Source organism: Biomphalaria glabrata, chromosome 1 (assembly GCF_947242115.1).
Source record: "Biomphalaria glabrata chromosome 1, xgBioGlab47.1, whole genome shotgun sequence".
NCBI classification, from domain to species: domain Eukaryota; kingdom Metazoa; phylum Mollusca; class Gastropoda; family Planorbidae; genus Biomphalaria; species Biomphalaria glabrata.
The window spans coordinates 3215572-3287660 of record NC_074711.1 but is presented as its reverse complement, the minus strand read 5'-3'; the positions used below and the strand labels follow the sequence as shown (position 1 = coordinate 3287660).

Below are 72089 nucleotides of genomic sequence, written 5' to 3'. Positions count from 1 at the left end.
TGACACGTGAAATAGAGAGATATCCCATAATAGTAATGACCAACATTTAATGAGGATGTTATAACATCAGAGACACATGACAGAGCATCATGGTGTCGCGCTGTGAAAACTGGTGCACACGTTGCTGAGGAAAAAAGAACAACGCTGGCAGAAGAAAAACGCCAGAGAAGAAAAGCAAGGCAAACGACACTAGCTCCAGCTGGAATAACCTGTCCAGTGTGCGGCTGAACATTCCGGGCTCACATAGGTCTCACCAGCCACACGAGAAGGCATAAAACCCCAGTGCAAAGCCCTCAGCCCCCTGGATGGTCATCATCGAACCACAATGGACGAACTATATATATACATAACATCCTTTAATTTCAACTATCAGATATTAGGTAAATATCAAAATCTTGGTGGGTCCTTAGTCCACTGTATATTAGACGATTAGTCATAAATATTTTCCAATTTAAAGACATTTTTAAAAAAAAAACAGGATTCAGGCCCATGAATTGCTACTCGGCAGGTAAGTCCTCAGTCGTAATCACTTCAAATCTATTTGTTAAGTCATCAACTCTAAAGTAGCCATCTAATCATAAGGACCTAGCAACTGAAATGTAACTACTATTATAATGGCGTAAAAAAGGGTTTATATTATAGAATAGATTATGATAATGAATGAAAACAACAATACTCTACATTTATGGCTGTGTGAATGTTCATCATGCCAACTGAGGGAATCATCTGGACCTTCGACAAAATCATTTTCTCCGTGGCTGTGTGGACTGTCCGGAATGTATCCACTGGATGAAAAATGTCTCCTCTGAGTACTTGAGAACTTGACTATATTGGACACTGTTATGCCGATAGCTATACCAATAGCCAATGTTGTCAGGCTAGTTTTGCCAATGTAATGTGATATGGGTGCCATATTTATTTTCTAATTAAAACTGTTGTTGTTGATAATGAATGTGTCTATATCATAGTTTTTTTTAGACCATGTTTGCTGGAGTACTACTTGATTTGGTTGCTGTCACATAATCAGATGCATCCTGTGTTGCAAATTATGATGTTTGGTAACATTATCATCTAGCAAACCAATCTGGCAAAAGGCTGGTATGACATTATTTTTCTGGTCCTTAACAAGAAACCTTAAAAAAAAAAAAAAAAGTTTTTTTTGGCATTCACATTATAAATATTTTATTTTTTTAAATTATCCCTAAAAAATACAGATCTAATAGAGTATGAATTAAAAAAAAACAGTATATATATATATATATATATATATATTTTATATAAAGGGAGACAAGAACATTTGGCAATCATTTTTATATTCATATATTCTCATTCAGCATTATATTATATTTGAAAGAATTCATTGTACCTGGCTACTCTACAAATCCAATATATGTATTATAAGATATAAGAATAATACCATAATATAGTGGTGTCATATATATGTCACTAGAGGAGTAAACACTGGGTGAACCCACCCGGGGGGGGGGGGGGGGCGCAAAATCAGAAGAAATGCACTTTTGCAATAGCAGACAATTGAAAAAAAAAAGGGTCATTGTTACATACGGGAACACGATTATAGTTGATTATACACAATTAATATTTATACATTTTTTTTTTCTGCTACAAATAATTTTGGTTGAAATTCCATCAAAACATTACACCTTGACCATGCTTTAGATAGATATATATCTATCTATATAAATGTTAAATGTTACTTTCAGCTATCAATGTACCAGCTGCTGAGCTGTATCAACTGTATGATATGATAGTATGTACTACTATGGACATGATTGTCATGAACAATGCTTTGAATGAACTTTGATGTAAAGAACTGTTTTCATTGAAGTTATTGAAATGGTGGCCAGGAGACCAACCATTATATTAGTTATTAGACTATATCATACTATATATGCAAAAATATATAATATATAAAATAACGACAGTCTAGGAGTTTAGACTTTAGAGTCTAGACTAGTCTAGAGACATTATATTATAAGCCTTACTAAACTTACTTTTAATAAGCATTCCCAAAATCTCAACATTCAATTAATGATGATGATTAATGTAGAATTTGTAGATCTAGCTAGGTCCAGCTAGGTCTATACCTAAATACTAAAAAAATGTTATGTTATGTGACTTAACTATGCTCATAATGCTGCTATTAGTCTAGTAAATAATAAATACTAAGCTCGCCTCTCTTAACTCAACTCTCTATAAAAAATAAAAATATATTCACGACGTCTACTCGGACTCAGTGACACTGACAGTCACAGTGACAGTCTAGTCGACTCTAGTGAGTAAGTGACCTAGTCTAGATCTAAATTCGGCGATGTAAAGTTTTACCGTTTTGTTTTTATGGTATTTGTTTACCTTTTTAGAATCCATTGATCTAGAGAGATCTTGATCTCTTGGGTCTAGTCCATCTCTTCCTTCAACTTATCAAGATCGAAGTCTTGACGATCTATTGTATATATAGTAGCTTCTTATATTAGGCACAGCTCATCAAATTCTCCTTTTAGAAACACGTCGCTTTTTTTGTTTATAATTAATTTGTTTTTATGTTTGGAGCTAAAAACGATGTTTCAGGACAGTGCATGTCCAATTTAAGATAAGTTCCTGTATTTTTGTTCCGCTTTTCCAAAGCAGATGGCAGTTTTTTAGATTCTCGGTAACCAAGTATGTAAAGCTATTGTTTAAACCTCCCCCGGCAATTCATACCCATATAAGGGATGAAGGCTATATTATGAGCCTGTTTGATCGTAGGCTGGTGGATCTATCAAAATAAGCTTCCAAACATCTTTAGAAAGACATTCCAATCACATTCATACTGTTAGCTGTTAAATAAAATTAAAAAAGGAGGTGTTTCAATGAATAATAATGAATTAAACACATTCTCCTATAGTGCACAAGGCAAAATCGTAATAAGAAATATTATTGGGATTAATAAATCTATGATTTTTTTCAATAAATAAATGTGACCTAGATCGAGATATCTAGAATATATAATTTATGAATGAAAGAAAAAGTGCGGGCTGCTAATTTGAAGCCAGGGACCATGCCCACTGCAGGTGATCACGCCAGGCGAGCGCTGGTGGTGAGGAGTGGTATACACTAAGCGTGTAGTGTCACAACCTATCATACAGGCAGTGGAGGGAAGGGGGAGAGAGTCATGAAAAGAATTATAAGCATCTATGGGAGGGAGGGGATGTAACAAAACGAACATCTAAATTATGAAAAGAAGAGGGTCCTTGGATGGGAATTAAAAGAAAGAACAGAGAATACATGTAGCCTAGTTGAAAATATCATGTTTCTTAGATTATGATAATTAATTTATAGATCTATAATTATATAGATTTATTTCTGTTTCTACACATAGATTATATAGGTAGGCACACATATATATATATATATATATATAGAGAGAGAGAGAGAGAGAAAGAGAGAGAGAGGCAATATACTATAAATACATATTGCAGAAGTGAATCTACTTCTTTTAATACAATCTAAAGAATTTTTAATTAACACAGATATAATTTATTAGCAATAACATAGTGGTGTTTCTTAACGGTGCTCGGTGTGTGCTGAAGGAGAAAGCACAAAAACTGCGTTTATTATAGGAGCATGAAGTGACCTGATTTATTTTAAAATAAAATCTTGACTATGAGTGGTAATTCAAAGAAACACAGCTATTTTTATAGTCCTTTAGTTGCAGAATAAGAATCTGCTTTTAGTTTTTTTGTAAGTTAAACCGTCACCAAATAAAAAAATAAAATAAAAATTTGACCTAGTTCCCGAATACGGTGTGCCTAATATAAGAATCTACTATATATAGATCACTATAGGGTCTATATATAGACTATATACTATAGATTATAGATTCTATCTCTAGTAAGGGAGAAAATGTATTAGAATTACACCCCCTTACTTACTTCGCTACAAGATGGCCGAATGCATAAACAATAAAGTGCCCTTATAATGCCTTATTAAAAGTTATTATATTATATTATTATTATACTTATAGTTAGTAAAACTTTCAGCGATATGCACCAACTGTTAAATATTTAGGAAAATCTTATGATTTAGTCAATAAAGCCCTTATATAGATAGCCAGTATCAATCATGATGATGATAATGACGTGAAATAGGTGATATCACTTTGAACTTTGAGTTTGAGTCTGACGACTTTGTAAACTTTGTTAACTAATAATAATAACTTTGATTGTTGTGTTTTAACTTAAGTCTAAGTTAAGTTTAAATTTAAGATAGGACGTTAAGCTATGTCAAAAATTATAGACTTACCTTCTGCAACTAACTCAGTACTTGTTAACGTGATATGTAAGTATAATAGGCCTAGATTTACTAGATAGTTATAGATCTAGTATACTGTATAGTTATAGTAGATTAGCTTATTAAACTTAAAGATTTAGAATTAGATTCTAGATTTACTGTTCTAACTCTAAGATTTCTAGAAAAGTTACTAAAAGTACACTAACTACTAGTCAAGAGTCTAGTAGGTCTACTCTACTCTACTAGACTCGACTCTATAGTCTAGATCTAGAAGGACTTTAAAAGTTTGTCTAATATTGTAAGTTTGGTATTTCTGAAACAATTTTTCAATTATTTTGGTAAAATTTTGTTATTGTCTTTTTACATCACAACATTTCACCACAAATGTACAGTTGTACTTAATGCGAAGAATTGCACTGTTTACACCCATGCATAATGTTCAGAAACTGTGGAACTAGCTTTCTAGTTACTGCCAGCATCAACCTTTTCTTTCACTTATTTTCAAACAAGAAAATGCTCGTTTCTAGATGTATGTGGACCCAAAAAATGTGAAAGTTAAGCAGCAAAGTTTTATTTAAGTGTGGAAATGTATCTTCTGGCACACATAAAACTCCAGTAAAAGAATTGATTGTTTGTAAAATGTTTTATGTTTTACATGTTTCGGATGTTCCTTCAGAGTTAAAGATAGTTTACTTCCTAGTCCAAACCTCCCGCAGGACGACATGGGATGGGAGCGGGCAGGATTTGAACCCTCGACCATCGATAAATCCGAACGACAGTCCAGCGCGCAAACCTCACGACCAGGCAGCCTTCCATTGGAACTTCTCTTTCAGGTTATGAAAGACACAAAGTTAAAGGCACATTGTGATATTCCTCGTCCCATAGGCTAGGACAAATCTGTAGAAATGCTTCTTCTTCCCTAGTGCAATTAGAGCATGGAATAGGTTGCCTGAGCCAGCCAGGAAAACCAATGACTTGGCAGAATTTAAGTCATTGGTTAACATGCATGACACATAGGACGTAATCACACACCATGACAGAAGTCTAAACTGTAAAGAAGGAATGCTATATAAAATACATAGCTATAACATTGACAAAACTTTATTTTAAAAAAGGCCATTTAGGGAAAAGCCTTATTCTTTGTTGAACATTTTTAAGTAATATTATAGTATTAGCACTGAAAATGTATTCAGTCTAAACCTGTACAGAGATACATGTTTCAATCTTCAATGTCAAGATTTTTGTACACTATATAAATATTTGTTTAAATTATGTTTGTCTCTGTAAACAGAACATGTACCGTGTACAGAAGCTAATCAGTCATTTTACATTATGTAGGCCAATATTACTTTATTTGTAGTATTTTCTGTTTCTGGGATGTGTGACTCCAGATATGACTGATAACAATTTTAATGACTTCAACCAGTATTTTTAAAAATTAGTTTTCACAAAATAATTCAGAATGTCAGTAATTAATGTGTATTTTGCATCTGATGTCCATAAAAGCAAAATTCATTCAAAGCTACAGACTTATGTTTTATATAATTTCCAGATAACCTGGTCTATCCATTGCTTGGTTCCCATGACTGGTAAGTAATAAGTACCATTTCTGGATTTTTATCCATTTTTTTTAAATTCATACAACATGGACTTAAAGGTGAAGGTGAATATATTAAACATCTAATTTCATCAAATTGAGCTAAAATGTTATTTAGTTCAATTTCTTTATATATATATATATATATATATATATATATATATATATATATATATACACACATTTGAATTTTATTTATGCTGGGAGTAAGGAATAGTCCCCCAGGAATTGAAGGATGCCAACATAGTAACAATTTTCAAAAATAAGGGTGACCACTCCAATTGTAACAGTTATAGAGGCATTTCACTTATTAGCTCAGTTGGGAAGGCTTATGCCAGAGTAATACTGAAGCCGCTGCAGATCTTGGCAGAACGAGTTTACCCAGAATATCAGTGTGGCTTTAGGGCCGGCAGATCCACAACAGCTACAGGAAAAAAGCAGAGAACAAAGGCAGTCCCTCTTTATAACTTTTATTGACTTGACCAAGGCGTTTGACCTTGTTAACAGAAAGGAGAGAATTGGCTGTCTAAACAAGCTACGGAAACTAGTGTCAGCTTTTCATGAAAATATGCAGGGCACTGTACAGTTTGACAGTTCCACCTCTGGGCCATTCTCCACCAAGAGCGGAGTAAAACAAGGATGTGTTCTGGCTCCAACACTATTCGGCATCTTCTTTTCAGTTGTACTCACCAGCGCTTTTAAATCCTTGGAAGATGGAGTATATATACACAGTAGATATATATATTTTAATTTTATTTATAAGTATTTTTCAAATTTAAGTTACAAACAGTATCTCTTAAATATATCAAGGTAGATCCAGGAACCTTTCCCAGAATGAAGAATAAAATATGTTGTTGTTTTTTTAGTGTGAAATGTGTGACCCAGGCTGATACAGATGTTTATACAACCGATGTTGTGACCTTCATCTCTGCCTTAGACTTTGAGGTATATTCATGTAGATATAGAATACAGTTTTAAATTTTACATGACCATACATTCTAATTTATTTAGTTTTAATTTCATTGACCATAGAAAGATTTAAATTCGTATAGTGCACGCTTTGTTTTTCTTCCAGTCTGCAAGTTTGGAATTACTTATTGATGCTTTAAAGTCACATAAACAACAGCATAAAAGGGGAGCTAAATCATTGTTATACATGATTACCTCCCTTACAAAGACAGTCTATCTTCTGGAGCAGTGGGTATGTGTTAGCTTTCTACTATATAGCTCTTAAATTTTCCTCGTTCATGACTATATAATGTAATTGTTATGCTGTTTTGTTTTCTTTGATTGAGGAGTAAATCTATGTTTTGATATTAAAGCTTATAAAAGCCTTTTTTTTGTCCTGTTAACACAACAAAAATTAGAAAGGAATAAAGTGCAGAACAAATCAAAGAATAGAAGTTCAAATGCACTTAAATTACTAAAACCAACAAGAATAAGTGCTTCAATTAGAATTACAACATGGTAAAAAACAAATAATTTGTCAAGACAAACTTGCAATTTAAGTTAAACAAATCAACCCAATGAGTGAACAAACAAACCAGTGTTTAATCCCAGAGTTTAACCTTTTTTCCTTTTGATAGTTTTCATTCACGGCTTACTTATACGTAACTTCCCAAAATCCTTGTGATATTGAAAAAAAATTATTATTTTGCCACTCCATTAGGTATTGGAAAATGAGGACAGGATGTAACAATTCAATTCCTTTCCTTACACTGCAAAACGCTGTTGAAATGTGTTTTCTACTCATGAATATGCATAATATTAGAAGCTTTCTCTTTTTGCTTTGTTACTCACTGATACAGATCTGGAAATTATAATTTGTTTTTTTATCTTTAAAAGCATAAGATTGAAAAAAAAAATGTAATTGTGGTTAATGTACTTATGGGGATAATAATATTTTTTTTATAGGGTATTCCCACTAGAGAGTGTGTTGAAATAATTCAGAAGCACATGCTGGAACTCACAAAATCAGTTCAAGTGTTGGCTAGAGATTTATCACTGGACAAAACTTCACAGTGGACGATGCTGAACAGTTGTAGTAGTTCTCATGAGAGGAAGACTCCACTAACTAAGGAAAAAACTAAAGATCAATGTGGTAGCTTATTACATAAACAAGAGTCCATTGGAAAGCAAAGTCTTGTAATTCATAAAGAAGAAGAAAAATTATTTGAGAACCAGATTTTTTCAGTATGTCAAGCCAAATATAAATGTGAACAAGACTCAGAAAATATAAGATTAGAAAACAATAATGAGAGAGACTTGTGGAAGAAATCTGTGCAAAATGAAGATTTGGATTCACAGGAAGTGGACTGGTTCTTTGAAGATGGTCAACAGGAAATGAAATGTCTTCAACTTAGTGACAAGAATTTCCCAAACATCAATGTTGAATCAAATAAAAGTCTTTCATCAAATATACAGAGTTTACATGATTCTACAGAATCATCTGTAGAGACTTGCATAAGTAATGATAGTGTTGATAAACTTGATTTAGTAGATGATCTCATCCCAGTGTTACCTGACGGTAGGGATGCTGCTGTTTCCAGCTGTCATATGGCACAACCTTTATGTCAACAAAGTAATATCAAACCAGTTTCATCCGATCAGTCATCAAATTGTGATAAACCTTTATTTAATGCATCATCACCATCTTTATCATCATTGTCATGCACAGCAAACATATTGAATGACACTTCATTAAAAACTTTCTTGGATGCTAAAGTTGTTAAAGATCACAAGCAGCTGGGATACCATCGCTCTTTGACCTCTCTCAATCAGATGTTGAGCAATCTGGGAAAATCTAGGTTAAAGCTTAATATTGCCAGTAGACATTTGCAAGAGAATTCAGATCTGAAGCATGATATGCAACTCAGTGAGTCTGCCTCACCTGATTCAGCACCTACAAATACCTATCTTACAGGAGAAGTGCAGGTCGTGCCTGAAACTGACCCAAACATGGAAGAAAATATCACTCCACCCTTATGTCTTCAACAAACTGAAAACTTTGTTTTTTCCGAATATCTTCTGTATCTAGATTCCTGTCATGCGGATATTATGGATATTGTCAAGCAAATTTATTTAAATCAAACAATAAATGAAAACTGGTTAGTACATGTTTGACTATTTCTAATATTTTAATTTGAATCTTTTAAAAAGAGAATTCTTCTATTCATTGAATTTAAGACATAAATATATTTTTGTTGCATACAGCTTTAACCCTAACTTAGTGGACTGCTTGCATGTTCCAGTCAGGTTGATGAGATCAAAGAAAACTTTTTTGACTGCAACAACTGCATCGCTATATCAAGGTTTATTAGTAGCTTGTAAATCTGTTGACCCAGCTCTCTTCAACAAAAGAGAACAGAAATACACTCTGGTATGAGAATGACAAACCATTTCATTAATCAAAAATGTTCATTATTTTAGATGCTATTTATAGATTTTCTCATAAAACTTGTTTTTATGTAATTTCATTACTTTGATCATATCTTTATGTTCTCAGTTAATTAATGCTGATCTAACACCAAGTTACCATCACTTAGGGTTCAAGCCAACACTTCAGAGAAAGACCATGGTGACCACTCCTACTGAGGGTACTGCTGTATATAAGGAAATATCATGGGAAAACAAAGTGCTGGACATGGTCAGACAGGTAAATTGTGTAGGCCTAAGTATGGAACAATTTTTATCAGAATTCTTTTAATTTCATGGGAGAGCAATACTGAACAAAGGGTCAATGTCTGGTCTGACAGACGAACATTTTAATTTTAAAATACTGCAGTTGGTTTGAAAATAATCAAATTAACTTGGCATTTAATTTGTATCGTATCTTTGTAATTTGATGAAGCTTAACTTAAAAATTAAAACGTTACTATTGACACAATTAAATGTAAATCATTTAGCATTGTGCATTGATCATAACATGGATGCCTGCCTTCTTATGTGTATGTGCTCTAGACTGTTGTTTTGAAGGTTCAAACCCTGCTGCCATTCCCCTCCTCTGTGCAGGAGGGTTTGGGCTCGGAATGAATAATCTTTAATTAACTCATAAAACAATATAATTGTAACAAAGTGTTTTAATTTATTGTCTTATTCCTATCCCTCTAGTTGAAGGTGACACTAATCCTAGTGAGAGGTCAAGCCAGTGAAACTTTACTCACCATGTGTTCTGAAGTAGGTGTTGCCATTTTGACCCATGTGCCATACAGGACATTGTCAATATTGGCCACTTACCACAATGTTGCCATGTTAACTTACATAGACCAATGTTGCCAGGTAAGTGTTGCACTCTTCAGAAGTCTTTTTCTTTTTTTTTTTTTTTAAATAATGTTTGTTCTTTCTCTAGATAATTTCTTAAAACCATGGTTCTAGATTTGTCCGATTTTCTTAGTTTTCTTTGAGATTACTTCTCTTTGAAATGTGCATTTAGTGCTCTAAAATGACTGACTATTGTTATTGTTATAGCTCAGTGGTGTAGCTAGTTCCCCTAGTCCCCTGCTTGAGGGGAGCCTTCCCACATGAGTGTCTCGGAAATTTATTCATATTAAATATTGTGCCACTGCCATGTAATCATGCTATTCACTTTGTTAAATAAGGTTGTGACCCTGTTGCCTGTATTCCACTATGATCAAAATGCAGGGGCCCCTAAAGAGGCTAAGCCCCCGGGGCCCTCAAATCCCTAGCTACATCAATGTTTTAGCTGTAACATTTAAAGCTTTCATGGCAATGAATTTTATTTTCATATTTACATATATATATTGGAGGGGAGAGGGGGTGAAAAAAAAATTAGTAATTACTGTGAAGAATAAATATTGATGACTTGATTACATTTTGTATTTCAGTCCAATGTTTGTTCACTCAATGTGGCGCCTATGATTGATGCCATGATGGACCAGCACGAAACCAACAGTACACAGAAACAAGAAATATATTTTCATATTTCTAATGTTCCTATGATACAGGTAGCTCATCATTTTTTTTTTTTTTGGTGGGGGGCGGAGCTAGATGTTGAGGAATAGTAAACAACATTTAGTCTCTTAATAATTACCTTGCAAGGTGAGACTTTGTTAATAATGTGTCAGATGTTTGGAGTCATGATTCAAGGTTTTGGATATCAAATTTTCTGCCTTGTAGGCGTTGGATGGCTGCCTGGTCGTGCGGTTTGCATGCTGGACTGTCGTTCGGACTTATTGATAGTCCCGGGTTCAAACCCTGCCCGCTCCCATCCCCCGTCGTCCTGCGGGAGGTTCGGACTAGGAATTAATTATCTTCAACTCTGAAGGAACATCCGAAACATGTAAAACATTTTACAAACAAACAAAAGGTTTCAAAGTAACTCAGTTTTTTGTCAGACAACAATTTATGTTTAAATAGATTGTATGTACTGTGTGCTTCAATAAGTACTCAAAGTAGTGGACATAGATTTCAATGCTTGAGAAAATCTAGACTGCACTGTGAACATAGGGAGTGCTAGCAGTGGCATAGCTAGGGTAGGGGAGGGGTCCGAATTCTTCCTTGCCCCCACTTGAGGGGGGGGGGCCCAAATGAGAGTCCAAAATTTGTATGTACATTAAATATTACGCCATTAGCTCATGTCATGGTCAAATGTCAAAATGCAGGGGCTCTAAAGAGGTCAAGCCCCCTTGGCCCCCAAATCACTAGCTATGCCACTGAGTGCTAGTCAGACAAGCAGATAACAATGATCTCAGTCTGAATGGAAAACATGCTAAATGATAAAAAAGACTGGCCCCTCAAGGACCTTGTCAGCTGCTACTTTCAAATGGGAGAGACTGTTTCTCCAACATAGTGCTCTATAGTTACATCAAAAACGCTCTTTGAAATGAGCTCTAGTCGTTTTCCATTTGAAGGGCACCAGAGACATAGTCTTTGTAATGTTAAATTGTACAACTATATACCATAAGGGCACCAGAGACATTAGGTCTTTGTAATGTTAAATTGTACAACTATATACCATAAGGGCACCAGAGACATTAGGTCTTTGTAATGTTAAATTGTACAACTATATACCATAAGGGCACCAGAGACATTAGGTCTTTGTAATGTTAAATTGTACAACTATATACCATAAGGGCACCAGAAACATTAGGTCTTTGTAATGTTAAATTGTACAACTATATACCATAAGGGCACCAGAAACATTAGGTCTTTGTAATGTTAAATTGTACAACTATATACCATAAGGGCACCAGAGACATTAGGTCTGTGTAATGTTAAATTGTACAACTATATACCTTAACGGTGTTCTATTCCAAACAGACTGTGGCACTTTCCTCTTCGTGCACTATGTCGGCTCAGCTTGTAGAGGAAAGGTTTTGGAAGTGCCTCCATAGTGTTGCCAATGCTGTGTCTGATGGTAGGCTTTTGCCTGGTGCAGGGGAGACAGAGGAGTGGTGTGCAGAAACACTGAGAACAGTCTCAGACACTTTGTGTAAGTACTGGAGAGCTTTGAGTCAAAACTAATATGTGGCCAAGAAGTTGGTTGCTGATCCAATGCCTTGGGGTTTAGTCAGTGGATTGTAATCTTGACATTGTTGGTTAGAGCCTGAATCATTTGGTTAAATTTACTTTGGGGTAAGTTAAGGGATTAAACTGTGATGACCACATAGCACCTGTAGAAATAATTCAACTCAGAAACTAAACTTATTCTGCCCTTTGGACTGTTAAGTGTCTTCTGCCCTATAGACTGCTAAGTCTCTACTGACCTTTAGACAACATGTTAAGTCTCTTCTACCATAATGGCTGCTAAGTCTCTACTGCCCTTCAGACTGTTAAGTCTTTTCTGCCCTATGGGCTGTTAAGTCTTGACCGTCTCATTTAATGGTTGTAATAAAAAAGTTGAAACTATTTTTTTTGTTTAGTAATTGAATTTTTATTTCATCACCACAGTAACCAAATCAAGTCTGGAATCTGTGGTTGTGAATTCTTTGGCTGATGTTTTTATGGATTTTTCCAACCAAGTGAAAAAAAATTCTTTAATGACTTCTGGTTCATCTGGAATATCTGTTTGCAGTCATCCGTCACAAAATACAAACTCTTATGCTTCTTTCCTTAGCTACTCAAAAGACACTGATACAGATAGAGCTAATGGAAAGATACAAAATTGTATACATTCATCCCAGAAAGAATCAGATATCACAAACTATACTACATTAGTTAAGCCTCTGCCACATTCAAAGTATGAGTTAGAAACTCACTCTTCCAGTGGCTGTACAGCAAGACAAAGACAATATGATAATTATCAGGCTAAACTTGCGTCATGGGAGACAGCTGTAGAGGTTGTTTGTATGTTGGTTTGTGTTGGATCTTCAGTATTGACTGGTGTTAGCCATGACTTTGCAGATTTCTGATTCATCTTTTGCTATTATATCTTGATGACGTCAATGCATTTAATAGAAAACAAAAAGCTTGAGTGTGTGTGTTCATGTTTGACATACTGCCACAGTGTTCCAAATTACAGTACCTTTTTTTTTTTTTTAAATGTTACTTTTATTATATGTTAATTTTTATTGTCTGATGTAACAGCACTCTAACATGGTAATTGACTAGAAACTACACCAGTTTCTGACTACTCCTCTAGGTGTCCCTCGGGTTCAGCTGTACATATAAAAACACAATACCTTGGTCATCACAAACACAACACTTGATTAGTTCTCTTAGCATATTTCACACATTGGCCTCTCTCCTTATCTACAACTAACACACTTCTGGTCATTCGCACATACATTCCAACTGACATATATACATAAAAATAGATTTTACACACATTCATCCACGACAGTATTCTTTGTTTTGGTAAGAGCTGAAGTGATCTAAATGTGTACATTTTTTTTGTAAGTATAGCTAAGATAGTCTGGTCTTTGTGTCAGACACAGCCTTCACAGTGTGAATCTTATGAATGCCAGATGACTGCAAGTCTCTCTTGCCTGACATTGTGAGTGTGATCATATGCCAACACATTCCTCCCTTTTTGAGCTTCCTTAACTGAGAAGAAACTTAATGTCTTCTTTAATGCACGAACATGATCTGCTTATTTCAGTTGCTTCTGCTATTAACAGTTAGTCGTTGTTGAATTGTGTATCTAATGTATCTAATATGGTAAGAGTCCAGTACACATGATTTTATGTTGCCCTGCATGTTAGGCCTACTTAGTCATACCAGGCAACCGAAAGATAATAATAAATACTTATAAAAATACAGCTTTATGGCAAGATAATTAGTATTCATAATAAATATAATTAGTGTTCATAATAAATACTTATAAAGATACAGCTTTATGGCAAGAAAATTAGTATTCATGGTTCCTACTATTTTCATTTTTACTTCATTCCTGGACATGAAAATTTGTTAAAATACTAGTTTGTCTAATTTACCAGTACTGTGGAAATATTTATAATTTTCATCTAATCAATTTGTTTAATTCATTTTCCCCCCAGTTTATGTCCAGTAATTTTAATTTGTTTGAGATTGTTAGAGATTTGTTGTGAAGACTGAAACAAAATGTCATATTTTAATCTAGTTTATTTGTGTATAATAAATTGTCATCAATCTACAAGTCAAATAATATCACATAATAGCAATTATGAGCAAAAAAAAATCAGAAAAGCATGAGGGGGGAGAAAGTGGTAAACACAGCGATCATGACCATTCAAAACAAAACAAAACAAAAAAAAGTTCTAGATGTTGATGTGCACAACAGGATGAAAAATATGATGAAAGATATGATGAAAGTGAGCAAATAAGACAAAAAAACAGAATTTGTGTCTTCTCGTAACAGTGGGTAACAGAAAACAAAACATGACTACAAGTTCAACACATATACTGATTATTTGAAATACATAGAATCATAAACAGCTTTAACAAAAAATAAACATTTTTATCTTTCAAAGTTCTTCTTCTCCTATTACAACTATTACAAGATTAGCAATAATACATATAAACTAAAATAACTGTTTCCTTCTGAAACCAAATTTCAGTTTTGTAATGCACTTTGTGCTTCTCTTTTGCACACTTTGTTGGTCCATATATTTTGATGGGGGCTAGACGATAAGCTATTTAAAATAAAAAACTTCATTTCTTCACAAAGTCATTAAAAATAATTTCGTTTCACCTTCAAAAATTAAAGTGGAGTGCTGAAGTTACATTTGTTGTTACTAAGTTATTTTCAATGCAGAAGATTGAGCAAAATGGTTAATGGAAACACTGTCATTAAGTTTGTATCAAGTGTCCAATAGTCCATTCTATGAAACATATTAATAAACAACAATTGGTTTAATAGTTTGGCTGATTCCACCAGTGTTTTATTTTATTATGGACTTACTACATGCTTCAGCAAAGCTCCATCAGTTGTTAATGTGGAAAAATATGTAGGTCACAGCAGGGTTCTTGTAGACTCATAAATATCCTGCACCTCTCAGATTAAAAAATTATACAATACTATTATTTCTACTGATGTAGTATATTGACATAAAAAAATCTAATAATTCATCAATTAAAAAAAACATAGTGGTATACAATAGGAAACTATAAATACATGGTACAATGCTAAAGTGGTCACCTTGAATACACACTGATTAACTCTTTTCTCTCAGTAATTATTTACCACATTCTGGTGGAATCAACATTGGTATTGTCAGTTAGGAGAGACAGAGTTAATCCTGGTCATATTAAATAATAGATATTAGGAAAACACAGAGAACGTGTTTATAAATCACCTTGAGCATTCCTTGGCAGGAGAATGTTGATTACATGGCACATGTGTACACCTCCTCAAAAATGTCAAGATAAATTTCACCTGTTTGCTCTCCCCTTGATTTGATTTCTTTAAACTCTGACATTAATAAGTGCAAAGTGCATACTTTTACATGCATCATCATCTCCATAGATAAACAACAACACAGATGGCTTTTGTTGAGATAATGACTATAAAGTTAACAGCCGCAATAAAATAATGAGAACAAAATGTGTACATTCAAACAGTGGCGCTGCTAGGAAGAGAAGTGGTGGGTGTGGATTGCACTCAGTAACGCCCATCAGAGGGTGACACTAAAGTGGAATAGATTTTTTTTTTCTAAAGCAGACCATGAATGGACATTATCTAGATATTCAAACTTCTAAAAGTTTAATAATAACAATAACTTTTTATTCAGAATGTTTAGGTAAGTGGTAATTAGGGCACCTATTCACTCACACCTTACCCAGCTTCTGCATTCAAATCTTATAAGTTCCTGAGTGAAAATATGAAATCGCTGCTTTTCATTGAAATGTTAATATATAAACATACATATTGTTTCAATTTCTATACAAAAAAATAAGTTCTTGAGTACTTTATTATCTCAGTAAAAACAAATAATATAACAATTTTAAATTAACAAATAAAATGAGCTTTAAAAATAAAAATAATTAATTAATGACACATACAGCAAAAATAAAAAAACACAAAAAAAAAACTTCATAATAATCAATTCAGAACTTACTAAATACTGAATAATTTTACTATCATTGATGGACCCTAAAAAGGTCTGAACAACTTCTGACACCACATTAAAAATATCTCTACAGATAAAAAGAGCATGAAGTATAAAAAAAACACAAAAGATTTGAGCAGTTCTGAGATGTAGAAAGATGGTGGATGAAATCAACATTCAACATTGAAATTTTATGTGAATGACTAAAAAAAAAAAAGAATTACACTGAAGACCAATGTATTCTAGGTTTAATTACATAAACATGTTTTAGGTTTAAAGACATAAATGTGTTCCAGGTTAAAGACATTAATAGGTCATAGGTTAAAAGAAAAAAGAAGTTGCTAATAATAAATAATTTATCATAACATCTCTGGACATTTTTAACTTCTCAAAAGCTGACTGCAAAATTTCTGAAATATGGCAAGAACAGTTTTGTATACATGAAATATGAAGAAAAATAATTTTGAAAGTTTGGTTATTTTTATTTGACAAGAATTAGGAGAAAACAGACATTTAAAAAGACCTTTTTTTTTTTTTTCCCAAAAAAATCTTTGAATTTAGAACAATACAGAGAGAAGGATCAGAATTGTTCTACTTAGTTCTTTATTGAAATGGTCATGTCTCTGACTATCAACCTATACAGAATCTAAACAACAGAATAGTGTAAGACCTTGCGATCTATAGGGCAGATGATGTTAAGGTCTAAATGGGTGTCATGTGGCCAGCACAACGACCATCCACCTTTACTTTCCCAAACTAAAGTCAGGTACCATTAGAGTTGGGTGAACTCAGGGGCACCCTAAAAATCACGAAGCTCAAAGTACCAGTCTCCACTGAGATTCAAACCCAGGACCCCAGGTTCTGAAGCCAAGCGCTTAACCACTCAGCCACCAACCCCCGAGATTATAGCATAGGGATAAATTAAAGAATTTAATTTAAATTAAAGAATTAAAAAAAAATTACCTTCATTTTTTCTCGTAGGCCTACATGTAAGTATTTTCTTCGGCAATTATAATTATTAATTGATTGATCTTGTGATTCTTTGTATCCCTACGCACTACAATTATTTCCCCTGTATAATTCCATGCCATTTTTAGATGAGGCATTTGTCATTAACTAAATTCCAACAGCTCTTTGTGTTAATACATAGAGCATCATTAACATCCGAAGCGTGGTCGAGAGGCTAAGTACGCTTAAATTTGGCTTACCTTTGAAGGGGGCTCGAGGTTCGACACCCGACTCAAGCAGAGTTGTGTTTACTGAGCGCCTAAAGGCAGCACTGATAAACCTTCTCCCAGATACCCCCCCCCCACAAATGAGATTGGACGATAGCTCTCTGAGCATGCTATAAGCAAGAAAGTAGCGCTATATAAAAGCTATAATTATTATTATCACTTAACTATGATAAATTGATCTTGATCTGGTTTCTATAAGGAACTGAAAAAGTTTTGTCTCTATTTAACTACCATGTCTATGTTGTGTTAGAACTGTGTTCCACACACGAGGGGTCTAACAATGACTGAGCACGATGTCTTCATTGAGGGTTCAGCTCACCACAGACCTGCCAGCCTCACAACAAGGGGGTCTGTGGGCTAATTACACCCTATCATTACTAGGCATACAGCTGGTAATGCCTATCATAATTTGAAATAATTATTTCATAATTGGATGTACAGGAGTAGAACATTTCAATCATGACTAACAAGCAAACGAACATGTGTGTGTGTGTGTGTATATATATATATATATATATATATATATATATATATATATATATATATATATATATATATATATATATAATTAAATAGTAATATATTTATTTTGCAATCACTCCCATTTTTCCCTAGTTTCATTTTCTTACATTTTTACTTTGTAAGTAAGCAAAGTTTCCCTTTGCGATATATAGGGAATAGTAAAGGTGGTTGGTCATTGTGCTGGCCTCATGACACCCTCATTAACCGTGGGCCACAGAAACAGATGACCTTTACATCATCTGCCTCATAGATTGCAAAGTCTGAAAGACAGAACTAAATTTTTTTTTTACGCATATATATGTATTAACTTAGTATTGCTTATTAATTTGAGACTTCGACTCTACAAAGTCATTTGTTTTCCTGACTGATTCAGGCAACCCATTCCATGATCTAATGACACTAGGAAAGATAGAGAACTTATATGAATTTGTCCTAGCATATGTGATAAGAAATATGCCTTTATATTTGTGCCTTCAATGTAATAAAATGACAAATCAAAAGATAGATATCTATTACTGTCATTGGCTTACATTCAAAATTTGGGACAATCCATTGAAAGGGAGCCAGTGATTTAGATGAACTAGTCAGTTATTAAGAATCACTTATTAATAAGAACTTATCTTATTCATGGTAAACCAGTAACACAGACTAAAAATGAAAAATACCTAGGTGTTATAATAAATGAAAACCTATCATGGAATCCCCATATTGACGAAAAAACTATTTAAAAATCAAACAAAGCATTAGGGTTTATTAAAGGAAATTAGTACAAATAAAATAAGAACATAAAACTAAAATGTTATTTAACCTTGGTTAGGCCAATAATAGAATATGCATCCTCTGTTTGGAACCCCTTCAACTTAAGAAAACATTTGAAACTGGAGCAGTCACAAAATAGAGCAGTGAGATTCATAACAAACGAATATTCACATTTGACTAGAGTAACACCTTTAGTAAAATCACTAAATTTAGAAAGTCTTCAGAATAGAAGACTTAAAAGTAAAGTAGCAATTATACATAAAACAGTGAACCATAATCTTCAAATACAAAAACAAAACATAATAAAATACTCAGAAAGACACAAAGATGTAGGCACATTCCTTGTTCCATATGCTAGGACTAATTTGTACAAATGCTCCTTCTTCCGTAGTGCTATTAATCCATGGAATTGGTTGCTGTAATCATCTTCTTCTTTGAAGTAACGTCTACATTTCATACGATAAGATCACTCTAGGGAGATTATTTATTAATTGTGTGTGTGGGGGTATTTAGTAGGATTCATGAACTAATTTCATGCCCATCATCCCTTTAGTAGAACTGTTTAGTTAATTAGGATCACCCATTTATTGATGGCCAACCAGAAATGGCAACAACTTAAGGAGGACGATTATGGTTTTCAAATCCATGTTACCTAAAGAAGAACTAATGACTTTTAAGTTTTTAAAATTTTGCTTATCTACGTTTGCATAAACTAATAACTAAATGCTAAATCACACTCTACCAAAAAAATGTTATAATATATGCACTGTTTGCCGCCCGATTAATTAGATCTATATAATATTACACATAAATAAACTCATAGCAACATAAAAAGGATTGGATTATTTACAAAACGTGAAGCAAGTAAACAAAATATTTTACGAGGAATGGATGAATAAGTAAACTCTAAATACATTCTAAGAAATACCTAAACTTCTGCAGCTTCTACATCACCATGGAAACTGCGTGTACTGGTCTCTTTCTGGTAACACTTTGGTTCACTAATGTCTGTTCCAAATGAATTAAACACTCGCTCAGCATTCACGCCAGCGGATTTTTGTTTCTTCCCTATTAGAAGAGCGTCACTGACCGCCATACTTGGGCAATGGTCAAAGAAGTTATATGGTATCAGCATTACACTACACTGGTTGGCTGCGGTGCTAATGCTAGGCACGTCTTCTGCGTGGGGGATATGGTAAAGGCCAGAAGTGACCCAGGCCACTATGTCAGTGTCCACAATGGTGTCGTTATCCTCTAGATACCTGGAGAAGTCAAGCACTGGATCGAAAGGATCTCCTTGGGCGAAGATAGAGGAGCTGCTGTCTTCAGTGTCCTTGTATTTAGTCACCGCCATCTGGAAGTACAAGAAACATTTGTTTTTGTAGAATTGGCAGTTTAAAAACATATGTGATAATAATAATAATTTAATTTATAGAGCGCTGTCAACAAATAAAATGTAAGCTCAAGGCGCTGTGATAACAGAAATGTGAGAGCTAAAATGACAAACTAATCTAAAGAAGCTTTGAACAGATAGGTCTTATTGTTCTTCTTGAATGTAGTGTTAGCATGTGGTCTGTCTGTATCCACAATTCATAATCATATTTGTTAAATGATCAGAGGGTTAGAATCAGAGGATTAGCTATAGAATTATTTATGAGTTAGTTATTTGTGCTGGAGGGGGGGGGGCATTGGGTAGGCCATAGGGGAACATTAAGGAATTCAAGGGCTTCACTCTGTAGATGCTAAACAAGCAAAATATATATATATATATTTTTTGTAAAACAAAAGCGAATCTAAGGGAAGAATCACAAAATCACTGTAACATCAATACTGCACGAATAACATCCCTTTTTAATTATCACTACTTGATAACTAATTGGGTTAGGCCAGATCCGATCATATTTAACAACGGAGTCAACAAAAACGCTAGCTGTGGCATTCATACTCTCCCGCCTTGACTACTGCAACGCCGTGCTAGCAGGTATACCTGATGACAAAATAGCCAAGCTGCAACGTATTCAGAACAACGCCGCTCGAATTGTCTTTAGAAAAACTAGACGAGATTCTGCTACTATGCTCGTGCGCACGCTCCATTGACTTCCCGAGAAAGCTAGAATAGAATCGATTACAAGGTCGCCACACTTTGTCATCAGTCTATATATAACAATGAGATGCCCTTGTACCTTAGCGAACTGATTACTCCATATTTCCCCCAGAGAGCCCTGCGCTCAAAGGACTCAACACTTCTAGTGGTGCCACGTTTCTCCCTCAAAAGCTACGGTCTGCGTTCTTTTTCAGTGCACGGACTAAAGGTCTGGAACTCACTCCCCATTGATCTTAGACAGACAACATGCTACACCACTTTTAAGAAGAACATTAAGATCTATCTGTTTAAAACTTTGTTAGATTAATTGTCACTTTAGCTGTCGTGTTTGTGTTTGTAATGTTATTACAGAGCCTTAAGCCTACATTTTGTTTGTTAACAGCGCTTTATAAATAAATAAAATTATTATTATTATTTTATTAATATATTTTATTGCTTTATTTATTGTTATTGACTAGCCTATGTATAAATAAGCAAAACTTCAACTTGATCCGAGAGTGGGAGAAAAAAACGTGTAGCCTACAAAAGGTATTTAGGGAAATAACTCCACATATACAGACACATATCTCAATAAGTAGCATTTAGTTCCCTTATTAGATACCAAACAAAAAAAATATTATCAAAAATTAATTAACTAATCGGTAATTTTTTTTTATTGATTCATGTTTTGTTAGGTACAAAAATAATTGTGTAAAGTTTCAACTTGATCCAAAAATGGGTGTGGGAAAAATCACCTACAAACACTGTATCAGACAGAGTGAAAATAAGCTATATAAAAATCTGAAAAATAGAAAGGGAATGCTACTCAGGTTGCTCCGATAGACAATCTGATGTAACAATATACATGGATGGCTGCCTGGTCGTGCGGTTTGCGCACTGGACTGTCGTTCGGATTTATCGACGGTCGAGGGTTCAAACCCTGCCCGCTCCCATCCCGCGTCGTCCTGCGGGAGGTTTGGACTAGGAAGTAAACTATCTTCAACTCTGAAGGAACATCCGAAACATGTAAAACATTTTACAAACAAACAAAACATGTGAAGGCACCTTTCGATTTGGAGGCTTTTATTTTGCTAGGTTTTCACTAATTATCCCAAATGGATACATGGATATGTCCACATAGAACCCTATAATGATGGACATTCTATTCAGAAGACCATTGCCACAAATTCGTGTCTCAAAAGCAAGTCGCCAAACACACTTATCGCTTCTTTAACTAAGATTTAGCCAGTTTCTATTACATGACCTAGATCTAGGTCTTTTGTCACGTGCTCTTTTCGCCAGTGAGAGAAGAGTTTTTGTTGTTTAATTTTATTTATTTTTTTTGGTATGGACAAAGTGTGTCACGTGGGTCAGGTGCGGCCTTAGGCAAACTAGGCAGCCACATAGGGCTTCCGCGCAGTACTAAAAAATTACAGGAAAAAAAAAACTGCGAAAACTAAAACTAAGACTGAGACTAAGACTGAGACTAAGACTGAGACTAAGACTGAGACTAAGACCGAGACTGAGACTAAGACTGAGACTGAGACTGAGACTAAGACTAAGACTAAGTCTGAGACTAAGACTAAGACTGAGACTAAGACTGAGACTAAGACTACTGAGACTGAGACTAAGACTAAGACTGAGACTGAGACTAAGACTAAGACTGAGACTAAGACTGAGACTAAGAGTGAGACGAAGACTGAGACTAAGACTGAGACTAAGAGTGAGACGAAGACTGAGACTAAGACTGAGACTGAGACTAAGAGTGAGACGAAGACTGAGACTAAGACTGAGACTAAGACTAAGACTGAGACTAAGACTAAGACTGAGACCATGACTAAGATACATGACATACACATTAATAAAACAGACACAACATAAAGAGTACATTCAGCGACTACACACGGGCATCTTGGTCCCTTTCATGTTTCCTGATCAACGAGTGGCGGTGATATAGTCTGACCGACTGAGGTACGAACGAGTTTTTGTATCGCTCTGTTCTTGTCCTGATTGACAGCAGTCGCCCACTACGCGACGACCTGACCTAGTCCTGATGAGCGGGCGGCCGCCCCCTTCCAAGATTTTTCCGATTTTTCTTGGACAATTTTTGTTCAAAAAGTTCCTTTAAATTTGGTAATGATGCCCCTTTTTATATCAGTTCTCAAACTTAGTAGAGCACTATGACTCTATGTTAACTAGTCAAACTTACAAAAGTACGGAAATTGTGTTATACGAATTATTATTTTTCGATTTAGATAGCCTATAGACCTGCAGGTTTTTAATAAATTACGTAATTATATTTTTTTCACTCTTTCTTTATATTTAAAAAAAAAAATTCATATGGGGCCACCATATTCACTTCGCTGAATGCCTCCAATTATCCAAGGCCGGCCCTGCGTAGACTGTCGATTTCATAATGATTTAATATTCATGTCAATCACAACTCGCCAATTATACTTAGTTTTCTATATAATTTCAATATTAAATACCCGATCGTTATCCAATATACATAGACTCATTCAACAACTAAATTTTCAAAACGCAAACATATTAATTAATCTCCAAACTCTCCCATAGAAGAAAAACTCTGATTTGGAAACCACTGCGCGGTTCATCTCTTTATGGAGACAGCTTGCCCCCCAATGCGCTGGGCGGCGCGGGAGGACCTAAGTCTAAGTCTAAAGCGCGGTTCTTCATATAGGATTACTGATCTGAGCCCCACAACAGAATGAAGAAGAGTCATGTCAATACGAATTAGAATAAAGGATTCTTGCCAAATTTTGTGTAACAATGAGTAGTGAATGGTTTTGAGTTTTCTTCTCTGTAAAAGCGAATATTTTGTATATGTGACGAAGATGTGTCTGTGCATATAAAATGTCGAAATTGGTTACTACTTTATACATACATATATACTAATACATACATACATACACACATACATATAATGGTGTCATATAGAGCTATATATATATATATATATATATATGTATGGCTCCTTTTGTCTCGAAAGGCAATGGATGCGCCCAAATGAGTCACTGGTTTTGGCTTAATCTTGAGACGGGGCAGAATCTGGTGTGGCTAATCAAGCCAATTCTAGAACGGCAGACTTTGCCACAATTCGTACATGTGTATGCCTCTGATTTAGGGCTAGCAGACAGGGCAGCTTTCTTTTTATCCCTCTTGATTAAAGCCGCTTCAATTCTTTTGTTCTCAGCAAGGGTTGTCCCAGCACGCACACTCTGTCTCCATGCACTCCGGTCTTTGGCTATGTTTTCCCACATACTTTCGCTGATGCCTGAGGCTCTCATGTCTCGCTTGCAGACATCTCTATATGTTAGTCTTGGGCGGCCCTTGGGTCTGACTCCTTCCACAAGCTCAGCATATAAGATATCTTTCGGGATTCTACCATCTGGCATGCGGGTGACATGTCCGAGCCAGCGTAATCTTCTTTGTGTCAGGAGAGCATACATGCTGTTCATATTGGCTAATCTTAATAGTATATATAATATATATATATATATATATATATATAGCTTCATTTCGTTAAAGTTGATAGTTGCCCTCTCCTGCAAAAGTTATCACCACATCTTATGAAGTTTGATTAGCAGTGTATCGATGGGTTGATTTTTATTTTTTGTTTCAAAGCAGTACCAACTGGCAGAGAACGCAACTTTAAAATAAATGTAGGCCTACATTTCGGATGGATTAGGCATGAAATTAATTGTGATGTTTTATTCCACCCTTATTCTAGGCAACAAAATTAATGGAAATCAAATTTTAAGGACGCAGATATAACCTATTATATCTACTGCTCTCAAAAGAACTAGTTATAAATAATTTGATCTTACCTGATACCTGGCCCATGATGCAGCATTGGTCACCACTGAGTCTTGCAACAAGAACTTGCTCATGTCTTTGTTGACGATCCTGTAGCCCCTGGATGTGCCGAACTTGTTAGTCTCCAGCATGTTGTAGATGATGTGGTGTTGTGGCTGGTCAAAGTCGTACGCCACGCTGGCGCCTGCCTCGTCCTCCTTCAGGCTGGCCTGAAATTTGAGCTGCGTTTTATTCAGGGTGCTCTCGTACCAGAAGCTGGTGTCGAACTCCGTGGTCATGTCCAGGGTCTGGTATCTGTTGTCCAGAGACTCGATATCCAGGTCAATCTTCCAATGAAACAAGTGCTGATGAAGATTGCCGCGGACGCTGTTGTGAATGCGGTTGCCATAAGGACGCTGGCCGGCAAGATCGTAGGAAGCCTGGATGTAGCCAGTGAGTGAGATTTTCATCTCCATTGTACCGTCTAGGTGAAAGACATAGTCTAGAATATAGTCACAACTCCAAAGGCTTATAATGGTTCTTACAACAAGACTGCTAGCTACAAGGCCTCCATAAGACTGGAACTTGCCATCTCTAGAGTGGGAATAATGTCTTCGCAGAGGCACGCTGGATGTTTGCTCAAAAACACATATGGAGTTCTTATATCTCAAAGGCGCATCCGTGTTTGCAAAGTGAAAGGCGTCAATGAATGTGGCTGTGGCTGGGCAGTCTACTCCTGGAACTAACTCGTAGGAAGATGCTCCAAGAAGCCATGAGAGACCGTAGAGACCCAACCAAGACGTCTCTGGACTGTAGCCCGTGTAAAAAGCGGTGATGTCCTGGAGAGAGATCTCATAGGCGATAGACTCACCCTGGAAGTAGAGGTCCATGATTTGTAAACCCGTAGTGGACTTCATATGAAATGTAAAGGCCCAGCCGAAATATTGAACAAACTGATCTTCTATAGAATATCTATGTCCTTCAGGTTCTATAAGCCGAGGCCCTCTGAGAGGCGAATCAAATGACTGGTGACCTCTTTTGGAAAATGTTGAAAACTGCGCGTCTACATTATCCATTATGTTCTTGATTTTACGCAAAGTCCCTTCCTTGTATCTTTCCACCAGATCTTCAATTTCATAAAATAATTGACCGTTGTATATCAACCTGGACACTGTCCACGTCGAAGGGAATGGGCTGTGATGATCGATTTGAATGGCAAAACCCAGAGGGTGGAGATAGAAACCCACCGTTTCCCTGTACGCCCAGTACCAAGTCATCCGCTCCCCACTTGATGTTCCCCTCGGGGCGAAGTCTTCAAACATTATGCAATCCTTGTGTGGGGTGCAGTTGTGATACGTTAAGCCGTAGCTTTCTCGAAACAAATCATGGAGCTCTTCTGTTACTTTGTACAAAAACGATTTCAACTGCGCCCTCTCTATGGCGTCTACGGGGCGGCTGGTAAAAGGAACAGGTACCCGCCGGTAGGCTGGACTTGTCACAAGCCGATGGTACGTGGGTTTCGGAAGTGGTCCTACTAGAAACTCATCGATGCGAGGTGGCTCCGTATTGCCTCTGTAAACCGTTACTTTGGCTGCTCTGCTGGGCTTCCGCTCGGCCCCCTTCTGAAATTTGATCACTGCGTCCTTGAGTGGATTTTGCAAAGTGATCATGTAGATGTAACTGGAGTTGACAGTGGCGGAAGCGAAGGGAGTTAAACCCAGGCGCTTTTGACCCAGCAAATAATCTCTGACTGCTATCATTTCCTTTGGGCTTAAATCACTAAATATCCCAGGCTTGGCTAGATTCCGCCCGCTGTTGTCCAGACCACTTGGGCAGTACGGGGGAGTGGTCTTGATGACTACCGTTATAGCCAGGGCTATGGCCAGAAGGATGAGCAAAAAGATGGCCACAGCGGCCAGGATACGCACGATGAGCCAACATCGCCACGATATGACCACATTGGACGGTCGACGTGGTGCCTTCTTTGACACCACGGCGATCTTCTCTTCCATGTCATTCTGAAAAAAAAATCGACATGCATCTTTTATTTCTGCTGGTAATCGAATACAGACCTAAAAAAAGACTTTCAAAGTATAAAAGTATGCAAACGTGACATGAAGTTCTTGGAAATCGATTCTAACGACTGGGAAAAAGTGGCATTGGATAGCTTCACAACGGCGGCGAGGTGGCTGAGTGGTAAAGCGCTTGGCGTCCGAACTGAGGGTTCGAATCCTGGTGAAGACTTGGATTTTGAATTTCGGGATTTTAGGGCGCCTATGAGTCCACCCAGGGTACCTGATATAAGTTGGGGAAAAGTAAAGGCTGGCCGAATGACAACTTTGTTAACCGTGGGCCACAAAAAACAGACGACCCTTACATCAGCTGCACCATAAGATCGCAAGGTCTGAAAGGGATACTTTACTTTACTTGTATAGATCCACACGGAGAGCGAGCTTAAAGGAAGGGTCCCGGATCGCAGATGCCATATACACAACAGTAGTAGAAAGAAGGGTGAAAGTGCCACGGCGCAGGGTGATTACAGATGACGGCTACTGTGTTGCCCTATTTAGTCACACAAGAAGTTGCAAATGGAAAAGATTGTCTCTCGAGCCGTAAAATGCCACAGAAGAAATAAATATAAAAGATATTGAAACAGATTGTCAAATCTTAAAGCGTTAAAAATGTTTGTTAAACACATTGTGTATTGTTCTTAAAAAAAAAATGAAGATTATGACATCACCATAGACATTCTAGCACAAACCAGCTGCAGGGTTCTAACTCAAGAACATCGCGATGACATTCCGAAGTGCATTCTGCGAGTTTATGACGTGCAAAAAATGTTAGCACTTATCTATATATTTTTTTTTAACTCTGTTAAGTAGCAACCATTTCCGACCCAGACTTATGTAGGCCGAATAAGGCCTAATAGTTAAAGTAGTCTAAATATAAGACTTTCTATTAGCATCCATTCATCGTTTTAGCCACCAATATAAACAAATAGTATTAGAGCAGCGGTTCTCAACCTTTTAAGCTCGGCGACCCCTTTTTACAATCCCCCACTCTGCCGCGACCCCCCCCCCCCACATACACACAGCAATAGAAGAGTGGACACTAATAATCCATATTTTTATAGGCGACCCCTGGCTAATGGTCAATCGACCCCCAAGGGGGTCGCGACCCACAGGTTGAGAACCCCTGTATTAGAGGGTGACACCGGTGCCTCAGAGAGTTCATGACTAGATTGACACATGAATACGTGTAGGTCGTAATTATCTTCTCTTTTGAAGCAACCTCTTAAATTTGTAAATAAGATCTAGATCCTAAATTTTTTTTGGAAAAGAAAAGAGAGAGAAAGAGAGAGAGAGGGAGGGAGAGAGAGAGAGAGAGTGCAATACACAATAGGCTCACCATCAAGGCATTTTTCTGTTCCATAGCACTAAGAGACCCACACTTGATAGAGACTGACTGTGTTTAGACTGTGACCTGGGCATTGTCTGGTTTCTCCTATTTCACCGTGTCTAGTCACAGGCTGCTGACCAGCTGACCGATTGGTTTAGTGCAACACGGTTGAGTTAATCTGAAAAAAAAAAGTTTGAAACATTCTAATTTAATTAATGGCCTACATTTTTTTGTGTGTGTGTGTGATTTGTTTGCATATGTACATCGTCACTGAAGAAAACATTATTAATTAGTAACATTCTGTGAGTTTGTTTTTTAGACGTTTAATTTTATACATTTTCTTGTACCTGTTTTGTTATTTAAAATAAGTTATAGTTTCCTGGGGTGTGGCCAGAATTAAAACACACGTAACTCTTTATCTCCTAATCGACGATACCATCGTTGATTTTGACCTCATTAAATTAAATTAATGTTTGATTTTTTAAACTTGACTTTGAATTATATAAAAAGAGCACGCATTTCCTTTTAACTCTATACCACATACAACATTTTCTGACAACAAACAACAAAGCTATTGAAGCCCAATCATAACAGGGGTAGTGAAATTGTAATGAGCAAATGAAGAATTCCTTCAAAACGTGGAAAAATAATTGCGGAGAGAAAGAGTTAAAGGAAATAAATCATTACTGTTAGGCATATTCTCTTAACTCTTTCTCTCCTAACTGACGATACCAGCGTTGATTCCACCAGAATGTGGTAAATAATTATGGAGACAAAGAGTTAATTAACAATGCTCACTTGAGGAACTGTCTGATGACGTGGCAGGTTTGCACTGAAGGTTAACGAAAATCTTCTATGTTTGGTGACGCGAAGATGTCTGCATGGTCAGAGTGTCATAGGTGGACATCACAACAGGGTGTAATATCAGTGGCGTACCCCCAAATTTTTCATCATTCGGGGGCCCCGGGGGTTTGACCTCTTTGGAGGCCCCTGCATTTTGCGTAATATTTAATATTTAATGTAAAAACACTCATGTGGAGGCCCCCTCCAGTGGGGGCCCGGGGGGATTTTCGAATCCCCCCCCTCCTCCCCCCACTGTGTATTATTAATATTGTTATACATCTTGCACTCATTTTTCTCCCCCGAAAGTGCAGCTTTCTTATTTTATATGTAGGTACTCGGGCTCCAAATTCGGTCCATCAGTGTATCACATATATACATGCATGTAGCCTTGGGATTAGCCCGGTTTGTCAAGCTACTTTACAGAATATCTACCTCATATGCAGTTACCACGAGACAAGGCTCGACATCTGTTGGATACGATATACGATGACGATTTGTAGAGAAAGTGTGTGTGTGTGTGTGTGTGTGTGTGTAAAGGGAAGATAAATGAGTGTAGAAGGGAACACTGGGAGGTACTGTGTCTCTGGGCTATTTAATAAATATCGACCTGGAGTGAACAAGAGCAAGTCACGTGACTTAGAGAACAGTAACAAATAAACAAGCAAAATATAAAAAAAAAACTTTTTAAAAAAGAAAAAGGTTATCTGAGGGGACGAACAACATTTTATAACATTTCTTAATACTGTGAGATTTATTTCCCTTTTTCGATGTCAAAAAAGAATTACTTAGTGACCACTATTTAAATAACTAATTGGTCAATACTTTTACTGATTCATGTTTTGTTAGTAACAATGAATAAGTGTTTAAAGTTTCAACTTGATCCGGGACTAGGAAGTCGGAGAAATAAGGTGTTCAAAATTTGAACCAGACAGACAGAAAGACAGACAGAAAGATAGATGATTTAAGCTTTGTAAAAATAAAGGATTCCCCCCCCCCCTTCACATTAGTTGGAACACTGAGGCTTCTCTTCTTATCTTATATAATACAGACGTTACTTCAAAAAAAGAAGATGATTACGTCCTACGCGTCATGCATAGCAACGGCATAGGCGGCGCTTGGGTGTTATTGAAAAAAAAACACCAACAACCTGCCAGAGAATGCTACCAAATTACTGTTCTTTTCGACTGTTCCAGACTTGCTGAATTCCAATATGTCAGCTCTAGGAAGTCATATGCTGTTGATCTGTATGGTGACTGACGTAAGTGCATAGCGTACAACCAGATTTTCATCCATGGTGAATAGCTATCAACAGCAAGAGTTTGGAGCATTTTGGTGCCTAGAATAATAAGCTTATGTACTTTAAAGGTATAGGATAATTTTTGTTTTCACTTTTTAGCACTGCAGAAACACATTTCTAAGCTCTTCCGTTGGTAGCACATCCACACATTATACACACACATCAAAGAAATCACAGGTCCGCTTTATAAAAATGGCACAAATTAGCAATTAAAAAAAAAAAGCCTGTATGTGGGGTGGGGAGCTAACAAGCGGTCATAAAGCAGAGATCTCGGGCTTACAAAGTTCAGCAACTCTTGAGATAATTAGTCGGTAAATGGTATCAACATAGACATAAATAAATATAGACTGGCCGAAGGGAGTAACTTCATGTAACTTGAAAACATGTAGATCTATTGTATTCGGATTTCCGAATTATGAAAAATTGCATGATCTTCATTCTTAGAGATTAAGAAAAAAAAAAACACTAGTGAAAATAATGTAATACTTATATAGGTTATGGCTAAATAGATATGAAAACTTCACTTTTATACTTTTATCATAAAACTCATTAATCGGCCAGTCTATATTTATTTATGTCTATGGGTATCAATCAAGTTAGCCCCCCATGACATCGCTTATTGCATGTATGGTTCTATAAAATCTCTCCTGGTCTTCCTCGTTACATTCTCTTACATTTTGCTTGAGATTCTCTAATGCTGTCACATTTCTCCGTATCGCTTTCTCTTCTTGTTCAACGTCACGGTATTTTAGTTGCTCAAACGATGTGGACCGACTCTTTAAAATGTCCATGCCAACGAAGATCAGAAATACAGATGCAGTACAAAAGTGACCAACTTGACCATTGAGCTGATCGATATTTACTAGTTCTAATGTATCATGAACACTTGACGAGGCAGTAGGTCAATAGTGACCTACTATTGAGTGGGGGTAGAGTTGGATGAATATTTTATTGATTGATGATGGTAGGCTTTTACGCACAACAATCGTTAAAATAGCTGAATGGCACACTGACCTGGATAGAAAATCATCTTTTTTTTCTGCTATTAGTAAATTGACAACATATAGCTGTATGATAATCTACACCAGTGATGCCCAAAATACGGCCCGCGGGCCAGATCCAGATCCAAATGACTTTTAATAAAACGACAACATAAAAAAAGGCACTATAAAATAAATATGGCGGCATTATTGGTTCGAGTCGCAAATAAAAGATTGTTTAACTACGCCTAGAGATTGGAGGATCCATGTGAATATTGACCAAAAAGAGACCAAAAAATTGAGTCGGTTGTAACGCTATCTACACTGTTGCTCACATTTTAAGTAGAGAAATGAAGCTGTTTTCTGACGCGTCAAAAAAATATGTCAAATAACCTATTAATTAAATTCACAATTTCTACCAAAATAGTTTCAGAACAATTTCATTTCGTTTTTGAAACTTTTCGGTCATGTGGCCCGCGAGACGAGTGTCGGAAATTAAAACGGCCCGCTGGTCAAATTAGGTGGGGCATCACTGATCTACACTGTCAAACTGACGAATCTTTTTCTTTGTAATGGCCTCAAGAGTTGAGTGGAACATTCTTGGAACTCGATGCCCATGGAAGCTCTCCTCTATCGGCCTATCTAAACTGCTGTTCTGCCTGGCAGGGATCCAAGCAAAAATGTAATTAGTTGGGTAAGAATTGAGGCCAAAGGCCGAGCACACCAGGTAAACTCCCCGATATTTCTTCTATGTGCTACATAGCTATGGGGTCTGCCATAAAACGCTTCAGAGAGAACGGTCTGTGAATAGTGTTTGTAGGAGTTCTCTTCAATTCTCGCCAGTGTCCTTAATTGAACCTCATTTGGATGACTATGAATCAGCTGACCCAGTTTCTAAAGCTTTAAATAATTTGGTCACTTTGTTACTATTTGTTAGCCTATAAATCAGTCAGGCCAATTTGGATGATTTAAAAATAAAGTTTAGATGACGAGATATAAATGAAAATAACATTTTAAACAAGAAAAATACAAAAAAATTTTGAAAAAAAAAACAACCAAAAACAAAGCTTATATTAAGAGTAGTTGTAACAATTTGGACCAGTCATATAAGTAAATTTGTAATAGATCTAGACTAACAATAATGATCTATCATTTGTCAGGACCAGTTGGGAAAGTACATTTATTAAAGCATATTTTTAAAAAGTTGAACGACCTGAATTCGAACTAGAGGGTTCAAGCCTCAAAGCAAAACACTAACCACTGTGCCATCGAAGTGCTTATGAAAATAGAAGGTCTTATAGTTATCTATTGTTAGTTAAAACTTTAGAGCAGCGACCTATATCACTCTACATTACTCTACAAAGTATAAAGGGGGCTAATTCAACTTAAACCGCCTCATCAGTCTAGTAAATTTTTTCCCATGTTCGATACCAAACAAAATAATTAATTACCAATAGTAAATTAATTGGTTAATCTTTAAAAAATTGATTCTTGTTTTGTCAGGTAAAAGAAAAAAAGTTGGCAAAATTTCAACTTGATCCGAGATTGGGTGTGGGAGAAATAACGTGCATTAACTTATGGCCAGACAGACAGACATACAGAGTTGATATAAACTTTGTACAAATAACTTTAAAATAGAATATGGCGTTTCAAATTTTAAATGTTAATTTTTTTTTTTTTTAAATGGGTGAGGGTGTAAACTATAACGCCAAGTATTTGGAATTTGGAGCATTTTAAACAGATTTTAAAAATGTTTGAAATTTTATTTAAAGAAGATGAAATGCTTGGCCTCGAGAACCACATCACATTCCTAGCATTCATCCGTCAAGAAACGAAAAAAAAAAAAAAAAACCAGCAAAACCCTAGATCTCTATTGAGTGATTTACGATATCAAGGTCAGACGGTGTAGATAATTCTTTTTCACCTTCCATATTTTGAAATCATTTTCTAGCACTAGTCTTCCTTCTTTGTCTCTCTCTTTTTCCTTGGCTATTCTCAGCATTGAAGTCGAGAAAACATTAACCCCCGTTACAGGAACAGGATTCTAGCATTCGTCTTAGATCATCCCCCTTTTTTTTTTGTTTTGTTTTTTGCACTTAATAGACAAGAATTCCGCCCCTCCCTCCAGAAATGTGTGAATCATCAAACGAACGAAGACAAGGATTTTTTTCCAGAATAGATCTAAGTGAGTTTATACACTTTACATGCGCATGCGCAAACATGATATGGAAAAAAAAAAGCCTTTTTTTTTTTTTTTTTACACTTTTCTATTTAGTGCACATTGTGTGTGTCTGTGTGTTTTTACTATACCTCTATTCTAGTCACAACTTCATGGAGGAATCTGGACGCTGATCTCAAAAAAAAAAAAAAAGAAAAAGGCTTATCTTCTTATCTTCTTCTTATCTTATATAATACAGACGTTACTTCAAAAAAGAAGATGATTACGTCCTACGCGTCATGCATTTAGTCATGCATATTAACCAATGACTTAAATTCTGCCAAGTCACTGCTTTTCCTGGCTAGCTCAGGCAACCCATTCCATGCTCTAATAGCACTAGGGAAGAAGGAGTATTTGTACAAATTTGTCCTAGCATATGGGACGAGGAATGTGCCTTTATCTTTGTGTCTTTCAGAGTATTTTATTAAATTTTGTTTTTGTATTTGAAGATTATGGTTCAGTGTTTTATGTATGATTGCTACTTTACTTTTGAGCCTTCTGTCCTGAAGGCTTTCTAAATTTAGTGATTTTACTAAAGGTGTTACTCTAGTCAAATGTGAATATTCGTTTGTTATGAATCTCACTGCTCTATTTTGTGTCTGTTCCAGTTTCTTAATGTTTTCTTGAGTTGAGGGGTCCCAAACGGAGGATGCATATTCTATTATTGGCCTAACCAAGGTTAAGTAACATTTTAGTTTTATGTTCTTATTTGATTTATAGAAATTTCTTTTAATAAATCCTAATGCTTTGTTTGATTTTTTTGTAGTTTCATCAATATGTGGATTCCATGATAGTTTTTCATTTATTATAACACCTAGGTATTTTGCGTTTTTAGTCTGTGATACTGGTTTGCCATGAATAAGATAAGTGGAATTAATTTGTTTTAGTTTTTTTGTTACTCTTAACAACTGACATTTTTCTGGGTGGAAAGACATGCTCCAATTTGATTCCCATTTCTGTATTTCATCTAATTCTCTTTGTAAAATATCTGTGTCTTGTGTTGTTTTTATTGTTCTATATATTATGCAATCGTCTGCAAATAATCTGACTTTTGTTCCTGAACTAATGCAATTTGGTAAATCATTTATGTAAATTAAAAATAGTAGTGGACCCAAGACTGTACCTTGAGGTACACCTGAGTTTACTGTTATCGGTGTTGATTTAGAGCCATTTATTATTACAGTTTGTTCTCTCCCTATCAGAAAGTCTTTAATCCACTGATGCAGTGGACCATTAATGCCGAAATATTTTAATTTTTTAAGCAAACTATGGTGGTGAACTTTGTCAAAAGCCTTAGAAAAATCTAGTAAGATAGCATCTATTTGTTCACTATTATCTAAACCTTTTGAAAAATCATCAATTAGTCCTATTAGTTGTGTTTCACATGATCTATATTTCCTAAAGCCATGTTGGTATGGTGTGAGGACATTATGTTTGTCTAAGTGGTTTATGATGTTGCTACATATTATGTGTTCTAGGATTTTACATGTGATGCTGGTAAGTGATACTGGTCTGTAGTTCCCTGGGTCAGATTTTTCTCCTTTTTTAAATAGGGGGGTGACATTAGCTTCTTTCCAGTCCTTTGGTACTCTGCCCTGGTTAAGTGAAGCCTGAAAGAGTATTTTGAACACTGGGGCTAGCTCATTACTTAGTTCTTTGAGTAATCTAGCTGGAATACCATCAGGTCCAGAAGCTTTATTTGGTTTGGTGTTGGCTAATAGTTTTTGAATTCCATTTTCTTGTACTACTATATCTTCTATGTTGTCTACTTGGTTCAAATTCAGTAATATGTCTTTGTCTCCTGGGGTTGAGAATGCTGATGCAAAGTATTTGTTTAGAATGTTTGCTTTAGTTTCATTATCATTATGTATTATGTTATGTTCACTATTCAACAATTTTACTATAAATTTAGATCTAGTTTGACCGTAATCTTTTTTTCAAGTAAGAAATGAAATAAAAAAAATGTAAATTTGGCTAGAGATCTAGATCTAGGTATATTTCCAACATCGGTTTTGAAAGGTCTTTCGCGTTCTTGAAAAGGCTATCGCTTTCGGGAGTTCCAGAGTGTAAGGTATTATTGATTCAAGAGTTTAATAATTTAATGTTCAGGAAAACTTTGCGCATCGTCTTCTATCTTCTTATCTTATCCATATCTTATCTTATATAATACAGACGTTAATTCAAAAAAGAAGATGATTACGTCCTACGCGTCTACATTAAGTCATGCATATTAACCAAAGACTTAAATTCTGCCAAGTCACTGGTTTTCCTGGCTAGCTCAGGCAACCCTTTCCGTGCTCTAATAGCACTAGGGAAGAAGGAGCTTTTGTACAAATTTGTCCTAGCATATGGAACGAGGAATGTGCCTTTATCTTTGTGTCTTTCAGAGTATTTTATTAAATTTTGTTTTTGTATTTGAAGATTATGGTTCAGTGTTTTATGTATAATTGCTACTTTACTTTCAAGTCTTCTATCCTGAAGGCTTTCTATATTTAGTGATTTTACTAAAGGTGTTACTCTAGTCAAATGTGAATATTCGTTTGTTATGAATCTCACTGCTCTATTTTGTTTCTGTTCTAGTTTCTTAATGTTTTCTTGAGTTGAGGGTTCCCAAACGGAGGATGCATATTCTATTATTGGCCTAAATCTAGATTTAAATGCTATTATCATTGGAATATTATAAAAGTGTACTAGATCTAGATTCGCTTAACCAGGAAACTTTCTCGGGGAAAAAGGGGGGGGGGGTACCAAAAAATTCCATTGTTTTTTAATCTAAAAATCGTTAGTTTTAAAGAGAAAAAAAATGCTTTATAAGTTTTAAAAAGGATCGAGGTGTTGTCTTATTTAATTAAATGTATTGCCTTTCTAGTGTTTTTCTTTGTTTCCCATAGACTGGGATGACTGGCAGGATGGCTGCCTGGTCGTGCGGTTTGCACGCTGGACTGTCGTTCAGATTCATCGATGGTCCCGGGTTCAAACCCTGCCCGCTCCCATCCCCCGTCGTCCTGCGGGAGGTATGGACTAGGAAGTAATTATCTTCAGCTCTGAAGGAACATCCGAAACATATAAAACAAACACAAACATAGACTTAGAAATAGAGGTCTGTGGTTACATTAATGATAGGTTGAAATTGATTCGCTTTATGTATTAAATTAAAAATTTAAAAAGCTCTTGTTAGAAAATGAGGAACCCAATAAATATGTAATGATAATGCCATTGTTGTGTTTTGTTTTTCATTCGAAGATCCTTGTTGTACCTCGCCCTTCACATGAATAGGCAAGCTGAATATTTTTGCCGCACCTAAAAATCTGTTAAGAATGCCTTTATAGGCTAAGCAATATCTCTCGACACTGAAATCAGACTGATGCTCTCCTAGGTCACGATAAGATTAGATAGAGAGTCCATTGATTCAATCGTTGAACTCCTTGTGTTGATAACATAAACAGACATTCAAAATGATTCAAGACATCAGATTTTAAAATCAGGTTACTTAGAAATATTTGGACCCAACCACCTTAAAAATAGGCTAATATTCTACCAGGCTCGTCAGCTACTTATGAATTACTATTATATTAATTTTAGAGATTATTTTACCTTTAACAATAAGAGATTCAATTCATGGCAAAATAATATAAGAATGGATCATGTGTGGTGCCCCAACGGTTCAACAGACTAAGTCACTCAAGGTTCAAGTTGAACACATGTGACATAGATTATCTCTATCATTAACACATAGATTATCTCTATCATTAGCACATAGATTATCTCTATCATTAACACATGTAACTCCCCCCCCCTCCCAACATAACGGTCACTGGCCTCAGAGGTTAAAAAATGGTTATTATAAAGAACTTGATAAATGCTTTACATTAACGCGCCCTCGAAATTCTGCATTAGACTTTATAGATGTAGGCCTATGTTTTATATTCGAATTAAGACAACCCCACAATCCCTAGTCGATAAGGAGCGCTAATTGCTCCAGGATTCCCAACATTTTTAGGCCAAACTTTTCATTGTCAATCACCAAGCTGTTCTTTTTTATTTTTAAATTTTCAAATACCAAGCTTTTTATTTTAAACTCCATTGAACTTGTCTACCTGTCTATCAAGACCACGGTCGAGGTTATAGAAAAACTTCAACCAAATACTGGGAGTTAATTATCTCAAATAATATTTAAATAACTGTCAAATTTCGGAATAAGCGTCGATCCTACATACTACATAGCCTTTTAAAACAAAACTGCATTGTCATTCTTTCGCGACCAAATTTTACTTCAAAAACATTTTTTGTAAAATTACCGTAATAGTAGATTCAAAAGTACCGTAGCAATTTGTTAATTTTCCAGTCAAGTGACGGGACAACATGGGCTATACTTTATACTCGGGAAGGATGGGGTTGTATATAGTTTATACTCGGGAAGGATGGGGTTGTATATACTTTATACTCGGGAAGGATGGGGTTTATACACGGGAAAGGTAGGGGTGTATATAGTTTATACACGGGAAGGGTGGGGGTGTATAAAGTTTATACACGGGAAGGGTGGGGGTGTATATAGTTTATACACGGGAAAGGTAGGGGTGTATATAGTTTATACACGGGAAGGGTGGGGGGTGTATAAAGTTTATACACGGGAAGGGTGGGGGTGTATATAGTTTATACACGGGAAGGATGGGGGTGTATATAGTTTATACACGGGAAGGATGGGGATGTATATAGTTTATACACGGGAAGGATGGGGATGTATATAGTTTATACACGGGAAGGATGGGGGTGTATATAGTTTATACACGGGAAGGATGGGGGTGTATATAGTTTATACACGGGAAGGATGGGGGTGTATATAGTTTATACACGGGAAGGATGGGGGTGTATATAGTTTATACACGGGAAGGATGGGGGTGTATATAGTTTATACACGGGAAGGATGGGGGTGTATATAGTTTATACACGGGAAGGATGGGGGTGTATATAGTTTATACACGGGAAGGATGGGGGTGTATATAGTTTATACACGGGAAAGGTAGGGGTGTATATAGTTTATACACGGGAAGGATGGGGGTGTATATAGTTTATACACGGGAAGGATGGGGATGTATATAGTTTATACACGGGAAGGATGGGGGTGTATATAGTTTATACACGGGAAGGATGGGGATGTATATAATTTATACACGGGAAGGATGGGGGTGTATATAGTTTATACACGGGAAGGATGGGGGTGTATATAGTTTATACACGGGAAAGGTAGGGGTGTATATGAAGTACTCTTGTGAATCCTATCATAACATTAGGCTTTAAAACTATTATCTTACAGATGTTCTTTAAAGACAATTCAATCCTACGCGTACCCGTGTGTCTCTCTAGTTCCGCATGTTAATTAGTTAATTAATGCTACATCGTTTGTTTTCATGGCTGATTCATGCCACCCTCGGCATGCTTTAATGGCGCTAGGGAGAAAAGAATATGCCAACTTATAAGAATTAGTCTTAGCATATGGAATAGGAAATGTCCTTTTATTTTTATGTCATTCTTAGAAACACTTGGTTTGAACTAATGGACCTATATGTGTTTGTGTTTCTGTGTGAGAGAGAGAAAGACAGAGACAGAGAATCGAGGAAGAGTGTTGCAATGACTCAATCAAGATTAATCATTGACTCTTCCTCTATATCAGGGGTTCTCAACCTGTGGGTCGCGACCCCCTTGGTGGTCGATTGACGATTTTGCCAGGGGTCGCTTAAGACCATCGAAAATATGGATTGTTATTATCTATTCTTCTATTGCTGTATGTGTGTGTGTGGGAGGGGAGGGTCGCATCAGAGTGGGGGATTGTAAAAAGGGGTCGCCGAGCTTAAAAGGTTGAGAACCGCTGCTCTATATCGTTAAGTACAAAATATGTCCATTACTTCCTAGAATCTCAAAGACAGCCCGACTAGGAAGTAGTGAAGGGAAGGGCAGGGGTATTAGAGGAAGGGGAAAAAAAGATCATATATTTATTTGACATTCAATCTATGAACAGAGTACTTCCGTTACACACATACATAGTACTAATAGATAACAGTGAATCTCTTGTTTCACTATATCATTGTTCTCTCATACAAACATATTACTAGATTTAAATGGGAACTAACCAATAACTTGAATAGCACACAGAAACTTTCTCTATCACCATTTTATTGTAGTAAAGTTGTTCAGTTATTTAGAGCACATCCATGAGTTCAGGCCTAGTAGGTGTAGCAATGTTTATTCTTCTAGTGAGTAGTATTTTAATCTCTACAATCTACACGGACATTGTGCGAACGCTAAAATAAAACATAGAAATTAGGCACTTTTCAGAACACCTAAAACATAAATTGTGCACCTTTCAAAACACATACACAGAAACTGTGCACTCACAAAAAAACTGTGTACTTTTCAAGACACATATGACAGAAATTGTGCATTCTTCAAATCACATACACAGAAACTCAAGACACATATGACAGAAATTGAGCACTTTTCAAAACACATACACAGAAACTCAAGACACATATGACAGAAATTGAGCACTTTTCAAAACACATACACAGAAACTCAAGACACATATGACAGAAAATTGAGCACTTTTCAAAACACATACACAGAAACTCAAGACACATATGACAGAAATTGTGCACTTTTCAAAACACTTACACAGAAACTGCACTCACAAAAACTGTGCACTTTTCAAAACACATAGGCCTACACAGAAACTGTGCACTCACAAAAACTGCGTACTTTTCAAGACACATATGACAGAAATGGTGCACTTTTCAAAACACATAGGCCTACACAGAAACTGTGCACTCACAAAAACTGCGTACTTTTCAAGACACATATGACAGAAATTGTGCACTTTTCAAATCACATAGGTCTACACAGAAACTGTGCACTCACAAAAACTGCGTACTTTTCGAGACACATATGACAGAAATTGTGCAATTTCAAAACATATACACAGAAACTGTGCACTCACAAAAACTGTGTACTTTTCAAGACACATATGACAGAAATTGTGCAATTTTCAAAACACATATACAGAAACTGTGCACTCACAAAAACTGTGTACTTTTCAAGACACATATGACAGAAATGGTGCACTTTTCAAAACACATACACAGAAACTCAAGACACATATGACAGAAATTGAGCACTTTTCAAAACACATACACAGAAACTGCACTCACAAAAACTGTGTACTTTTCAAGACACATATGACAGAAATGGTGCACTTTTCAAAACACATAGGCCTACACAGAAACTGTGCACTCACAAAAACTGCGTACTTTTCAAGACACATATGACAGAAATGGTGCACTTTTCAAAACACATAGGCCTACACAGAAACTGTGCACTCACAAAAACTGCGTACTTTTCAAGACACATATGACAGAAATTGTGCACTTTTCAAATCACATAGGTCTACACAGAAACTGTGCACTCACAAAAACTGCGTACTTTTCGAGACACATATGACAGAAATTGTGCAATTTCAAAACATATACACAGAAACTGTGCACTCACAAAAACTGTGTACTTTTCAAGACACATATGACAGAAATTGTGCACTTTTCAAAACACATAGGCCTACACAGAAACTGTGCACTCACAAAAACTGAGTACTTTTCAAGACACATATGACAGAAATTGTGCACTTTTCAAAACACATACACAGAAACTGTGCACTCACAAAAACTGAGTACTTTTCAAGACACATATGACAGAAATTGAGCTTTTTACAAAACATGTAAACACATGCACAAACTGCAGACGTAAAAGCCCAAAGTAAACGATATCTAGATCTATATATACCGGTAATATACAATACTGTAAGACACAAAGGAATTATGAGTAATTTGCTAAAGCAATATCCGGAATGATTCAGGTCAGCATTATCGATCCATTAAAGGCTTTCAAATATCCCAAGGCTATGGTCGTAGTCTTGCTATTCTTTAGTTGAATGGACTACAATCGTGCACTGCTGGGCAATGAATGTATCTCATATTGAACAGTTTTAACCCACATGGGAATGCTAGTCGATACAGACAAATGACCCACATAGAAACCGAATTCTGTTTGGATAGAGACTGATGGTCAATAGAACAAGACTAACCCCCCCCTCCTTTCTGTGCGCCTGCACTTTCTACACTGCCATAAGTCCTGTTCTGATCTGTGTGACTTAACTCTTTCTCTCCCAACTGACGATACCAACGTTGATTCCATCAGAACGTGTTAAATAATAACGGAGAGAAAGAGTTAACAACATTGCTGCATTTTTTTGGATGTGTGGCTGGGTGGCGAAAAACAGCTGCCTATCAAGGGGGCTCGAGATCAAAACCCGACTCGAGCTGAGTTGAGTTTGCTGGGCGTCTAAAGGCAGCAGATACCCCCCTCTCCCCACCGATCCATAAAAAGAGATTGGACCTTATGGCCTTAACATGCTACTAAGCAAGAAAGTTGCGTTATAAAAAAAAAGATCATTGAAAGAAATTATTATTATAAGAGATATCCGAGAACAGAATTTAGAATTCTGGGTGTGATAGTAAATTTTGTTTAAAAAAAAAATAACGCAACAGTATACAAGTAATGTATACTCCATAAGTTATTAATGAAAACTCTTTCCCAGCCGTGGCCAAGTCAAGGCCATCTAAAATATGTTCATCACAGCATACTGGTGGTTCAGCTTGGCTGCCCATCCTAACACAGCGGAGTGGGGGAGAGCCTAATGGGTCTGGTCTTTGTTGACGAGGGTGAATTTAATTTGCCATAGTTCTGTCCATACTAAAACTAGCCTTCACAGCTGGACGCTCATGACTATACATTGATCTAGATTTAGATATACACATTTTTCGTAAGTTATACAACTTATAGGCCTACTAATATTTCACACTAGATATATTAAATAAAGTTTAGTTGACACCCCAAGGCTGTGCATAGAGTCCACTAGTTAGTCTATTCCAATTGTCACGCAGTAGAATTATTTCTTTGAGTGGCCTACTAGATCTGGATCTCTATCTCAATAGACTACTATACTAATAGATATAGATTCTAGATTTAAACTTTAAACATTTCTTGTATACGGTGTTCTGCTGATGCCTGTACACTTCACTATTTAACATCTCTATTATTGTCTACATTAACAGTACTAACACAATAACCCCTAACCCCTCACCGCCACCTAACATTTAGTTTAATGTGAGACAAGTCTAAGAGGCACATATGATTCCATCGACCGCCCAACCCCCAGGCCCATCTTAAATGTGAGTGCTAACATTGAGAATTCTCAAACTCAAAGCTTGGCGATAACTTGACCTTTATCATCTGTTGCTTAAGTTACATACTCTTTGCGGTGTTACAGTACCGCCTACTAACACGTGACTTAGATCAGATAATAGTAGATTTAAAAAAAAAAATCCAAACTCACCTTCAAAGCCGTAACGGTTTCATTTTGTAACACAGCTCACTGTGTGACTATCCAACAACACTCTGTGAGCACGGCAGCCAAATCGATAGAAGTCAAACATCCAAAAACTCGGTCAATATTGGCACGAGGGCCAGGTTTCGTTGAATTTAAGAATACTGCATTCGAATCAATATTTCCAAATAACTATTTGAAATAAAAATTTGGCCAACACACTTTTTATATTTGGTTCAGAAAATACAATTTACTATTAGATCTAGAAGTACAGAAGAATAAAATAGAAATTAGAATAGATCTACATTTAAAGAGATTTACTTTATGATATTTAGTTCCAAGTGGTTTGTCTTCTGAGTTGAAATTTTAAAGTAAGCAGACTTTATGAATTAAACAAATGCTACACAATTGAATATAGATTTTCTATTATTTTTACCCTAAGAAATAATGAGAAAAAAAGAACGCCCTGTTATCTTATTCAGATCTAACAGCTGACGACACTGCTCTACATAAGAACGACCGATACATAAAAATAAATTCCCCCCACTACATGTACACAAGGGGGGTAACTTTATTGTACGTAGACTAAACAAGGGAGGACAGAACGAAAGAAAAGAACATTCATAGACTTTAATTATTTTTTTAGCAGTTTTACAGTAGCCGATGCTGGAGATATATCGCTGGCCAAGCTACTCACGACTTTTAGTAATGTGACTGGGAGAGACGAGTCTAGCAGACGTGAGGTGAGAGCAGACGAAATGTACGCGGGAACACACTGCAGTCTGACGTGCACGCGGCGGAACGTCGGCGCGATAGAGCTTCGTAAGTGTAAACATTTCTGTTAGGATAGGTTTAGCTAGAGTGCTACGGTAAAACTCAATATTTTTGTTCCTCGATAAAGAAAAGGTATTGTTATAGGAATAAATCAGTCTTAGTAAAATCAACTGGCCCCTCTCTTGCACCCTCTTTTGTCCCAACATTTTGAGCTCATGAGGGCTGGGAGGAATAGGGAAGAGGAAGGGAGATCCTTCGGTTTATCAACAAATCCGTTTGTTTGGTTTCAGTGAATATTTTGACACGGTTGTGGCACTCGTTTTGTTATTAGGGCGCCGAGTGGTGAAAAATGGTGGGGGCGTGTTTGAAGGCTTGCAACCACCTTTTTTTTTTTGCGTGCACCACAATTAAAAGCATTTTCTATAAGTTTATATAGTTCCTAATTCTTCTTCCCACTCTGTTAGTATTATTTTTATATATATTATATAGCTCCTCCTTCGTGATCGAAGATGAGCACATTTCTCATTTCCTATGGACTCGAAGATGACTGTAAAGTCCAATCCTCGCTTTAAAATATGTGGCATAGGGTGGGTTTGGTCAGTTGCAGATAGGCCTGCTTCTTCTCTCAGCTTTTTGTTGGTTCGGCGCTTTTTCACCCTGGCCACTTTTCTTGCTTCAAATCCTGAGACTCCGAGACTCACAGCTTCACACCATGAGGAGCGATCGAGAGCTAGTGCTTCCCAGCCGTGAATGTCGATATCGCATTCCTTGAAGGAGCTCTTGAGAGTGTCTTTGTAGCGCTTGTATTGGCCTCCCTGGGAGCGCTTTCCTGCACACAACTCCCCGTACAGAAGTCGCTTGGGAAGGCGATTGTCTGGCATGCGGACTACATGTCCCGCCCATCGAAGTTGGGACCTTTTTACTGTCGCATTGATACTGTGCATGTTGGACAGCTTTAAGATTTGTGTCTGGTATGTGGTCGGACCAACGCACCTTATGGATACTCCTTAGACAGCGTAAATGGAAGCAGTTAAGCTTTTTGGTGTGGCGGGAGTATAAGGTCCAGGACTCTGATGCATATAGGAGTGACGGGAGAACTACTGCACTACTTATACTACATCGGGGGCGGACTGGGTGTCAAAATCGGCCCGGACATTTCTATAGCCTACAATCCGGCCCACAAATTATATGCCATATGATGGGCATCCAATTTCTATAAATGAAATAAGAATATAAAACTAAAATGTAATTTAACCTTGGTTAGGCCAATAATAGAATATGCATCCTCCGTTTGGGACCCCTCAACTCAAGAAAACATTAAGAAACTGGAACAGACACAAAATAGAGCAGTGAGATTCATAACAAACGAATATTCACATTTGACTAGAGTAACACCTTTATTAAAATCACTAAATTTAGAAAGCCTTCAGGACAGAAGACTCAAAAGTAAAGCAGCAATTATACATAAAACACTGAACCATAATCTTCAAATACAAAAACAAAATTTAATAAAATACTCTGAAAGACACAAAGATAAAGGCACATTCCTCGTCCCATATGCTAGGACAAATTTGTACAAATACTCCTTCTTCCCTAGTGCTATTAGAGCATGGAATGGGTTGCCTGAGCTAGCCAGGAAAACCAGTGACTTGGCAGAATTTAAGTCATTGGTTAATATGCATGACTAAATGCATGACGCGTAGGGCGTAATCATCTTCTTTTTTGAAGTAACGTCTGTATTATATAAGATAAGATACCTGTCCTCAAGAGCAATGTTTCAAGTTTAATAATGTATCTACCTGTATAATTTATTAGATGATTTTGAAACTATCTGATAGGCTCTATTGCTAAATGAATAAAGTAAAACACTTTGTAATGAGGAATCTCAAAGGGAAACAATTTCTGCTACCAAACATTTACATGTAGGCCTACTCGACATTCACATTCAAGGCACATCGGAAGATCCTCCATCAACGAACACATTTTTTATGATTCACTTTCACTCCACGCCATTTTCTCAGGCATATTAACTTCAATTTACAAATACAACTCTTCATCCTCCATTATTTAACTGCCCATCTCACAAGGTGATAGGGGAGCGTTGGCTGAGTGGTTAAACGCTTGGCTTCCGAACTTGTGGTCCTGGGTTCGAATCTCGAGACTGGGATTTTGAGTTTCGGGATTTTTTTTACGGCGCCCCTGAGTCCACTTTAGTTGGGGAAAGTAAAGGTGGTTGGTAGTTGCGGTGCCCACATGACACCCTGCTCGTTAACCGTTGGCAAAAGAAACAGATGACCCTAACATAAACCTGCCCTATAGAACGCAAGGTTTGAAAGGGGAGCTTTACTCACAAGGTCATATACTGCTTTCTAAATAACTTGCATCTTAGATCTGGCTACACACAACAGAATATTTTGTCCACTAGTTTGAAAGTAATTGAAGATACGTTGAGTATTACAGTCTAGATTGTTTCATATTTTAGCAAAGTTTCTTTGTATTTCGACTTAAGTTTCTATCTTTGTCGTCTTATAGCGTTGAGAAATCATTAATAATTTTACTACATTTTTTTTTTGCACTGGATTCCAGCAATAGTTGTTTTTTTTTTTATCTTATTCATTTTCTGCTCTTTCGTTTTTCGATTCTTTTCCATTTCGACACATTTCTACACTGTTCAAGATAATTGTGATTTGTGAAGGACTTGGGTTGCGGGTCCAACTCGAGATCATGTGACAACTCCACCAAACCAATGAGATTTCGTATGTGACAGGACAGGACATGTCCTCTATAGGACGTGGAACGTTGTTGTTGGTCCCTTTATAGATTCATCTGAATATAATATATTCACACTAACGTTGATTTCTAATAAGGCCTTGAACTTGGCTTGGCTACCTATGAAGGGGGCTCGAGGTTCGACATCCGACTCGGGCAGAGTTGTGTTTACAGTACGCCTAAAGGCAGCACGGAAAACCTCCCCCACCCCACTGGTCCACAAATGAGATAGGACCATAGGCCCTATCGCTCTGAGCATGCAAAGTAGCGCTATATAAAAGTTATAATTTATCATTTAGTGTGTATAATGAATTGACGTTTACTAGAGGTTCTATATTTGGATGTATACGACAGTGCTTTAGATTAGTCCTTCTTCCCTAGTGCTATTAGAGCATGGAATGGGCTGCCTGAGCTAGCCAGGAAAACCAGTGACTTGGCAGAATTTAAGTCATTGGTTAATGTGCATGACTGAATGTATGACGAGTAGGACGTAATCATCCTCTTTTTTGAAGTAACGTCTGTATTATATAAGATAAGACGATACGTATTAGACTTTAAAGTTTATAAGATGTTGTTGTTTTTTAAATCACGAAGCTCAAATTGTTCCTTTTAAAGAGAATATTATAAAATCTTTAAACAATTTGCTAGCGTATTATGCGTGGCCTTACCTGCACATCGGGCCGAACGCCCTTCTCGCCAGCCCGCCTCTGTACTACACATGTAAATGTGATGTGAAATTCCTCTCTTCTAAACCATAGTTTAAACAAAAATAATCCTGTTTCATGATAGATCCGTGTGTGTGTGTGTTTTTTTACATGCTAACTACATCGGCTTAGAGAAATATGTATCTTCTCCTTCTTCTGTTGGATACAGTGTGTGTAATGCGTGTACTGTGGCATTTCAATTCGATTAAAACTTTGGTAGAAAGTTGTTTTTTCATAACATTTTCTTTTGTAATTCTCAAAAAAAAAAAAAAAAAAATCATTGGCCTCCTTCAGTCGTAAAACGACTGTGGTTCATCTCGCACACTTCCTCTTGTGGCTGTGGAACCACAAATATCGCAGGTTAAGGAGGCTTTTGCATCGGTGGTAGAGGAGCTGGCCATTTTTCGCATAGTCCGTTTTTCTTCCAGGGCTGAGGCCCATGTTCTTTCGCTGTCCATAGCTTTCTTGGTCACCGTCTCTCTCCGTCTGGTGCGGTCTAGAGCTATGTCTTCCCAATGGTCAGTATTGATGTTCACTGATTTGAGGTCCCGTTTTATTACATCTATGTAACGGAGGTGGGGGCGACCAAAAAAAAAAATACATGGCCGATAACATATAATTCTTAGTCTTTCTCTTTCTATCTCCCTATAAATGTATTTAGGTTGGAGACAGACCACAAAACTCTAGTCCACAGACCTATATATATATATGTCTGTAGTCTAATCGTTCTTTCATACACTGACCTAAGTAACAAATACAGGAACAAAAGGGTTTAGAAAAAAAAATATTTATTTTGAGTCTTGATTCATGTACACAATAATAGATTGTTGAACAATTTCAGAAATAGAGTTATTAATAAAAATAATAATATGGAATGTATTTTGACAAAGAAGTTCTAAAACTGAAACTAGTGAATATATGAGAAACAAAAGATTTCATTCAATTGTATAGATAAAAAAACACACAAACACACTCTTCCCAGGCCCAAACACCATCTACACAAACACATACACACATCTTCACAATGATACCATCTTTCTCTTTGCTCACTGTCACACCACACAACCATGCAGAACTCAAGACTCGCTCATCATTTACTTTGATCTCAACAGGAATGTTTTGACAGTTACATTATTACAGACGTCATTTGCGATGGTCTAAAAATAAACCAGCCTAAAAGGCTCATAAAACTGTAGTCTCACGAGTGTATATATCTGTACATAAAAATCATCCCTTGAACATACCCAAGGAATGAAACATTAGGGGTTAACAAGAATACAATACATTTGTTTCATTATAATATAATAATAATAAAAAAAAAATTATAAAATGAAATATGTACATATGTGCAAACAGATGGAATAATAACACTGAAAGTTGATAATTAAACAGAAAAATTGTTAAATATTTAGGTGAGGAATCAGACTTCATAGGCACTTTCTTTAAAAATAAAAAAGCATTAAACTTATTTACTTTCCAAAACAAATATCGTTTGAAAGCAAGATCTTGTTTTCTACTATATAAAGGATGCAGCAAAGAACTGTCTTGTGTAACTTTACGATGTAAATAATTCAATCTACTGGACAATACTATCAACACACAAACCTTCAGGCAGACAGAAATGTGGAGTTTATTATTAGCCTGCTAGCAAAATCCTGGAACTTTTTTTCACAGTAAACACTTAAAACATTATTGAAATAACTTGATGGCGATTGCTTCAAAAATTGAAACATCAAAACATAATTTGAAACATTTCCAAATTAAATTTATAAAAATATAGTATAATCAATTATTAATTGAATTTGTATACAACTAACAACTTCTTAAGACCAGACAAAACTAAAATTATGCATGGACTGAATATGGGTAAACGTTAATCTTATTATATTATTTTCAACATTTTTTAAAGTTAGTGATTGTTTTGCAAAGAGTCTTAAACCAAATGTCAGGTGTCTTAACATTTATTGAAAAAAAAAAAACAGAAAGAGAGAGACATGAATCTAAAGTTCATTGAGCTATAAGTGTTTGAGAAGCATGGAGACCAAAACTACTAACAGACTAACTACAAAACTTGGCCGAAGAAATCCTGCACTGTCTGGATTAACGCAGGTGTACCGATGGAGGTTCTCAATCTGAGCGATGAAAGTTTCGCCCAGCCAGTCCTTGTAGTTTTGACGATCAGGTGAGATTTTCATCAAACGTACAGCAGCATCAGTGAAAATAAGGTCACTGTACCAGATGCCAGAGTCAAACATATGGAAGTCTCCATCGCTGAAAACACAAAAAAAAAAAAATAAATAAAAAAAAAAAAAGCCTAAGTTGAATTATATAATCTACAGAATTATAGAAACATGTTTAAAAAAATACTATAACATGGAAATGTAACAAAAAAAAAATAACACAAGTGTCAAAGCACATGGATTATTTTTTTTTTAACCTATTGATTTAAATTAAAAAACTGGAAAATGTTTTGGGATTCTAGTCAAAAGAAGAATGAAACTTTTGTTCTTTAATTGCCTCCAATGAGCTATTTGGGCTTTTCTAGAAAAATCTTTTGTTTGCTCTAGTGGTCATGTCATAGAACAATTCCTTTATGAGACAGTGAATTATCAAAAACAAAAAAAACAACAGTTTAGAATGTGTCCTTGCTTTCACATAGATTTCAAAAGCTTTGCAATGATTTTAGGGTAAAGGGAGACAAGAAGAATTTTGGAAGTTTGTTATTCTAAGTGAGGTTTTAGTTTTAAGTTTTCTTTGTTATTGCATAAATTACTTTTTTTTTTTTTTTTTATTAAACTGAATCTTTGCATTCATACTAAGTCAGTTCAGTTCAGATTTGTTTCACCCAACCAATGAAAGTTTCATTTATTATCACCAGGGTATTCATGTTAGCCTAAACTGCATTGCATAGTAATTTAAAACAGTCAAGCAAAGGTGATAGGTATATAGTAGAACATCTGTACACAGAAATGTCTTATTTCTAAGTCATCACATGCCTCATTTTGTTAAAACCAATATTTAATGTTTATTAAGGGGTCTATAAATGCATTTGAAAGTAAACCAAGATTGACAGATGTCTTAATCTTTTCAGTCCTGCATTGAAATGAAAACTAACATTTAGGTTGTGACTTCCATTAGACCGAAAATGGTTATCATTTTATTGTGTTAATTGTGAGCATATTAATATATTGCAATAAAGTAACTTAAAAATAATAAATATTTGTTTTTGCAATTGTTTTTTTTTTAATGAAAAAATTTTACTTATTATATCAATATTTTATTGTAAAATGATTAACTAAACCCAGCTCTGCATTAGATCCTTAGGCAAATTTTAATTATCTGCCACACTGACTGTAAGGAATCAAAAGAACATATAATGTAATTATTTCTATTATCTGTTCAAAGGGAAACTACTTACATGTCTGAAGAAAAAAACTGTTGTCCATAGTTCAGAACATTCCAGATGATTTCTTTCTGCTCCTCTGTTTTGGCAGCTGTAAAATGTCATGGGTAAAAAAAAAAATCAGATAACTTCTTGAAGATTGAGGTTATAAAACTAAAGCTAACTTGAGGTGACTTTAACATAATGTAAGTACAGACTTAAACAACTAGCTGGGTACTAACCTGATGTAACTATTGCATTAGCTGGAACTTCCCCTAAGTGGCATTCTTTAAATCTGTCCACATTAAGGCGACGCCCATCCTTGCACAACAGTTCATAGTCGTCAGACCTTCGATTCCTGGCCCAGATGGCATGATTGCGGCCATCTGTGTTGTCTCGCACTGTCAGGTGGCGAACAAAAGCAATGTCACCGCCATCTGGTGAGAAATATTTCTCATAATTTAGTTAAGTAATTTATAAATACAATATGGAATAACCAACCAACCAATTTAGACAAATAACTAAAAAAAAGTATTAATAGAATGACAGTGTCTAAATTACTCAAACTGTTAGCAGAAAAGCAATGTGTCTTTTATTTCAAAGACAAAGAGCTAATTAAACAAAATGTTAAGCTCAAGGACAAAACTATAGGCCTATATATTTGCAAACACAAAGTGTCAATAAGTGTTACATAGAAGATTCACATATCTACTATTTAGAATTTTGCTTTGTATCACAAATAAGAAAAAGTAAAAAAATATAAGATACTTTATAAATCAATTTTCTTTCAAATACTTCTAGCTTCAAAAAACTTAAGTCATTAATTGTGCTATTATTAATAGAATAGCAAAGCTATTTGAAGAAGCATTAAACAGGAAAGGGAACTTACTTTCTACCAAACATCTGAATGCCCCGCTGGTACCATAATAATGTTCCTCACTGTTACGCTGGCATTTTCGATAACCATTTGCACCACATGCTTCACACAGGTTGATTGGACGACCACCAGGATTGTACTCCGTGTCCAGAGATCCAGGTATACAGCTCCGAGAAAAGAGCTCACCTAAATACAAAAGTTGAATCAGTTCATTCTTAACATTTTTATCTCATTTAAAAAGAAGCTATAAAAATGTAAAGTAGCCAACCTCCAACTTACCAATGTTTCTAAAAATAGTACAATCTTTAGGCAGAAACTGTTCAGTTTCGATGAAGATATTGAGTGGAATCACCCAGCCATCTCCTCGACCAATACCCGGCTGACACGATCTTTTACCTGCATAATATTGAGTGTGTCAACAATTTTGTATGTGTAACAATAATAAAACTTCATAAAAATATTAAACTGTCAAATTTAGTGCTACCTTTCATATTGAACAGTGTGGTCTGTTTGTCTGTTTTCTTAGCGGCAGCAACAACTTTAAACTTCATTGTCATATCACCATAATCTTCTGCTGCAAGAGGGATCAGGCCATAGCGACTGGGAGATATAAAAAAATATAAAAGTTTTATTGAAGACGATGAAAATAGAAATTAAACATTTTTTTAAACACAGAGTCAGTGATAAAGGGAATTAACCTCATTACTCTGTAACATGAATGATTTTAAATTGACATTTTTGAATTTACTTAGAGTAAATGAACAGAACTGACCGTCCAGCTATGTATATATCTCCAGCATCCAGGTTGATCAGGTCAGCATCCCCTCTCCAAATCATTTCCATACAAGAAGTTGTATTCCCCCCATACAGACAGTCCATCTCAGGCTGAAGCTCTTTAGCTTTGAAAGCCATAATCATGTCCTCACACTTCAGCTTCTCGGCCATGGAAGTGACACACCAGCGGATGACCTCAGAGGGACAGCGGTTCATGGCAGTCAGCATATCATTGAAAATATCACCTTCAGAGAAGAGCAAATAACATTCATATTCATATAATCATTACCAAGTAAAGGAATTAAATTGACTCTTGCTATTTAAATACAAATTGTGAAGATAGCCAGAGGATAGAAACGAAAGTGGAGGAAATAATAATAATAATAATAATAATAATTTTATTTATAAAGCGCTGTTAACAAACAAAATGTAGGCTCAAGGCGCTGTAACAACATTACAAACATAAACACAACTGCCGAAATAACAGTTAATCTAAAAAAGTTTTAAACAAGTAGGTCTTAATGTTCTTCTTAAAAGTGGTATAGCATGTTGTCTGTCTGAGATCAATGGGGAGTGAGTTCCAAACCTTTGGTCCGTGAACTGAAAAAGCACGCAGACCGTAGCTTTTGAGGGAGAAACGTGGCACTACTAAAAGCGTTGAGTCCATTGAGCGCAGGGTTCTCTGGGGGACATATGGAGTAATCAGTTCGCTAAGGTACAAGGGCATCTCATTGTTATATATACACTGATGACAAAGTGTGGCGACCTTGTAATCGATTCTCGCTTTCACGGGAAGCCAATGGAGCCTGCGCAAGAGCGTAGTAGCAGAATCTTGTCTAGTTTTTTTAAGGACTATTCGAGCGGCGTTGTTCTGTATACGTTGCAGCTTGGCTATTTTGTCATCAGGTATACCTGCTAGCACGGCGTTGCAGTAGTCAAGGCGGGAGAGTATGAATGCCACAGCTAGCGTTTTTGTTGACTCCGTTGTTAAATATGGTCGGATCTGGCCTAATCTGCGCAGCTGCAGATAAAGACCTTTGCAGAGCTGATTTATGTGTGGGTCGAAAGATAGTGTTGAGTCGAAGAAAACTCCGCACTACATGGACAAAAGGAACATGGCAGTTCGTGATAAAGAGAGAATCTGTGCTTTCAACTTTTGAGACATTGTTCCTAGTGCCAATCTTAATTATTTCTGTCTTGTCTTCGTTCATCTTGAGTTTATTTTCAACCATCCAATCGCTCACCCTTGCAACGGTACCACTGATATTCTCTGCCAGATGGGACACCTCTGAGGGTACTGATGAATCGTATAACTGTGAGTCATCGGCAAAGAAATGGTATAAGATGCCGGTTGGCCGTATGACACCGCTGAGTGGATATGTGTACATAGTGAACAGTACTGGGCCTAGAACTGATCCTTGGGGTACTCCGTACTTCAAAAGTAAGCTTGTTGATTCCGTCCCGCTAACAACGACACTTTGGGTGCGTTCCGTCAGGTAGGATCCAAGCCACTTTAGGACGACTCCTGCTAAACCAAAAGTTGCAGAGAATCTGGCCATCATAATTTCATGGTCTAGCGTATCAAAGGCTGCGGACAAGTCCAGCATAGAAAGAATTGATATGTGGCCTTTGTCGGAATTGTGAAGTAAGTCGTTTAGTACCCTGACCACTGCTGTCTCTGTGCTACGGCACTTCCTATATGCAGATTGAAATTCTTCCAAGAGACAGTACTGTTCAAGATGAGAAAGAATTTGCACTAACACGATGCGCTCCAGAAGCTTTGACAGGAAGGGAAGATTTGAAACCGGGCGATAGTTTTTTAGACATTTCGGGTCAAGACTGGATTTCTTTAATAAGGGCCTGACAAGTGCATGCTTAAATTGCTGTGGCACAATGCCTGAAGTCAGTGAAGAGTTCACAATGTTGGTAATTGTAGGTACAAGCTCATCTAAACATTCAAGGAGCAAGGAGGTTGGAATGGGATCAAGGTCACATGACTTATTTGGCATCTTCAAAATAGTACTTTTGACATAATCTTCAGATACACGCTGAAACTCGCAAAAAGGAGTATTTTGAAAAATTGGAGAGTGGTCAAGCTGTGATGAGAGGGATGGCATGTCATTTCTAATCTGCTCAATCTTCCCAATGAAGAATCTATTGAAGGAATCAGGAAGTTCAGATAATGGGATAGATGACGGCAAACGTTCGTTATTTGCTCCCCCTAACATTTCAGCGGTGATCCTGAATAGCTCCTTTGAAGAATCAGAATTTTCGATTTTTTGTCGAATATGACTAGCTTTTGCATCTCTAATCATACGGTTAACCTTGTTTTTTTCTCGTATGTATATTTGTCGATGTATCGTCAGACCTGTCTTTTGAAATGTACCTTCGGCACGTCGGCGAATAAGTTTGGCAGTCTTTATGTCTTCCGTCAACCAGGGTGCAGATGGCCTAACTGAGACTGTACGAGTGACAAGAGGTGCATGGCTGTCCAGCAACTTTTTCAAGCAAGAATTGTAATTGCTGAGAACGTCTGTGTTGCTCTGTTGCAACAGCAAAGAGGTCACGTCCATTTTGAAGGAGGCAATATCTATGGCTTTAAGTTTACGGGAAGTCACGTTTTTCTTTGGCCTTTTTGCTTTTGATAGGCGCATTTCAAAGTTTACGAGAAAATGATCTGACAAGCCGCGGTCTGAGACATTGAGTTTGGCTACAAGCTCACTTGCATTTGTAACAATCCAGTCAAGAGTATGGCCTTTGACGTGTGTCGGAACATTTATCAGTTGGTCTAAGTTGCGATCCTTTAGCGCATTTTTCAGCGACATCGCGTATGTCTCATTTTCACTGTCAAAATGCAAGTTCACATCGCCTATGACAAATAGATCTTTTGTTGATATGTGACTGTCAAGGAGGTCTTGAAATTCTTCGATGAAAACTTTTGTTGTCAGTTTATTTCTCTTGCTTGGTGGTGGGCGGTACAGGAAAATAAAAGTCAGTGTTCTACTGTGGTGGGAAAGGCGAAACTCGCACATCTCAAAGGTCGTGTACGTTGAGCTTTCAGGTCTTATTGTTACATACTTGGCTAGACTATCTCTGTACAGTATTGCTAAGCCCCCTCCGCTGCCTGTTTTTCGAGGTAGACTCTTTAAAATAAAGCCTGGGGGCGTTAGCTCAATGGTTCTTGGCTCATCACCAACTTCTTTAAACCATGTCTCACTAAGGAAAACGATGTCGTAGCTATCATCAGTGATGGTGTCTGCAAGCTCAAGGGTTTTGTTACTGCATGACTGGGCATTGAGGTGCATTATTTTAAGCAGACTGGAGGATATAGTCACCAGAGGCGTAGCACATTTTGAAGACACCGGAGGAGTAATATCCCGAATTATAGGTTTTTGATGGGGACATCTGACCTCTGTTGTGTGAGGAGCAATAGGGGTGGGGTGGTTAATAAAACAGTTTAGTAGGGAACTGCTGAACTCTGTCGTAGAAGAAATGACAGGGGTAGGGGTGGGGTTAACAACACAGTTAAGAGTCCTGGAAACTGTGTGACATGTATCTGTTGAGTTGAATTGCGGTAGGTTATACCATAGGCGAATAAGACGCCCAGCCCTAGACCCACGAACTGTCGGCAGTTTACGCCCGATGCCAAGTCGACAAATATTTCGGAAAACCTCGCTGTCTAGTCGTGATTTGAGTAACACACATGTGCGTCCTATGCGACGCAATAGATTAGCGTCCATGACTCCAGTATGGTGATTTGACACACTAGGACTGATGACACACAGGTTTGCGCTCCGACTGCTATGTAGTGGCCACGGTACACGGTTTTACCAAGCACATCAATCCCTCGGGCTATGAGTATCACTCTGTTACTGTTTATATAGATGCTTGTTAAACTAAAGGATAGTAAATGAATACAAAAACTAATTAAATTTAATTAACGTGACTTAAATCTATCAAACTAAATACACCAATCTATAGACGAAATCAACACAAATCTAATGGTATAAGAAAGATCACTTAGCTCTAGAAAATAGCAACACAAAAATCCTCCAAAACGAGAGACGAAAAAACACGACTGCTGCCTGCTGGCGCAACAAAAACATAAAACCTTGGCTGTTTTCTTTGAATGAGGTTCAATTCCAATGATAAAATTATACAATGTCAATATTGATGAAAACAAAAAAAGAGCAAACTAACTAGGCATTTGTTTTCTTAAATATTATTATACAATACTAATACAGTTCAATGCTTTAAAACATTCTCTATTCTAGTGATTCCAAGCCTTCTTCAGCCCACAGGCCATATAAATTCCCAACACAATTGCCCTGAGCCACATTAGGCAATAATAGAAATTAAATAGAGCAGACACCAATTTTGTTAAGAAAAGCTTTGTATCCAACATTATTTCATTAAATCTTCCTTTCATATCAGATTTCTTCCATCACTTTTGGCAAGAATTATTGTAAGCATTTAGCATCACGCTAGTTTGCAATCTTCTCCATCACAATTTGTCTCTTTTGGTAAATTTCCTTGAAGTAACTTCGAAACCTTTTCTTTGCTATCTGAGCCAAAGATGCAGCCACACTTGTGAATTGTTTCATAATGCTGTTTACAGACTTTATGTTTAACAAAAACAGCCATATTTTCTAAATATTAACATGTTGGCTTGTTATCAGTAAAAATCTGCCACTTTTCTTGGAATTGTCTACACTCAGAGCCAACTTTAAGTTGATTCAGCTTTCCCATTTTATCAACATGCAAAGGAATAGAAAGGTGCCAGTTGTGTCCATCATCTGTTAAGCACGACCATCTCAAAGATCCAAGATATAAAACTATATTACAATGAGATATATCTATTTAGTGTACTGTAGATGGAATTTTTGATGGGTTGGATAGCCATCAGGCAGTTTTTTTTGTGAATTCCTGCTCTATTTGGTATTCTTTTAATCAAGAAAAAAAAAAAACCAAAAAAAACCCTAAAATGATCCAAAACTCCGCCATATGCCGGTCCCAAGCCCGGGTGAGAAAGGAGGAGGGTTTGGCGTGGGGGCTAGCGACCCTACCCTGTAAAACCACTATTGCTACAGAAACGGCAAACTCGACACATAATGAAAACTATACATGCGGCGAGGGCGCCAAACCCTGATGACGGTGTTGGATCAAAGCCAACTGGAAGTCCAATACCCGATACATGGCAAGCCTTTCAACGCAAGGAAACCGACTCTTATAGGCACTCAGGAATGTAAGAACCCTGAATCAATGCGGTAAGCTGGCCCAACTTTTAAGAGAGTTTGACTCTTACCGGCTGGACATCCTTGGGATCTGCGAGATGCGGTGGACATCAAGTGGACAAATAATCAATGATGGCAAGATAATAATACACTCAGGACATGACAAGGAGCACATTGGTGGTGTAGGAATCATCATGTCTAAAATAGCAGCTTCAGCGCTAATTGCTTGGAAGCCGGTCAGTGACCGCATCATTACAGCTCGACTCCAAACAAAGCAAATTAAAGTCACTACCATCCAAGCTTATGCCCCTACAGAGGATGCAGAAGATATCATCAAAGATAATTTCTATAATCAACTACAAACCACTCTTGATGAAACACCTACTCACGACCTAATTCTACTGATGGGAGACTTTAACGCCAAAATCAATCCCAACCGGCTTTGAATATGTAATGGGACCATATGGCTCTGCAGAAAACATCAGTGATAATGGCGAGTGCTTGATTTCTCTCTGCGCATCCAACAGCCTTTCAATTGGAAACACATATTTTAAGCACAAACAAATACACAAAAAAACCTTCAACGAGATAGATTACATTTGCATCTCCAAACGATGGAGGTCATCTCTGTTAGACGTGCGGACCCGCAGAGGAGCTGATATTGGCTCAGACCACTACCTTGTCAGTAATGTAAGCTCCGATTGAAACGCCAACCAAAACGAGCCACACGACCCCGCCCATTTAATGTAGAGAAGCTTAAAGACGGCAATACTGCAGCACAGTTCCAATTGAAACTAACGAACCGCTTTGAGTGGGCCAACTTCAAAGATACCACTATTGGGTGCGCGGAAGAAGTTATCGGAAGGAGGCGAGGTTCATACAAGGAACGGTGGATACAAGACAGAACGTGGAAATTGATTGATGAGAGGAAAGAGGCCAAACGTAGACGAGATCAGAAAAATGAAACACAGGATCACAGCCTAGCGGAAGAAGCCTATAGGGAAGCAGATCTGAAAGTAAAGAGAAGCTGTCGGCAAGATAAAGGGGACTGGATTGAGCAGAAGGGACAAGAGGCACAAGCAGCTGCAAGCAGAAATGACACAAAAACCCTCCATCGTATTGTCCGAGATCTCACTGGAGCAAAGAGTGGACATGGGGCACCAATAAAAGACAAGCAAGGTAAAACTTTGTTAATGAAAGAAGAACAGGATGCAAGATGGGTAGAGCACTTTCAAGAGACCCTTAACCAACTGTCGCCCGACCTAACTTACATATTCAAGGACCCCTCTCCAGACTATGATCTCAAGGTCAAGACAGACCCAATAACTGCTGAGGAGGTTACCATGGCCATTGCAGTGCTAAAGAATAACAAAGCACCAGGACTAGACATGATATCAGCAGAAATGCTAAAATATGGGGGACAGTGCATTGTTTACAGAATGACTGATCTCTTAAATCTCTGTTGGCGAACTTCAAAAGTCCCAGAGGACTGACAAAAGGGAGTAATTGTAAAGCTTCCAAAAAAGGGCAACTTGGCAGACTGCAACAACTGGAGGGGCATTACTCTCCTCTCTGTCCCAGGCAAAGTTTTCAGCACTGTTTTGTTGAGACGGCTTCAACAGTCTGTAGATGAAAGGCTCAGAGAAGAACAAGCAGGTTTCCGAAGAGGCAGATCATGTACAGAGCAGATTTTCGTTTTACCAAATATCATAGAACAAAGTCTTGAGTACCAACAACAGCTAACGATCAGTTTCGTGGACTTCAAAAAAGCGTTTGATAGTGTCCACCGAGAATCACTATGGAAAATAGTTAGAGAGTACGGTATCCCAGAAAAATTCGTCCAGATCCTACGACACCTTTACAGTCAGTCTAGTTGCTGCATTAAAACAGAAGAGGGAACAGAGTTTTTTACAATCGAGACAGGTGTGAGACAGGGGTGCATCTTATCTCCCTTCCTTTTCCTCCTAGCCATTGACTACATAATGAGGAGAGCAATGAACCAGACTGCCTTTGGTATTCCATGGCATGATCAACTCCGATTGACGGACTTGGACTTTGCTGATGATGTTGCACTACTCGGGGCTACAAATAAATGCATTCAAGAAATGACGGAGAGCCTAGACAGAGAGGCACCCAAAATTGGCCTCCGCATAAACTTGGATAAGACCAAAATTATGTGAGTGGGATATAAGGCAAAGGGTGTCCCCGTCAGACTTGGCGAGTCAAAGCTTGAAGAGCTGGACAAGTTCACGTACCTTGGCAGCATCATAACAAATGATGGAGATGCTTACCATGATATAGCGTGCCGAATAGGAAAGGCAGGGAGCATTTTCCAAAGGCTGCAGCCTATTTGGACTAGCCAAGCCATTGGACTCGAGACAAAAATACACCTTCTCAACACAATCGTCATTCCAACTGCTACATATGCATGTGAGACGTGGAAGTCATCTGTCAAAATAGAGAAAAGACTAAATGTGGCTCAACAGAGATGGCTGAGACGGATTTTGGGAGTCAGTTACACAGACCGGATCTCAAACAAGGAAATCCTATGCCGAACTGGGAGTAGAACATTTAGTAAGGTTGTGACTGAGCGTCGCATGAGGTTTGCGGGACATGTTCTATGTCAAAATGAATTACGCACACCAAGAGTTGCGATAACATGGAAGCCAAAACGAGGAAAGAGCTAACAGGGACGTCCTCGTATTACCTGGCGACACACCTTCATGGAGGACCTCAGAACAGTGGACACCAGGTGGGAGGAGGCTTCAGACATTGCCAGTGACAGATCATTATGGAGACAGCTTGCCGCCCAATGCGCCGAACGGCGCGCGAGGACCTAAGTCTAAGTAAAATGATCCAAACAAACAAAAATAAATAAAAAAGAAATGCAGATCATCACAAATTAAAATTCACTTCTATAAAAACCTGGCCAAATGATATATCAGCATGATACGAGGATAAAAACATATCTTGTTCCATATGCCAGGACATCTTTTACAAGTGCCTTTTGAGCATGAAACAATGAATTGTCTCAGTCAGCCTGGAAAACTGATGACTTAAAAGAGATTTTAAACATCTAATTAACACAACATGTCTGTGTTGATGTGACAATATATGTAGGTCACACCTAGGACTAAGTAGTCATGTGAAGTACTGCACTCTTATATAATTGGCATAATATTTTTTGCACTTACCGACCCATGTGTAGTAGGTATCAGTTCCAATATCAATCAAAGTCTGTGTTGTGTCTGAAAACATTAAGTTCTTCCTAGTAAACACTCGCTTGAACACGTCCACAGGGTAGGAACTCTCAGAATTGAAGATTTGAAAAGAGCTGCTTAACCTGCCTCCTCTACCAAAGAGCTGCTGAACAGTTAATAGAAAGTCTTTATAACCTTTGACAATGTCAGGCTCTCTGACGGCTGATGTCAGGATGACATTTGATGTCACCTGCCCCCAATTACAAGTTGCGTAATCGGTCACAGCTGCAGTCTTACCATCTGGACACAGGAGTTGATAACTCTGAGAATAACAAAAATATATAATAGAGACAAAATAAAAAAAACTGGATTCCTTTAAATATACTTAGTCCTCCTCTCTTCTGCTATGTGGATATAATCAAACATGATCTTAAAATAGTGGGTATAAAAGTTGACTACTGGGAAGACACAGCCCTAGACCAAACTAAGTGGAGAGAGGCGGTAATGATAGAGAGACACCTACAGTCAAGTAGCAATGTCCTCAGTGCTGAAAATAAAAAAAATATGAGCCAAACAGAAAATTCTTCTAACACCCAAGCATCGACTCAAAGCATTGCTTTTAAAGGTGAATCATAGTCTTTCTATAACTGAAGGTGGCCAATAGGGCCAACACGTTAACTTAAAGGACACAAATACCTAACAAACTTCCCAACTGTTTTCATTACCTCTTTGTAAAGGTATGTGTATACTATATGATCCTAGTAACCCACTGGGTTAAACATTCATGACAGAATGACTGGCTGGATTAATTATGTAATAGAGTTGTTGATAAAAAGGTTTGTTAGAGCATATGATTGTTTATATTTGAGTGAGTAATGTGTTAGTAACATGTAGACCTAGGTTCCATATAAAGGTTTATTACTTAAGGTGATAATGTATGTTTGTTTTACTAGTTTTGAATGCTCCTTCAGAATTGAAAGATTATTAAATCCTAGCCCAAACCTCTGGCAGGATGATTGGGGATGGTGATTGACAGGGTTTAAACCCAGGACCAACGAGACAAAAGTGCATACCACATGACCAGGCAGCCATCTAATGTAACTTCAAATAAACATACTAGCTCCAAAAAAAAATTGTTAGCAGCGTTTTGGTAGATACCCTGGTACAGAATTTATAATTTAAAAAAATGGATATGAAACTAGACTTAAAAATTATGAGGTTCTACAACTACAGGTTAGCCACACTCACTGCAGGATCTACATTGATACTAGATATTTCAGAATTGTTTGCAAGGCTCTGGATGATGTCAAAGATGTCATGTCTGACGAATGCCAACTGCCCTTTGCCCTCAGCCACGCACCTAAAGGCACCGTCATACCCAGCAAAAGTGTCACTAGTTGTACAGAACTCTTCATTCTGTCCAGTACACAACTCACAAACTGATGTCGGGTTGTTTCCTGTAAAGTATTTAAGTATTTATAGTTCAGTGCTTTAGTTGACTTTGGCAAAAAATGTATCACTACAACAAAGAAAAACATAATACTTTCCTGTTCAATATTTATTTAGATCATTTTGCCTTATGAACACATTCTTAAAAGTCTGATATAATTTAGCACTTTGCTTATTTTATTTATGTTTGTTAAAAACACTTTATAAATTGATTTGAAGGTACAATCTCATTATCAATATTTCTGAAGATGGCCAAATATTTTTTTTTCAAAAGCTGACTCAGGAGAAGTTGGGCTCAACTAGTTTTTGTCTTGACTATATGTGTTAGGATGAACTTTTTTTTAAATCCTGAAACCCTCATAGTTAATTCTTCCCTTTTAAATGTGTTGAATTTACATTCTTGAAAAGAAATATTGACTATATTGTTACTTTTGTACTGTGAACTGCAGCTCCCTATACATAAGACTTACAGCCTTGCAAACATCATATCCAGCAAGATTTAAGTGTAAAATGATGTTTAAGATTCTGGTTTACTTACCATAAGGATTGTAAAATGATGTCAAAGAGCCTGGCAGACACATCTTACCCAAAGCAGAGGCTACCGCCTTGACCAAGGCATTACACTCAGTGATTTGTATGTAGTTGTTCTTTAGTAGTGTGCCAATCGGGTAAACCCAGCCAGCAGCCATTCCAATACCTAATAAAGAACATCAATTATTATTAAGTCCCATGTTTGTTCTTGACATTGTATTTGTACATGTATTCATACATCAGTAATTATCTACAACCAGAAATTATGTTTTCACTAAATGGTCATTTATTTGCTTTATTCAAAAAATTTTTAACTGCATTATATTATAGAACCTAATTTATGATTATTTTTGTAGAACATTTCTGCTTTTTTTTTCAAACATTAGTTTTTTTATTTAATTATAACACAAAAATGCAAAGAGTGTTTAAAATTTAACATTCAATAAAGCCCAATGCTCATAATAAATGAATAATTTGGGACAATTTCAATTTAAAAAAAAATGTTTGAAATAAAAAAAAAAATCTCAAAATTATCAAGTTCAGAACTTTTTTCACAAAGAAATTTAATGCTTAGTAATACATTCAGCTATACGCTCACAGAAAAGAAAACAAACATTCAGAAGCCAATTGAAAAGATAAAATAAAAGGCTTAAAAAAATAAAACTTACCAGAAAAGCATACTGAATTCCCACTTAAAGATCTCAGATCTATACTGGTGCCTACAGCTACTAAAGCAACCGAATACAAAGATGGTCTATCAGTTGTTGTAGCTGAAATAAAATAAACACAAAAATTTTAACCAAGGACCAGGTCTAAACATGGTGTCAGCAGAAAAGCTAAACATGGAGGACAATAGATTGTTGATAAATGAACGATCTCTTAAATTTTTGCTGGCCAACATCAGAATTACATGAAGACTGGCAAAATGGGGTGATAATAAAACTCCAGAAAAAGGACAACCTGGCAGACTGCAACAATCAGAGAATATTACCCCCCTTTCAATTCAGGACAAAGTTTTAAGTACTTTTCAGTCACGATGACTGCAACAAATAATTTGATAATCACTGAAATACTTATACATAAACACTTTCATAATGACTTGAAATTAGACAAACAGCAATACATATTAGTGACCTGTTAGAAGATATTTCTTTTATTTACCTGTGTCATATTTCTCTGCCATGATAGGCATCATGTTGTGCTGCCGACCTGCATAGTAGCCCAGACCTGAGTCAAAGTTGATCAGGTCAGCCTGATCTGTTTCAATCAATTCCATGCAAGAAAAGCTAAGAAAAATAAAAGAGAACTTATTAACTAGCCAAATATTATAACAAAGTCAAGCTTAAAAAAACAACAAATGTTTGTATGAGATTCTTTAGATATGAAACCTGCTTTATGCCTTAGTATGAAATATATCAAGTAATTTACAATTAAAATGAATGTCCACTTGTTCAGCAAGTTGATAGATTGAAACTTAGAAATTTTTTTATTAAGGTTGAGAGTTATCAATTATTTTCCAAGATAAAACAAGTTGCATTTCTAAAAAAAAAAATCTTAAAATGCCCTGTGAATTATTTTAATGAAACGATTAATTGTAAAATTATATAAAATAACTTTCATTCGGCATTTAAAATCTATAAAATATTTTTTTAACAACAAAGAAACCATTCTTAAATAAACTTGATTCTCCTTAGATATTAATATAAATGTGGCTTATAATTGTGGATCATAATGATATTATGAGCCATAATAATACTAAGTAACTGGCTTTTCTTACAAAAGTTCAGACTAAATATAAATAAACATACACATCTTGTGCACTGATACACTGGAAATCTTCTGGTAACACAGCTGATAATGTTTTGTTCGCTTGCACTGCCTTCTGAAGCTCTGCTTTCAATTGAGCACATTTCACCTCTTCAGCTTTGTTGGTTACACACCACCTAGTGGCTAAATACAGACAAGGGGCATTAACTCTCAACTGAGAATGGCATAGTAGCATGGATACATACAATACACACATTATGTAAAGTAAAAAAAGTAAAGTTCCCCATTTCAGACCTTGCGATGTATAGGGTAGACGATGTTAAGGTCATCTGTTTCTTTGGTTAACATTTAACGAGCAGGGTGTCATGTGGCCAGCACAACCAACAACCGCCTTACATTCCCCGACTTAAGTCAGAGTTAGGTGGCAACCTAAAAATCCAGATATATTCCAGTCTTCACAGAGATTCGAACTCTGGACCCAAGGTTGAAAGCCAAGCGCTTAACCACTCAGCCCCCCCCCCCCCCCCCAAGCACGTTATATGATCATAATAAATATGTAATAATAATCATTTTGTTATGAGATGGAGGCAGAGTCAGATTTACAACAGCACAAGACTGTGCAGGTCCAAAAGGCCTTACCTTTGAACTGGGCCTGCACATTTCGAAAAGTACTCTTTATTTTCGCTTCACAATAAATCGTGCTTTTTACATTTGAGTAGTTAATTCTAAACATTAAATCAAGTGCGTTTATATTGAAGCTTGAAGAGTGTAGGGGACTCCAAAAATATACTGCCCAGTATCAAAAAGTATGCCATATATATATTATAAAAAAAAAAGAAGTAAGTAGGCCTACTTGTAAATTAAATATAATTTTTCTTCGTTTAAAAAAAAAATTATTTAATATACAATGTATATTACAGTAGCCGAAAAATGTCAATTTTTAGGTTTTATGCAATTTAGTAAATCCATAGTAGATTATGGCACACTATAAATGGCGACTTTTTAACCATGACAGTGTTGTTTTCTGTAAAATTTAAAATATTATTGGTAAAATGAGAAAATAATTAAAAAAAAAAAAAAAAGAAAAAAAAAACAACCAATGTAAAGTTGCTAAACAGTCAAAATATAAAAATTTCATTTTTTTTTTCTTTTTTGTGGGTGCCCTTTTCCCTGGGCTATAAGCCCGCCTGCCCCCTTTAAATCCAGCCCTGAGCATATTTCCTTATTATAATTCACACACATTCTTTCAGAAATGTTCTGGAACAGTTGGTTGTGCTGGCTACATGACAACCTCATAATCCAGGATGGCTGCCTGGTCGTGCGGTTTGCACGCTGGACTGTCGTTCAGTTTTATTGATGGTCCCGGGTTCAAACCCTGCCCGCTCCCATCCCCCGTCGTCCTGCAGGAGGTTTGGACTAGGAAGTAATTATCTTCAACTCTGAAGGAACATCAGAAACATGTAAAACATTTTACAACAAAACATCTGTTAATTAATATTCATTGTCCACAGATACTAAACTGGTTAGCCTTCGATCAGAACTTGTCATTCACTCAAAAGTTTTCTAGCTCTAGACTCTAGATTATTCTAGCTTTATCAACAGTGATAGTGTGCATACATCTGCCAATAAAATTTTAAGTAGATCTAGTCTATACTATGTATTTTTACTAGACTAAATACACACAGCTCGTCAGATGAAAGACTAAGACTAAAACATGGAGGTCTATCTGAGTCTAGCTAGAATCCTAGATCTACTAATGAGTCTAATGACTCTAGACTAGTCTAGACTCTAGCTTCAAGCCTAGCCTTTTTTAGCTTTTACTCCTTTATCATAAATTTATTACTTACTATTTTATGTATATAAAATATGGATGTTGGTCTTAAACTTTAATCTATAGGCTCTTAATTATTGGACAAGTAAACTAATTAGGCTTTAAATATACGGGATAAAAGTTTCAGGAAGTGATTGTTGACATTTTCTCATTCAGAACACTCTCATATAATTTTCTAAACTTGAGGATTAATAGATCTATACAGAGACACTTACGTCTGTCAGCAAAGGAAACATAAACTAAGGATAGAATAAGAAGTGCCACTGCTGAGGCTCTCATTCTTAAAGATGTTTAATGTAAAATCTCTCAGTATAAATATTTTTAGACTCCTGTCACCATTTAGATCTATTTATCCGTAGGTAGATCATCCATACTGTTGCAACCTAATAACACACAGGTGTTTTCAAGCGACAAGTATAAATCCGCGATAAAAACGAGTTTTTCAGATCAAATGTGAGATAGATGAGTCACGCCTTTTAATAATTTTATAGATTTAAAAAAAATCAATTACATTTTTAAAAAAGCAACAATTGCTTAAACAATTTAGATTCTATACAAGGTAAATGAAGATTTAATTTTAGTTTTGTTAAGGATGCGACCTGGCGTAGTGATTAAACAACTATCGGGAACTACAGGTATAGACGACAAACGCGTTTGAGACATGTGAATATTTAGGTCAGTGTTACGGTGGTCTCCGCGGAAAACCTCTTATTCAGTTACTAGCTATTGGTTTCTCGCATGTTTATTTATTTATTTTTAAAGATTTATTTATGTTTGTTGTATTTCAATCATGTACCAAAATTTCACCAGTTGATTTCATTCTACTGTCTTCTGTGATAACCTTGCTGTCTCATTCAGTGTGAGGTCCCACATGTTTTCATCCATCGTTTATCTATATAGGCCTATTTTTTCTACGCTTCGCTTTATTTGTCCTGGTATTTTACTTTGCAGTTAAAACATCTAGATCTAGTGTTTCTTTTCAACATTGAGCCACGAGAATGAAAAGCTAAGAAGAATTAAAAGTTTCACCAGAAAGCCAGAAACTATGTATATAATTTTGTCTCATGGCGGATTCCAACATGAACCACTTGACAGGTTACCCATTTGGCATCCTTCAAATCAAAACAAGTTCCAAAGGCCAGAGGTTCTCAAACCTTTTCAATTTAGGGACCCCTTTACGAGCCATACGATATTAGCGGACCCCTGACGTGCCCAAATAGCATATTTTTAAAGCTACCGACAGCAGCGGCCCTTATCATGCTCATACCGATGATGGACGAACAAAGATAGACTTGAATAATAAATAGCACTGCCTAGAATTAATCTTGTTTTAAAAAGCACACATAACTGAATTTAGGTTACATGAAATAAGCTAGTCCTAAAAAAAACAACACAGATCTTGGGTAAAATACTCATCAAATAAAGTACTGTAAATGTGTAGTTTCACGCGCTAGTTTCAGGACTTTTCTTTTTATAGCCTCTATCGGGTTATATCCCAACTACCCGTATTTTTGTGCAGAATTTTTTTCTCTATCAGGTACACATAAATTATAGCATAATAATGTCAGTTTAATTTAAAAAGAGAACTGAAAAATACAAAGAAATATAGGGAAAAACGCGACTTCCGGCCCAATACTTTTTAATCAAAGAAACGAAACGGACTAGTCCAACAAACCCTATTAAAATAGCGCAGAGGACAAAAAAAAAAAAAAAAAGCGCGGACTGTATCTATCTCATATCAAATATGCCTTGATCTAAAAATCATAGGCCTATTTATCTGGAGGCAGCAGAGGTTTGAATTCTGAGTTTTTCTTCTCCCTCGGGCAGGAGGAACTCGTTAGCTTTAGGTGGCAACCAACCTTTTGTCCTACACGTTCAGCTTCTAAACGTTATCACCGACAGCACCTCGAAGGTGGGGAGTCGGGCTGGAGGCGCGAGACAGCGGGTAGATTGGTCATGAGGCTATAAGGTGAAAATCTGCAAAATCACTAACTCAGATTTGACAATATGTTTCAGAAGAGAAAAGAAATAAAGTAGATTCTAGAAACAACTTTTTAGACACATGCAGATCTAGGTATTTTAAAAGACTTAAGACTGAATCATTTATTTCAAAATAAAATGTTGCACATATTTGAATAACTGGTTGTTGAGCATCTCGGTAATGATACACAAGTCCCAGGTTCGATCCTTATACTAAACAATTTTTGTCAAGGACAAATAATATATATATTGTTATGACCCTACATTGCGCACTGTCATTAGGTGCGAGACTGTGCACCATGAGACACAGGGCAGAGACGCGCTAAAAGAGAGAGGAAGTCAAAGATGGCCGATAATTAGATCTAGGATGTAAACAAAAAAAGAAGTGCTGCTTTTATTGGTTACTCTAGTGGTATATTTGTTACTATTGTTCTATTATTCAACTGTAGTTTTGATATATCCCTTTCGTTGAGGTTCTTTGGACTCGCTGCTGGCTGAGTTACAGCACTATGTTAAATGTTTTCTTGGAGGTTCAGAGTGTGCCGATTTAAATTATTCTGACAGCGGATTCCAGCGGTGGTTGATTTTGAAACCAATATGATGCCAATGCCTACTCATTCTCGTCGTATGACCTCAAAACCATCCATTCGAAGTTTTTTTTTTTTTTTTCTTGCGGTGGTTGATTTTGAAACCAATACTATGCCAATGCCCATACATTCTCATCGTATGACCTCAAAACCATCCATTCGAAGTTTGTTTGTTTCTTTTCTTGCGGTGGTTGATTTTGAAACCAATACGATGACAATGCCAACTCATTCTTATCGTATTACCTCAAAACCATACATTCGAAGTTTGTTTGCTTGTTATCGGTTTGAAAGTCTAACCTACAAGATTACATAAGAGAGTTTGTGTTTGCTGTCAAGACATTGATACCATCAGCTCTTGTTGGCTAGAGTGGTTCTCACTACTTCGACTAATATAATGTACTAGCCGGACATTACCCGCGGCATGCGGGCCTTAGATTGTGTTTACTAATCTGGTGGATTGGTTTGATTTAGATGTATGTCAAACTTAGCTAATGATCCTTTCAAGTTTTTCTCTTTCGCCACGAAAATAAAAGTAGTTTTGCGAAAATGGGTTTACCCGTTAAGACGATACATTCATATCTATTAAAAACGAAAGGAGCGCGAGATGAATAGGATATATATAAAGTACAATTAAAACGGGTTTACCCGATTTGTTAAACGAATGGTACGCCGAGCCCAGGACGTCTAAATTCGCAGATATAAGGAACGAATTTATGCTCTTGAAACACAAATTTGAAGGCTTATTTCATTAAATAATGAAATCAATAGACTATATTTTATATTTTCATGTGTCAAAGTAAAAAAATAAACTATCTGTGCTTTTAAAAATTAGATCTAGATCCTTTCATTCTAAACTTGATCTTGGCCTTGATCGATAAAATAGTAACACATTCTTAGAGTTGGCAACTTTTTTTTTATGCTCTTAACTTTTTTTTAGGGCTACAATACATACGTTACGGTTCCAGTTAGTACCCAAGGAACATTTATCTTATCTTATATAATACAGACGTTACTTCAAAAAAGAAGATGATTACGTCCTACGCGTCATGCATTTAGTCATGCATATTAACCAATGACTTAAATTCTGCCAAGTCACTGGTTTTCCTGGCTAGCTCAGGCAACCCATTTCATGCTCTAATAGCACTAGGGAAGAAGGAGCATTTGTACAAATTTGTCCTAGCATATGGGACGAGGAATGTGCCTTTATCTTTGTGTCTTTCAGAGTATTTTATTAAATTTTGTTTTTGTATTTGGAGATTGTGGTTCAGTGTTTTATGTATGATTGCTACTTTACTTTTGAGCCTTTATTTATGCCACTTTTTATCAAGATTGGTCAAACAGTTTAGATTTCTATGCGGGACATCCATACAGACGCCTTACTTCTACTTTATAGCATAAGATATTCAAGATGTTCTTGAACCCTGGCCCAAGGGTACCTTGCTACGCCTCTGGTTGCACGTGAATAGGACCCGGGTTATGGTCATCTGATCATAAGCCTGCTGAACCAGAGACACAGTGTGTGTAAGGCAGTGCAGTTCAAGGCCGGACAGAGAGTAGACCGGGACTGTTAGTCTGCCATGAAGTCGGTCCTGGTGGAGTCCTGAAGTGAATGTACGAGTCCAGGAAGAGATAGAGACAGTAGAGTTTATTAGTTTAGTACGAGAACAGTGTAATAGCTGAAGGGAGGCAACTCAACGAGACATAGACGTTTATTTACATGGAGACATGACAAACACATAGGACATCTGCCTTGAACACAGCATCTAAATATCGGTTCTAGACTTGGGCGGAAATCGTTCTCTACTCTCTAATGTCAACATCCGGTAATTCTGCAGGATTTCAAGGGGCAGCCATCTTTGTTACTATTTTGTTTATGTTCCAAAGAAATCCCAAGACAGTGTCTTAAAAAATACCAAGAATTAACATTACTTCTGTGTTTTCAAAGCAATTCAATTTTTTCTTTTAATTTTGACTTAGTGTCAATACAATACGTAAATACGTTTCTTATTGTTCTGTCTTCTTTTTAATTGTTAAATATTGTCTAGTATATCTATTTCTATTCTGAATTATTCTGATATAGAGAATGTAAATTTAACTAGGCCTACAATAAATATCATCACAGTTTATTACCAAAAATTAATTGACCTTCATTACCTTTAAGAACCTTGTCATATTAATATAGTATATAGTCTAGTTCTAGCAGTTAGATTATGAGTCTAATTAATAGACTTATTAGGACTAGATGATACCGGTATAGCTAGATCTAGCATATTTTTTAGCTTCAAAAATAAAAACAAACAAAAACCCAAATCGGAAAGAAAACCAAAGATACAAGATTACAGTCTAAACAATAACAAAAATGGCTGCCCCTTGAAATCCTGCAGAATTACCCAACATTCTAGTCTAGTGTCTAACAGTGCGCACCTTCTGCACTATCTTGGATGGCGGTGTGCATGGCAGGGTTATAACAATATAGACGACAATTGTAGTTGGTCTTCTGTGACGTTCGATGACGTCCTTTGTTTAATTAGTTTCAATCAACATTTTTCGGGGGGAGGTACCTGGTAGTGAAAAAATAATAATTTTGGGTCCCGCAAGCAGGTGGTCTGGTGTGTGTGAATGTGTGTGTGCATTTTTTTTTTGCAAGCTGGTGGTTGGGCCCTTTTAGGGGGGTTGGGCAAAATCACTTAATAAAGGCTAAAAAAAAAGGTGGGGGCTTTTTGGGTAAATTTTGTATTGTTTGCGTACAGGTTAAGTTCGCAAATCTTTTATATGCAACCATTTACGTCATTTTAAAAATTTTAAGATGACGTAATTTTTATTGGATGAAGAAAATTTATTTTATAGGCAAATCCAATACAGCTCTTTGCTGAAGTTTTTTTTTTTTAAAACTATAAACTAACTATGCCAAGAGCGCTATTTTGAAGGGGACTTCAGCATTGCCAATAAAAAAAAACATTGTAGGAAAAAGAAAACGCGTATATTAAAATGCGGAGAAAATAATTTTTAGCCTCAAAATTTTGTTGGTGAAAAATTAAAGTGTTGGGTTTTATATTTCACTAAAACTAATATTATAAATACACCCAATGCTTTGATTTGTTTTTTTTACTACCCAAACTTTTGAGAAGAACGTGTGGTGAGACTCAGCCAAAAATGTTTTTCCTATTTTTATGCGGGTTAATATTTGCGTTGCTTTATATATATATTGTAATAACTCAAGGGAGGCAACTCAACGAGGCACATATATCTTTATTTACACGACAAGTTCACAAAACAT

At 36.6% G+C, this 72089-nt stretch overlaps 4 protein-coding genes across 4 annotated transcripts in view; 1 reads left to right on the top strand and 3 right to left on the bottom strand.

Annotated features, from left to right (window-relative positions):
• The window catches only part of LOC106072098 (glycoprotein-N-acetylgalactosamine 3-beta-galactosyltransferase 1-like), an 11324-nt gene extending 8849 nt beyond the window's left edge, over window positions 1–2475 (bottom strand). Inside the window, exons 1-2 of the mRNA XM_013232367.2 lie at window positions 2371–2475; window positions 682–1133 (exon numbers count right to left, since the gene is read on the bottom strand). Of these exons, the coding sequence (XP_013087821.2) occupies window positions 682–913 (232 nt within the window). The 5' untranslated portion in view covers window positions 914–1133; window positions 2371–2475. The remainder of the gene's footprint in view (window positions 1–681; window positions 1134–2370) is intronic.
• Window positions 2476–3928: 1453 nt separating this feature from the next.
• Window positions 3929–13316, top strand: LOC106072097 (uncharacterized). Its single transcript, XM_013232366.2, has 11 exons — window positions 3929–4335; window positions 5840–5876; window positions 6751–6829; window positions 6960–7085; window positions 7799–8991; window positions 9098–9263; window positions 9390–9539; window positions 9995–10162; window positions 10729–10848; window positions 12164–12335; window positions 12794–13316. The coding sequence occupies exons 1-11, from the start codon at window positions 4278–4280 to the stop codon at window positions 13252–13254; spliced, it is 2730 nt and encodes a 909-aa protein (XP_013087820.2). The 5' UTR covers window positions 3929–4277; the 3' UTR covers window positions 13255–13316.
• A 4365-nt stretch (window positions 13317–17681) lies between these two features.
• LOC106079478 (amiloride-sensitive amine oxidase [copper-containing]-like) lies at window positions 17682–43582 on the bottom strand. The gene is made up of 4 exons (XM_056007323.1): window positions 42963–43582; window positions 28195–28363; window positions 24819–26804; window positions 17682–20241 (listed from the first exon to the last, which is right to left on the bottom strand). Exons 2-4 carry the CDS (start codon window positions 28216–28218, stop codon window positions 19816–19818), a joined length of 2436 nt encoding a protein of 811 aa, XP_055863298.1. The 5' UTR covers window positions 28219–28363; window positions 42963–43582; the 3' UTR covers window positions 17682–19815.
• A 4389-nt stretch (window positions 43583–47971) lies between these two features.
• On the bottom strand, window positions 47972–66645 carry LOC106079524 (melanotransferrin-like). Its single transcript, XM_056007504.1, has 14 exons — window positions 66461–66645; window positions 64456–64597; window positions 63809–63933; window positions 63316–63417; window positions 62655–62813; window positions 61916–62124; window positions 60662–60989; window positions 52232–52478; window positions 51944–52059; window positions 51739–51855; window positions 51472–51645; window positions 50825–51019; window positions 50619–50694; window positions 47972–49471 (listed from the first exon to the last, which is right to left on the bottom strand). The coding sequence occupies exons 1-14, from the start codon at window positions 66522–66524 to the stop codon at window positions 49216–49218; spliced, it is 2310 nt and encodes a 769-aa protein (XP_055863479.1). The 5' UTR covers window positions 66525–66645; the 3' UTR covers window positions 47972–49215.
• Between the last annotated feature and the right edge of the window lie 5444 nt (window positions 66646–72089).

Excerpts from the sequence above, each read along its gene's own strand:
- LOC106072097 (XM_013232366.2), top strand. The coding sequence starts at position 4,278 with ATGTCAAAAATTATAGACTTACCTTCTGCAACTAACTCAGTACTTGTT. Across the intron at positions 6,830-6,959 it reads TCTCTGCCTTAGACTTTGAG|TCTGCAAGTTTGGAATTACT; the intron begins GTATATTCATGT and ends TTTTTCTTCCAG. Across the intron at positions 7,086-7,798 it reads TCTATCTTCTGGAGCAGTGG|GGTATTCCCACTAGAGAGTG; the intron begins GTATGTGTTAGC and ends TTTTTTTTATAG.
- LOC106079478 (XM_056007323.1), bottom strand. The coding sequence starts at position 28,218 with ATGGAACAGAAAAATGCCTTGATG. Across the intron at positions 26,805-28,194 it reads AACAGAAAAATGCCTTGATG|AATGACATGGAAGAGAAGAT; the intron begins GTGAGCCTATTG and ends TTTTTTTTTCAG. Across the intron at positions 20,242-24,818 it reads CATCATGGGCCAGGTATCAG|ATGGCGGTGACTAAATACAA; the intron begins GTAAGATCAAAT and ends TTGTACTTCCAG.
- LOC106079524 (XM_056007504.1), bottom strand. The coding sequence starts at position 66,524 with ATGAGAGCCTCAGCAGTGGCACTTCTTATTCTATCCTTAGTTTATGTT. Across the intron at positions 52,060-52,231 it reads GATATATACATAGCTGGACG|TCGCTATGGCCTGATCCCTC; the intron begins GTCAGTTCTGTT and ends TATATCTCCCAG. Across the intron at positions 50,695-50,824 it reads TAATGCAATAGTTACATCAG|CTGCCAAAACAGAGGAGCAG; the intron begins GTTAGTACCCAG and ends GACATTTTACAG.